Source organism: Alosa alosa, chromosome 19, assembly GCF_017589495.1.
Source record: "Alosa alosa isolate M-15738 ecotype Scorff River chromosome 19, AALO_Geno_1.1, whole genome shotgun sequence".
NCBI classification, from domain to species: domain Eukaryota; kingdom Metazoa; phylum Chordata; class Actinopteri; order Clupeiformes; family Clupeidae; genus Alosa; species Alosa alosa.
Genome location: NC_063207.1, coordinates 11,630,343 through 11,700,290, shown reverse-complemented (window position 1 = coordinate 11,700,290; position 69,948 = coordinate 11,630,343). Strand labels below are relative to the sequence as shown.

The 69,948-nt window shown below is 44.7% G+C and overlaps 6 protein-coding genes and 1 pseudogene across 10 annotated transcripts in view; 4 read left to right on the top strand and 3 right to left on the bottom strand.

Moving 5' to 3' along the window:
- The first annotated feature begins 12,765 nt into the window (after positions 1 to 12,765).
- Positions 12,766 to 16,731, top strand: lgals3b (lectin, galactoside binding soluble 3b). Its single transcript, XM_048270811.1, has 6 exons — positions 12,766 to 12,864; positions 13,739 to 13,749; positions 13,890 to 14,252; positions 14,524 to 14,612; positions 15,607 to 15,775; positions 16,096 to 16,731. Exons 2-6 carry the CDS (start codon positions 13,744 to 13,746, stop codon positions 16,252 to 16,254), a joined length of 786 nt encoding a protein of 261 aa, XP_048126768.1. The 5' UTR covers positions 12,766 to 12,864; positions 13,739 to 13,743; the 3' UTR covers positions 16,255 to 16,731.
- A 1,174-nt stretch (positions 16,732 to 17,905) lies between these two features.
- On the top strand, positions 17,906 to 37,164 carry fbxo34 (F-box protein 34). 4 transcript variants are annotated; one of them, XM_048270809.1, is made up of 3 exons: positions 17,906 to 18,100; positions 28,524 to 28,692; positions 33,400 to 37,164. In XM_048270809.1, the coding sequence occupies exons 2-3, from the start codon at positions 28,601 to 28,603 to the stop codon at positions 35,633 to 35,635; spliced, it is 2,328 nt and encodes a 775-aa protein (XP_048126766.1). In that variant the 5' UTR covers positions 17,906 to 18,100; positions 28,524 to 28,600; the 3' UTR covers positions 35,636 to 37,164. The 4 variants fall into 4 exon arrangements, with proteins under 4 accessions (XP_048126766.1, XP_048126763.1, XP_048126765.1 ...); XM_048270806.1 differs by having other exon boundaries at positions 28,521 to 28,692; XM_048270808.1 differs by lacking the exon at positions 17,906 to 18,100 and adding an exon at positions 20,820 to 21,482 and having other exon boundaries at positions 28,521 to 28,692.
- Positions 37,165 to 40,394: 3,230 nt separating this feature from the next.
- On the bottom strand, positions 40,395 to 51,343 carry atg14 (autophagy related 14). Its single transcript, XM_048270810.1, is given in 11 exon segments — positions 40,395 to 40,559; positions 40,561 to 40,779; positions 41,825 to 41,910; positions 42,214 to 42,304; positions 42,426 to 42,543; positions 48,083 to 48,312; positions 49,027 to 49,264; positions 49,756 to 49,837; positions 49,981 to 50,023; positions 50,121 to 50,183; positions 50,895 to 51,343. Coding segments are annotated over 11 exon segments (1,536 nt in total). The 5' UTR covers positions 51,179 to 51,343; the 3' UTR covers positions 40,395 to 40,477.
- On the top strand, positions 43,412 to 45,510 carry LOC125312333 (annotated as a pseudogene).
- Positions 51,344 to 51,691: 348 nt separating the features above from the next.
- Positions 51,692 to 54,797, bottom strand: tbpl2 (TATA box binding protein like 2). 2 transcript variants are annotated; one of them, XM_048227296.1, is made up of 7 exons: positions 54,716 to 54,797; positions 53,842 to 54,233; positions 53,527 to 53,617; positions 53,186 to 53,277; positions 52,585 to 52,752; positions 52,123 to 52,217; positions 51,692 to 51,987 (listed from the first exon to the last, which is right to left on the bottom strand). In XM_048227296.1, the coding sequence occupies exons 1-7, from the start codon at positions 54,749 to 54,751 to the stop codon at positions 51,911 to 51,913; spliced, it is 951 nt and encodes a 316-aa protein (XP_048083253.1). In that variant the 5' UTR covers positions 54,752 to 54,797; the 3' UTR covers positions 51,692 to 51,910. The 2 variants fall into 2 exon arrangements, with proteins under 2 accessions (XP_048083253.1, XP_048083254.1); XM_048227297.1 differs by having other exon boundaries at positions 53,527 to 53,614.
- A 351-nt stretch (positions 54,798 to 55,148) lies between these two features.
- Positions 55,149 to 59,289, top strand: jmjd7 (jumonji domain containing 7). Its single transcript, XM_048227295.1, has 8 exons — positions 55,149 to 55,355; positions 55,546 to 55,699; positions 55,912 to 56,165; positions 56,404 to 56,460; positions 56,871 to 56,966; positions 57,089 to 57,165; positions 58,136 to 58,295; positions 58,731 to 59,289. The coding sequence occupies exons 1-8, from the start codon at positions 55,277 to 55,279 to the stop codon at positions 58,817 to 58,819; spliced, it is 966 nt and encodes a 321-aa protein (XP_048083252.1). The 5' UTR covers positions 55,149 to 55,276; the 3' UTR covers positions 58,820 to 59,289.
- Positions 59,290 to 62,736: 3,447 nt separating this feature from the next.
- mapkbp1 (mitogen-activated protein kinase binding protein 1) overlaps positions 62,737 to 69,948 on the bottom strand; it is a 49,785-nt gene continuing 42,573 nt past the window's right edge. Inside the window, 14 exon segments of the mRNA XM_048227293.1 lie at positions 62,737 to 62,900; positions 62,902 to 63,057; positions 63,292 to 63,377; positions 64,051 to 64,971; positions 65,300 to 65,601; positions 65,873 to 65,954; positions 66,161 to 66,343; positions 66,836 to 66,975; positions 67,577 to 67,710; positions 68,348 to 68,596; positions 68,862 to 68,917; positions 69,263 to 69,414; positions 69,539 to 69,661; positions 69,903 to 69,948. The exon segment at positions 69,903 to 69,948 is cut by the window's right edge and continues 18 nt beyond it. Of these exon segments, the coding sequence (XP_048083250.1) occupies positions 62,787 to 62,900; positions 62,902 to 63,057; positions 63,292 to 63,377; positions 64,051 to 64,971; positions 65,300 to 65,601; positions 65,873 to 65,954; positions 66,161 to 66,343; positions 66,836 to 66,975; positions 67,577 to 67,710; positions 68,348 to 68,596; positions 68,862 to 68,917; positions 69,263 to 69,414; positions 69,539 to 69,661; positions 69,903 to 69,948 (2,744 nt within the window). The 3' untranslated portion in view covers positions 62,737 to 62,786.

The window sequence follows — 69,948 nt, the reverse complement described above, 5'->3', positions numbered from 1 at the left end:
AAGGGTTCTGGACTGCACGCTTGGTTTGACCTCAGAAGGGTTCTGCGGTTCATGCTGGTGAAAAGGTTCATGTGAAGGTTCATGCAATGCTGAATAATTGAATGATTTGGCGGAGGACAGAGCAACACGGGGGAAAGGGTGGTGGTGGTGGAGGAACGTGATTCTGCTGACATATCCAGTCTGTGTGTTGTGGAGAGGCCTCAGGAGGGGCCCAGGGCAGTTTGTCACTGTATGTTTCTGCTGTCACATGTAGAAATGAGGTGAGGTCTCCCTCCCTCACAACCCCCACACTCACACACTAACCTACTAGAAGGAAGGCAGAGGTTATATGGAAGTAAATCTCTCTCTCTCTCTTAATTTTTAATCTCTCTCTCTCTGTATGTTCATAAGTAGGCCTATAAAACTATGCCATGTCAGTCAGTCTGTCTTATTCACTTTGATACATTAACCTTTTGGGAACAGAGATAGTTGCAGATGACTGTAAATCAGTTTCCTAGATACCCCACTTCCCGCCATTAGGTCTGTCATTTGTTAGCTATTTCATTCCTTAGCTAATGAAACAATAAAGGATTTCCCTGTTTTTTTTTTTTTTGCTAATGCTGTATCTGGCACTCAGTTTAGTTTTTATCCTCTGTTTAAGTGACAGTAAATCCTCTGTTGACGAGTCGTTGTCCTGTAGACTGTGGGACTCTGCTGACCTCGACACTGAAGGCAAAAATATTTATGCGTCAGAGTGGTCGAGGTGAATGCCCGACGAGTGAATAATTCAGTGCGATCTGCGGCCCCAGGAATGGCTAATTGGCGCGCGCCAGTGGCGGCTGCAGCGTCTGACCTTGCTGTTTGTTAATTTTGGTCTCCTCAGCTACATAAAGTCCTTCTTCGTTTCATCATGCGCCCTTGGTCTGCCTCTTGCTGTGCTCCAACGCGGACTCTATGCTACGCAGGCTGCTTTTGCCATTACAGCCATGGGCTGCCAACAGGAAAGCGCAGAACTGGCTAAACCACTGAAGCACTTGAATAAGCCTCTGTCGTATGCTTAACCTCTGAGGTTTTCTGGTTAGGACTTTTTTTTTTCTCTCTCCTGATGAAATGAGCAGCGATCCACAAAAATTATATCTCGCTATCTTTCGCGGGCAGAGAAAAGCTATCCCATCAAGAAGGACTGCTAGGGAGGAGAATGCCTTTATTATTAACCCGGCAATCTCTATTACGATCTCCATTCATCTCTCTTAGTATTGGCGCTCCTCGACTGCGACCAGGCCAGATGAATGCTGTTCTAACATTACAGAGAATAAAAGACTGGAACGTAATGAGGCTTTCAGCTGGAATGTATGGATTTATACACCCAGCAGTTCAATGAACATTTCAATTTAGCCATTTAGCTAATGCTTTTGTCTCTCTGTGACCTCGAGCAAGGTGAACACAGCTATCTGGCTGGATGCACTGCTAGAATTGGACCTATAACTTTTCTATTAGTTACTCCTGGCTAAGAGTGAAGCCTTTTTGACTGTGAGATTGTAAAATGCTGAAAGGGTTAAGTTGTGGGATAACAGATATTTGGGACTTCTATCTCCAGAGTTGAGGGGTAGGGGGTTGGGGTGGGGGGCTCAAGATGCACTTCCTGTTTGAGCAGACAGCAGCAGGAGCGAATCGGGATGATGATGACCTATGGGATACGTGACTCCCTTGAATGACCTCCAAGCAAAACATGGTGGAATTCCAGGGTGCGGCAGAGCAGTGAAAGCAGTGGTTGCAGGAGCAGGGCGAGATGTATACAAGGAGCTTTTGTGCAATCCAGAGGAGAGACACAGAGTGAGAGAGAGGGAAAGAGAGAGAGAAGGACGGAGAGAAAGAGAGAGTTTGTAAAGGAGACATGCAGAACCAGATAGAGAGAGCCAAAATAGACATTAGACAGACATTGACAACTAGATAGAGATAGCAAGAGAGATTCTGAGATTAGAGAGAGTCGAGAGAAGACAGAAAAGGAAGGAAAGCAAAAGAGAAAAGAGAGAGAGAAGCAGTAGTCTGTGCCCCTGGCCCCTCAGACGCTCTCATGAGGCCCGTAGTTTATCGGGTCCCCAATCTGAGCAAAGGAGATGGAAATGAAGAGATTGTTTTTGTTTTGATTCCTCTGGGGCAGATAGCTGGAGATCTCACAAAACAATTAGTGGGAGTTTGTTGTGCCTTTGTGTGCAGACCCAGCAAAATGAAAATATGCAGCCAGTCACATTATGATAAATAAACATGTTGATATTCCCCATGCAATTCTACAGAAAATTCCAGTTAATTGACCATTATTTGTGTTATGTGAAATATATCCAGCAAAAAAATGCAGTTTTATTATATACACAAACCCTGCAAATTTCAACATCTCCAGACTAGTCACAGAATACGCCACAAGCTTGTGTGTTGCATTTACAACAGGACGCTGTTCCATCGTGAAAAGTTGCCTACTGGTGCAGGCAAAGCATTCGAGCTGTGCGGCCAAACTAGTTGGAGTTTTCCCTGCATAAACGAGCCCCCATTGCTGGCTGTGCACTTTCCTGCTATGACAAGGGGCTCTGACAGAGTCCATAAGACTGTACGGCGTACCATTCCCAGACTGCATCAATCTCTTTTACAGATTACATGCTACGCTATCTGGAGCAAATCCACAGTACCCCAGCTGAAGGGGAAGAGAACTGTCTCGAGACAGCATGAGATATGGGCTGCCCTGCTCTGCTGATAAAAGGGATTTTGGGGGGAGAGGAAGAGAGGTGAGCCGCGGTGTTAGCCGTGAAGGTGGGCGCTGCATTCTCGCCTTGAACTTCTGAATGGCTAAATGAACACGCTGCACTGTTCCAAAAGTCCCATATGGTATATGGAGGAGCAGTTCAACCAAAGGTCAATATGCCGGCTGTGAAACAAGTCATTAATCTATGATCCATGGTCCATTTGCGTGTTTAAGTTTGAGTATGCGTTTGTGTGTGTGTGTGTGTGTGTGTGTGTGTGCATGAATGTGTGTGAGTGTGAGAGTGTGTGTGTGTGTGTGTGTGAATGAGCAAGGGGAAAAGAAAATAGAGTGAATGTGTATCATGAAAATGTTTTGTAAAGAATCATTCCTGTCTCTTCCATAATTTAAACTAAACCAAACTAGACTCTTAGAATCATTATCTCTCTCTCTCTCTCTCTCTCTCTCTCTCCCTCTCTCTAATATAAGAATAAGGACTGAGTGCCCCAAAGAACAGGCACCAAACATAGACATTGTAATTAAAAGAACTTAAACACCTTTGTCTTCTTGTCTTCAGTCTATCCTTGGCCAGTGTCAAGAACTATCTTCTTCACTCCCTGCTGTGTGTGGTGGTGAATTTGTGAGTGGGTGTGAGCATGCCATGTGTATCTGTGTGCGTCTGTGTGATATACGTTTGTGTATGTGTGTGTGCGTCTGTGTGATATACGTTTGTGTGTGTGTGTGTGTGTGTGTGTGTGTGTGTGTGTGTGTGTGTGTGTGTGTGTGTGTGTGTGTAGTTAGTGCAGACACTGAATAGTAAATAAAGACAGTATGGTTTTGGGGGTTGATCAGACACCCCTAAGATTACAGCTCTGGTCTGGGGCATCATTCATCAGGATTTGGGCTGTTTAGTGAATGGTTCTGTATAGGTCGAGGGCTTTACAGGGTAAATAATCTGCGTAATGACATTCTATTGTTCTACAGCTCTGCTATTGTTTAAGCTGTTGATATACCATCCATTGTCCTACATAGCCGCTGCTTAACACCACTGCAAGACAAGGATGTGTCTGCCACAAAGATTCACTAGACCATTTAATTTGTTCTAGTGTGTTAGTTAGGCTATGTTTATGCATGGTAATTAGTGATGTATATGTAAAGTGTCTTCAGCACTATACACATTCAGATACAATTTGCATGTATCACTGAGAGAATGGAAACCTTCAAGAGACTATGACTTTATGCCACAGTTTAATTGTGATCTATGATATTTGGAAGAAATGTTGAAATTGTCTGCTGAGTGAGGGAGCAATTGCATTACATGATTTTTAGTGCAACAAACTCCAATTTTTAAAGAATGTCTTGTGAAGCGTCATGGCATCAAACAGGCCTAGTGCCCCATCTAGTGGCAAATGAGGTGCAATTACACTTTTTTAAAAAAGCCTCGGGAAAACATTTGAAGCCAGTCAGGGACAAGGCAGCAATCAGAAAAACCTGTGGGGAGTGTGAGCAATGGTTAAAAACGAGGTCGACAGGACTGGCCTCCCAGGGCGATTCAAAGCATGGATATACCAGCACGGCATACTACCAAGGATCCTCTGGCCACTGCTGCTCTATGAATTCCCAATTTCTACGGTCGCTGAACTGGAGAGGGTGGTCAGCTGGTTCCTGAAAAGATGGCTGGGACTACTGAGAAACATCAGCAGCATTGCTCTGTATGGGAACAGCTGCAAACTGAGGCTCCCCCTCAAATCAATTGAGGAGGAGTTCAAGGTCTTGTGAGTAAGAGAAATGCTGCAGTACCGGGAATCTTCAGACCCGAAGGTTTCCGGGACAAGAGTAGCAGTGTGAACAGGAAGAAAATGGAGAGCAGAGGCCGTAGTTGAAGGAGCTGAGGCCCAGTTGCGCCACAAAGTGTTGGTGGGAGCTATCACCAGGGGGAAGAGCTGGCCTTTGGAAGCCTGGAAGTAGCGATGAGACAACAAGGTGCCTGGACCAAATGTGAGCAAATGATGGAGCGCAAGGTCAAGTGGAATGATCTCTGGAAGATGCATCCACACAGCATCAAGCTGTTTATGACATCCTTCCTAGTCCATCCAATTTGCACCACTGGGGCCTCACAGAACGACAGCCTGCATCCTCTGTGGAAAAACTGCCTCCCTGGAACACATCCTGAGCTGCTGCCCAAGAGCCCTCTCCGATGGCCGCTATCGGTGGCGGCATGACCAGGTCCTCTGGCCGATTGCAGAGACAATCTGCAGGAAGACAGGGCCAGTCAAGAACACCATCTACTTTGTCAAAGAGGGAGAAAATGCAAAACAATATCAGAAGACAACGGTGCTGTTCTTCACCACACAGGACTGGAGGATGGAGGCAGAGGCAGACAGCTGAGCTTTCCATGCCATATCACAGAGACGAGGTTGCGACCAGACATCTTTCTGTGGTCCGACTCATCAAAGCAGGTCCTCATGCTCGAGCTCACCGTGCCATGGGAGGAACGGATGGAGGAGGCCCATAAGCAGAAGAGGAAGAAGTATGAGGAGCTGTAGGCTAGTTGCCAGAGCAGAGGCTGGAGAGCCAAGTGTTGGCCCGTGGAGATTGGGTGTCGAGGCTTTGCAGGCCAGTCACTATGCAGGGCATACACCGCACTTGGCATAATGGGAGAGAGACAAAGGAGAGCCATTACCACCACCACAGACGCAGCAGAGAAAGCGTCGAGATGGCTCTGGCTGAAGAGGGCAAATCCGTGGGTAGCTGCTAGGGCACAGGCCGGAGTTTGATCAGCCTCGGTCAGGTTGCCTGAGTGAGGGTGTATGATGTTTGAAAGACCCGAAACACCCAAAGACCTCAGGTAACATCACTGATGATGTGCCCTAGCATTGCATCATGAAGATGTATCTGAAATAACACTCCATAAGTCAGTGTTAGGGTTTGTCTGTCTTTCAGCCTACCTGTATATCACAGTCTGAAACAAACACACTTATTTACCCCTAACAATACACTTACTGAATACTTGAAACTGCAGGTGCATGTCACTTTGACTACACCAGATGTATTAAATGACATGTATGTACTGTATGCCATGCCATACATGGTATATGAAAGTGAAATGTTAAACCAAAATGTAAACTAGATGTACCGCCGAACGGTACAAAATATGACCGCCGCCCAGTCCAGCACATTTTTTCCACAAAAATAAATCACGCTGAAAGGCCTATATGATTCTAACTGTCTCACTAAATTGCATTATCCACACTCAATTCTCACTGGTATCTGCTAGACCACCAAAACATGATTAGTTCATAGATTTCACATGTAAAATTCAATTTATACAACCCCACCCCCATCTTGCCTGTTCATAATTCTGAGAAATTCTTGAATTGTGTGCATATGTCGCGTGTACATGTTTATGTTTATGTGTGTGGGTGTGTGTGTGTGTGTGTGTGCGTGCTTGTGTGTTTACCTCGTATGTGTGTTTGTGCATGTGCATGCATGCGCACATATGTCTACTGTGTGAGTATGTGTCATAATTATGATTACTGTGAATGTATGTGTGTCGTGTCTGTTTATGCACATGTGTGCACATGGAATGGGTTAACGGACCCCTGGAGGCCATACTGGAAAAAATTGGTCATCCTAGGCCCCTCAGGTTCTCAAAATTCACAGAAAACTGTGTCTGCCCTACCCTCCTTTCGGGGTCCAGTACAGCGGGGGCTACAGATCAAAACAGCGATGGTTCCATGCTATCCATGTGGGGTTACATGCCCACCAAGTTTAAATTAATACCCGGTCTTTCAGTGTCCCGGGGAATCCTTGTTGGTGTACGGTCACTAAATGTACACATAAATTATTTTATTGTAAGGCCCCCATGAACGAAAGTTCACAAAACTTGGCATGCATTCGGAGGGTGTCATAATGATCCTACACTTTCAATTTTTGTGCAGTTTTGACCATGTCAGCCAGAGATATTGTGATGAAAACACCTCATTTTTGCTTTTTAATTTTTTAACTAAGTGGCTATACATGAAATAAGTGGTAATGGGATGGGTTGACATGCCCCCTTAAGACCAACATACAAAAAAGGTGGACCTCCTAGGCCCTACGGTTCTCGAGATATTCACAGAAAACTGTCTCCGGCCACCTACAGGCCAGTTGGTGTATAGTAACATAAATTAATTTATTGTGTGGCCCCCATGAACAGAATTCCACGAAACTTGGCGTGCATTCAAAGGATGTCATAATGATCCTACACTTCCAATTTCGTGCAGTTTTGACTATGTTAGGGTCACAGATACCTGCGATTACAACACCTCATTTTTACTTTTTTTTGTTTTAACTAGGTGGCTTATACATGACATGAGAGGTTATGGAATGGGTTGACATGGCCCCTTGAGATCAACATACAAAAATGGTCCTCCTAAACCCACGGTTCTCGAGATATTCACAGAAAACTGTGTCTGCCCTACCCTCCTTCGGGGTGCAGTCCAGGGGGCTACAGATCAACAGAAAAATTATGGTTCCATGCTATCCATGTGGGGTTACATGCCCACCAAGTTTAGCTACCCCGGTCTTTCAGTGTCCCGAATCCTTGACGGAAATTTGGACATCTTAAAAAAAAAAATAAAAAAAATAAAAATCTGACTAAACCTATATTATATAAACCGATTTTTTTTATTATTTTTTTTAATTTTTTTTATTTCGCTAATAAATAAAGCCATTTCAGGAAAATTAAGTAGACATCACTCTAATGTATCATGTTGCATTTGGCATATGTATTGATGTATGTTCTTTATGTGTTCGTTATGTTGTGTTAACATACATTTATAATTAGCTTCATGTTTGGTGGATTGCAACACAAATTTGCTATCTCCATTGTACATGTGTTCATGGAATTGTCCCCTTGGTGGCGCTTTTGTGCTGTAAACTCTCAGGATCCTCATCAGCCATTTCAAGCACACAACCTCTCTCACTCTGTCTTCAATACCTCTTTCACACCAATGGCCAGGGTCAGATCAAGGTTATTTGGCCAAGGTTTAAGACTTGTCAAGATTTGAGACGGTGAGTCACAATGCTGAGTTTAACAACATCAAAATCAAAGTCAAAGTATCTTTATTTGTTTCCCCAAGGAGAAATTTGTTTTGGACGCTGAGAGAAATTGCTGCAAGAGTTACAACAGAGACACAAACAAGCACAGGGTTAAAACAATTACAAGACAATAAAACATTTAGGCTACTCAAAGAGCTGTGCAAATTGCAAAATTACCATTCTCTATACTTATCTCTATACTTATAGAGAATAGTATACTTACATACGTATACCTTACAAACAGTCATTCCTACTTCCATAAGCATCCATGCATTCAGTCATACATGAACATTCATTTATTTAACATGGGTTTACCCTCAGATGTAAAAATCCAAAGTTGTGGTTATGGTTATGGTTGTTGGTAGATGCTTGCCACGAACAACAATAACAATAAACATTATCACCACAAATGAACAGTTCAAAGCAGTTATATAATCTACATAAAAATCCTAATAATAGACTAATATCTAATAATTATCCAAAGTGCTAGTATATAAACCCAAATGTAAATGTTCAATGTAAATAACAATGTTGTATAGTATGGCTTGATTGTTAGATCTGCCACTGCAGGAAGTCCCCAACCAACAGCGCAAAGAATCTATCTCTCTGGGAATTTAAAGCGATGGTTCGGAGTAATTTCACCCTAGGGTCCTTTGCACCATGACCCCGAGCCAAACACCCTCCCAGAACCTGTTTTCCCTTGGTCGAACCCTGGTCGAGTAGCGCTGTCAGAAACGAATGAGTTTCTGCAGTCATAATGGTACCAACTTTTATCTCGTAAATTACCCCACTAATAATGCCATAAATGGTACGAAACTTCTACAGTAGTACAACTATGTTCTTTACTCATAAAACGAGGCATTGACAAGTTTGTAAATACACCAGGAGTTTATTTAAATAACACTTGCCTGATTATCTGCTACTATACCGCTGCGTCGACGTTACTTCCGTGATGTGGGAAAAGCCCGTTAAAGTCCTGGCAGGAAGCATGCATAAGGATGTAGATCCAGGAATGCACTAATATTTTGTTCGTAGTACCAGTTTGCAACAATTAATGGTAACACTCCATAATAAGGTGCCATAATAAATAGCAAACTAGTAATTACCTAACCCTTTGTTAATATATTGTTAATTGTTACTAAAATAGCCTATCTATTTGCCACAAGTTAATAGTTTTTTCATCATTAATTAAATATTAGTTGTTTGCACAAAATCTGTATGTTTGAACAAATGTATTAACTAATATTGTATTAATATTTGTTAATAGTTAACTAAATGTTTTTTTGGCACTAATTAACAGTTATTTCTTACATCACTTAAATGTTAAATGTTTATTTACAAACTATATGCAAATATAAAAGTTAATGACATATTATTATTTATCTAGCTTTTCTAATTAGCTTTGTGGAGAATTTATAGAATTTATGGTTTATGGCTTTATGGTCTTGTGAGGTGTATAAGGCACCCTACTGCCAGTGGTTGGTTGTGTGAGAGTTTGCGCACCTTTTCTTCCACTTCATCCTTATTGGATACCTTTGTGGTTGGCTGTCCTGTAATTGGTGACTCTCTGTCTAGTGTTTGAAAGTAGTGTACTCTTGTACTGCCTTTGGAAGTACTATTTGGTTGCTGCTCGAATTTGGTAAAATTCAGGTGAGGTGGGTGTACCAGAGTTAGAAATGTAGTTTAGTGTTTGTATGTGATTTTCGCCGTAATTAAGCAGCTTTATTGAGATTGGTGTTTTGGAGCCCCCTTTGGAGAAACGGTATACTGCAGCTCTGCTGCGTTTTGTCCTTGTATTGTTGCAATAGCCGATCAGAAGCTGTATGCTTTGCATTGGGTAGGTTGACTGTATAAAGCACTCCCCATTTTGTTTTAATTTTGTAACTGTAAAATGTTGTTTAAGTTGAAAACTTCGATATATCACCTGTATTGTTATCATTATTAATTAAATATTAGTGGTTTGCACAAAATTGCACTATTGTTAGGATTTGGGTGCAATTCTAGCAACTTAGAGAACGTTTATTAATGTTTTCATTATGACCAAGAGTTCATACACACTGAGTCTTACAGTAGGCCTACGTGACTAGCTGTAAACTCCGCTAGCAACTTTCCATGCATTTAGTGTAGTTTAGCTTAGTGTGCAACTGTGCATGGAAAGTGAAATTCAGTCTAGCAGGAAATGAATGTACATTTAGTTTAGCATGTTTATGCATTACCTCTGTATGGTCTACGTCTGTGAGTGTTTAGTGAGTCTCAGAATATTAATTAACTGTCGTTCTGTGCACCTGAACATTCCATGTCGACATGTCTCCCCTTGCTAGTAGGGCTGACAGTGATGGTATAGGAATGATGCATGTAATATAGCCCATTCAACTACTTCTTTTTTATTTTGCTTGTGCAGATGCTGTTTTATGTATGCCAGTGCCTGAAGGCATGTTTTGTTTGAACTTTTCCTAAAGGAATAAATGTGATAAGCCAGTTTTGGTCTCAGTCCCTTCACCGTCTGACTAATATATTACTAATATATTAATAAAGCTTAACCAACTTATTATAAGGGTCCCCCATACCGATAGTTATATACTACTAATATATTAATTAAGCTTAACCAACTTTATTATAAGGGTCCCCCATACTGATAGTTATATATTACTAATATATTAATTAAGCTTAACCAACTTTATTATAAGGGGCCCCACACTTATAGCTATATACTACTAATATATTAATTAAGCTTAACCAACTTTATTGCAAGCGGTTCCGGCGCCGACAAGAGTGGCAGCATGTCAAGGTAGCTCCGTGTTTTTTTCTTGAATTTCCCATTGGGGATCAATAAAGTATCTATCTATTGTAAGGGTCCTATGGGGAGTGGTTCATATTGGGATAGTCAGAAGCACAGTTTAATAACAATTAGTTAAATAATAATAAGTCATTAACTTTTCTGTTAACATATAGTTTGTAAATAAACATTTAACATTTAAATGATGTAAGAAGTAACAGTTAATTAGTGCCAAAAAGACATTTAGTTAACTATTAACACATGTGTGTAGGGCAATATTAGTTAATAGATTTGTTAAAACATTAACATACAGATTTTATGCAAACAACTAATATTTAATTAATGTTGAAAAAACTATTAACTTGTGGCAAAAAGATATTTTAGTATCAATTAACAAATATTAACAAAGAGTTAGGTAATTACTAGTTTGCTATTTATTATGGCACCTTATTATGGAGTGTTACCCAATTATTAGTAACACTAAGTTGTAAACACTTAGAGAAAAAAAATATTAAAAACTGGATATACCAAAAAACGTTGATGTAATCGCTTGCTAGGTTGTTGTTAGGGTAATTGAGATTGTTGTTAGGGTATTGCTGGGGTAGACATGGTGGTTGCTATGATCAATATAGTGTTTGCTATTCTGGCTGCTACGATAATCAGGTTGGTTGGTTGCTATTATATCGTGTTGGTTGCTTTGAGGACAAAGTCTTGTTTTTGTTAATATTTTGTTCTTGTTTTTGTTCATGTTTTTTCTTGTTAACAAAAATGAAAAATACATTGCCCAAATGTCTTTGCCAAGATCTATGCAACAATGTTTGCACAAAGTTAACATAAAATGGTTTGAACATTGGTTGGAAGAACAAAAATGACAAGAAACAGAAGAATAAGAAGCCTAGGGATAACAGTACACTACATTTGTATGTACTGTAATGTAGGGATAACTACAATGCATTTGCATGCACTGTAATAAAACTCTTAATAGTCTTTATGGAGAAATGGAGATGGAGAAAATACAGTTCTGTATTTAACTACTAAATACTTGTAAATGTAACTGGGTGGGGAGGAGATCATAGGCTAATATTTGACTAACTGTAACTGCCTATGTGTACATTTTACGTAATACTCTGATAAATAACATTCATCAGGTTAGCAACTGACTGTGATTGTGACGCTTTACAATTTTCTCAAACAGAAAAATTCATCATGTTGTTCTATGTTATCTGAAGGGACAAAAAATGAGTTCTTGACTCATTCTTCAAAAATATCCATATGGAATGCATAAGGTGTGTGCTTTTATTGACTCAGAGGGAAAGACTTTTTCTGTATAACAAGAATTTTCCCTATCAATTTCCAGTCATCTTGGCTATTCATCAAATATGTTTGCCTTCCAATAGGGAATAACACACACACAAGTGTCATATTCCACAGTAATTATCTAAACCTCAACTCTCTGTGAGGTGAGTAACAGTAATTTAGAAATCATTTCTGACTTAGGATTAAGAAACCATCACTGACATCACATTTTCAACTGTCTGCTTCTGTGTTTGTTAAAAAGATATGGTCAGTGGACACTTGAGTGAAAACCAAAGATCTTAGAGCGCTACACTCAAAGATTCTAGTCTGTTCTAGAATCTTTGGCTACACTCTAAGATCTTTGGTGAAAACATAGTGGTTGCTATGAGACAATGGGACATGCTTTCAAACTCAGACCTTACCTAGTTGTCATGGCAACTCTACCCTGTGAATGTCAGGACGTCTGTTGTTTGCGTGGGAATGTGTACAAAAGGGGTGCTTAAGGCATGCCTGACTGCATTCTTCTGTTCCCCACAACCACACCCAGTTACACTATCTTACTGCTAGTTGAAATGGGAAGATGTACTGTGTATATGATGTTAGTTACCCCACTCCCAAGGTTTTTTCCAACTTACTTTCTCGATGCAAAGGTACACTTCCATACAAAATCTTCCATAAGTTCCCCTCACTCAAGGAATCGAGAATTGTCTTTTAGCAACTACTGTTATCTTGCACGATGACATGTTTTGTGTTGGCCCAACATGTCCTGTGTATTCTGACACAGATAGGTGTGCTGTTTGCTGGTGCACCTGCAGGGGTGTGGCCTTTCAAGGGCACTTTAGCAGTGAAAGGTACATATTATGTAAAACAGTTAAGGCAAGGGGCGGTGGCATTGAGTTTAGGGAGTCCGAGTGTATAAGACAGCCCCACCCTAAATTTCTTTCTGTCTGTGTCTGCCACCTGAGGAGAACACATACAGGACTTCCACATTAAAGACCAGGTAAGGCTGCGGTAGTTCCATGTCAGTGGCATCTGAGGCAAAACTTTATTCACAGGACAGCCATTCTCTAGGACAAGAACATTAGCTGATAGCTGCTATCTGCCTCACAGGATACTTATATTATGTCAGAGATACAGGAAGTATGGTAGCCATGTTTATAAGACCGTTTAAATATAGGAAGTGATACAACTGAGGAAGGATGAGACAGAACTATGGCGCTGTACAGAACTATTCAACCTTTCCTGGGAACTACTGAGTCGTTTGTGTATATTGTCTATATAGTGTGCTGTTATGTCCGAGGAAAGTTTGAGTTGTTTGTGACTAATACATCATTTGATTGCCATCGCTTTTCATACTGCTTTCTTTGTTTTTATATCTTTGTTTGCTGCATGGGGAATATGAAAAGCCTACTTGTTTTTAAAACATGTATTCCCTTGAGCTTAAATTAATAGCTCAACAAAGCTATGAAGATTCACCACCATTTTCTGCATGAGATGCCAAGTCATATTTACACATGCATCCCTTTTCATCATTGTTTACTTAAACACTGTATACATCTTGAACTTATTAACAGGAAATCGTTGCATAGAGTTATGTAACACAATCTAAAATTTCACTGTTAGAGAGTATAGACATTGTGAAATTCATGCGTTTGTCTGCTCCGTTAGCACCAGGCTCTCTCTCTCTCTCTCCACCTCTCTCTCACTCAGTTTGGGTGGAGTTGAAATATTCCACTCTGACTCATGATCATGGGAATCCCGCAGAGACAATGCAACTCCCAGTATTAAGTCAAATGAAGATGTGATGTAGACATAGCCTAAACCTTAGTAAAACATCATTCTCATAATCCTCTTTTTCTCTGTTTAATTGGCAGGTGACATGGATGTGAGTAAACCCTCTATGAAGCTTCTGATATGTATCAAGCATTTTGCTGTGCAGTATACTAGACATAGAAATGTGCTTAGTGTCCATGTAATTTTTTGTGGCATTCTCTTTCTATTTGCACTCCTTGCTGTCTCCGATAGCTTTCAGATGCACTAGGTGGCCCTTGGCCCGGCCAGAACAACCAGCAGCAGTCCGGAGGACCCCTCTGGCCCGGGCAACCAAACCAGCCAGGCCAACCCAGCAACCCCACCTGGCCCGGGCAACCCAGCCAGCCAACATGGCCCGGACAGCCAAACCAACCAGGCCAGCCCACTTGGCCTGGTCAACCAAACCAACCCAGCCAGCCTACTTGGCCTGGTCAGCCAAACCAACCCAGCCAGCCTACCTGGCCTGGCCAGCCAAACCAACCCAGCCAGCCAACCTGGCCTGCGCAGCCGAATGCACCTGCCTGGCCAGGCCCAAGTCCTCCCACCGCTCCTCAGGTGTTACCGCAGAGACCACTGGTAAGGAAGGACACTCCACAGACTCACAGACAGGGCAGTGGATGAGCAATACACCACCTCATAAGAGGAGGTCTGTCAATCAGTTAAATCGTTTCACAGCGTCCTACTGTATATCAACACAATCCAGGGAAAATGGCATTGCTGTTTTTCTATTCAGTTATTTTGAACTCGAATCAAAGTCAATTTAATTTAAACTACCCATTTTATTGTTCGTTTTAAACAGTGTTGCTGTTTCAGTCTCAATTAGTCTGGTTCATATCTCCCTTGATAGACTGTGCCATATGACCAGACTTTGCCGAGCGGTGTGTATGACAAACTGCTCATCACCATCACTGGAAATGTCAAGCCCCATGCCAAAAGGTGAGTATATTCATAGCACTGATGCTGAGAATTATTGATTAAAGGTTTATTTGTTATGCCTTACTAGGCTACTATTATTTAACTAACTGATGACAGATGAATAATTGCTGACAGACACATAATATGAATTTATGAATGGTTAGAACTGTTACCTAGTAGTTCTCTTACTGTAATAACTGTTTTATCAACTCTGATAAAAGAAAATAAAGCCATAGAGATTTCTTCTTCCCTCATCCTTTCCTAAAACCCTTGAAATTATTTGTTGTTGTTGTTGTTGTTTGTTATTGTATGCATTGACAAACTTATTGAGCATAGCCTAATATGTATCAGCTCATTGGAAGGCCTTTAATTAAACTAATCACTGATGCTTATGCTAACCATGTTATATAGCCAAAATATTAGTTTCCCCTCTGAAACGGCAATCAACCTCTGAATTGAGGAATGGCATAATCCTGGGGGGAAAAAAACATTCTTGACAGTGTAATTAATTTGCTTAACACATAATCTGTGTCTGGAGCACCTTATCAACAACAGTCAGGAAGGAAACAAGTGCAGCCTGCACATAGCCTAATAATAAGACAGGGATACTCTTGAAAAAGCAGAAAGACAAAGACCTTTCACCAGAATCATATTGTGCCTTTAATCAGCTGTCTGATGGACTGTACCTTTAATCAGTAGAGCTTGAGAGACACAGATAGAGCATCCCCACAGAACTGTCGGTCCCCCCCACACACACACACACACAATCATCAATGAAGTAGATACCAGCCAAACATTAGGACATGTCTGAACCAATTGACCATAAATATTTAAATCTAAACACATCTCAGTGCATTCTACACAATAAGCAATCTTCAGGGTGCTTTCTGATTCTTTGGTTGTTGTGTTTCCGAAGTACCATGTTATCCTTGGGCTTTGCATATCATCTTCATTGCATTATATTTACTTCATATCTAATCTTCCTCCTTATCCCCACTCATGTCTTTCACAACAGGATTACAGTAAACCTGGGCAAAGGAAAGGATATTGCTTTCCACTTCAACCCAAGATTCGATGAGTATGGGAAGAAAGTGATTGTGAGGAACTCCTTGATTGGAAGTCAGTGGGGCAAAGAAGAGAGAGACTGTCCTAGATTCCCTTTTGTTGCTGGGCAACCTTTTGAGGTGAGAGAAGTGAGGTGACCTAAAATAATATTCTTTTGGAAGTGATATACTAGACCCAGTTATACTTGATACAGTCCAACTATCAATTACAGAAATTTGTCTAAATTAAGAAGCCAGTATGATATTTAAAAATAAATGAGAATGTTAAACACACACCAAACAAAGGTAATACGCCACCAGTTACCTAGCATAAGATGTAATTCCTCACCAAAAACCCCCACTGATTTACAGCACATTGCTAATTGCTGATCAAACTGTTTTCCAACTAAAATCCTTTTTTTATATAAAATGTAAGGTACTATTCTCCTTTACTGTTTCAGCTGAAGATCCTCTGCAGCCATAACGAGTATAAGGTGGCTGTGAACAAGTCCCATCTGCTGGAGTTCAGGCACAGAGTCAAGGAGCTCAACATGATCAATAGCCTCAGCATCTATGATGACGTCACCCTCACATCCGTTAACATTGAAACTCTGCCCTGAGGATTATCCGCATGAGAAAGGGTTTCTACAACTTATATAATGTGGGGATAATGCAAACTATTCTTTAAAATCTAAAATGAGCAATTTAAGGGTCGTTATTTACAATTGTTTGTCCATTTATACTATTTCTAAGTAACCTCAGTCATCCTTTTGTTGGATGTCATGTTTTACATATTTTCATATACATTCTACATCTCATTTATGACAAAGTTTCAAAGTTCATTTATAGATAAATTACATAAAGACCACATTAAGACATAAAGACTGATGTGCTCCATTTCAGTACATGATTTAGGCCTAGGCTACTCAGTGACAGCATCAAGTCGTATGACCCATCACCACTAGATGGTGGTGTTATGACACAGGCAACAGGTTTGACAAGAGTGTTAGTTTCTGCCATGTTGTGAGTTTTGTGTGAATATTCCACCAAATATCTGTAAAATAATAAACATAAACACATTTTGTGGCATGTTTATACTTCTGTGTGTCAACAATATTTTTACGGACATGGGCTAATAAATGAACAGAGTAAATAAACACTGCCTTTATTCTCTTATCTCAAAATTCAGTCTAGTCGGCACACTCTGACTGCAGCAGTGTCAGTGTTTTCACTGACAAAACTGCAGGTTTGTTTATAAAAGTGCAGAACAGACACACATAAGGGTTTAGCCATGCTCCATTCAAGCTGCTTATTAAAGGGACCAAAGGCCTGCCATTCAAGCAGTCAGGGATTTTCCAGGTGGATCTCTGTTCCTTACATGCCCCAAGTGTAACCGTCTTAACATCTCTATTCAGAAAACTCAGACTAAATAAAGGTAGCCTAAGGAGAACCTCTACAAGAGGACAATGCCTCTTTATCCCATAGGCTAAGTCCAACATTCCCTAACTGGGCATGGCTGGTCTTTGTCAGTTGGTTGTTATAAAGAGTGTGCTAAGTTTGTTTAGGATCTCATCTCTTTGTGATGGGACTGAAATGAGTGGACATAAAAGTAGGACTATAGAAAAAAGGCTCTGTTACGTGGACGTACTCTGCGTTTTTATCACAGGGATCATAGTCTACTCTATTTTCCTTATTATTCTGAAGCTTTTGCCGACATTCAATCAAGGGAAGCATATAAACTAACTTTCCACCAGCCAGTTGGGCAATTATGCATTTTTAACGATGGAAACAGTTGGCAGCCTACAAAGAGTTTGAGGGAAACTGATCCTTACCTTCAATTATTTACAGGACCTTCACCTTGGATCCAATCATACCTGTGAACAGAATAAAAGCCTAAGAACTCATAGAACAAGCATTGGCCTATAACAACACTTAAAACAATTCTGACATACTCTAGAAAAACTTGACCCAGTTGTCCCTGATCATGTAGGCCTACTAATAGAGTCTTGAGTGATAGGCATTTAATGCTTTTCTTGGTATCAAAAGCTAAATATGATCAATATAATCTAAACAACGGACTCTATACATTTGGGCCATTTTCACTGCAACCGTCTCAGACATTAAAGGTTTTATTGTAGCCTATAAATGATTCTACTGTCAGTATTCATATTCGTGTCTTTTCGCCAATGAACGTGCCCCTGTGGTGTACGTCATTACGCTGCGCTTTATATGAAGCCTATGCTAGCTACGTACAGCGAGAGTTGTTTGCAATCCAAGGAGCAAGTTAACGCCGAGCGATACACTAGTAACGTTAGACAGCTCAAAGTCGTTGACAGACACTTAAAATACTATGAACACATTATTTTTCTTTTAAATGGCCAGGATAAAAGAGGACGTCTGCAGTGTTGCGCGAACCTATTCGTCAAGAAGACTGTGAACATTAAGTTTGTCCTACTCTTCGCTCAGGTCAGCTTGACTTAAACATCATTGCTTTTAGCTAACGTTGGCTACCATTTCTTCATCTGTGAAAAGACCCTTGGCTAATTAGCACGCTCTAGGTGCAATAATCGATTTTGAATGTCATCCTTTAAATCTTTATCTTGTCGGATATATGGAATGTAATTATTAATCCTAGCGACAGGTCCATGATGACAGGCTTGGACGTTCAGGTTTTAATGGTTTGTTTGCTAGCGAGCTAAGCAGTCTTAGCCAAGTCTAGCCTCAGGACCACAGAAAAACTCGGCCAAGTTGGAGCTGAAAAGCTAGCCTATAAGCTAGTTAGCAAGGTGGTCAGCTGTTCAAATTGCAGGGCGCGGTAAGACTAGCGCTGGCAAATGGCTTTAACATTATAATTAACAGTAACATTATAAGACCGTGTCTAGGGTGCTTTAGTTGACTTGTTGTGACTCAACACGATTAATGCTAGTCAGAGCATTCCACCATATCATGGTTGTCTGCCTGGATCAGTTTAACGTTAGACTACTCGTTACAACCGAGGCAGGGAGCGAGCGTCTTTACACTGTATTTCGACAAGCTTTGATGAGTGTTTATCGAAATATTGCATAGACATGATGACTGCTGGTGTTTGAGATGTGCCTGCAAAGACGTTTGTTTGTGTAGTGTGCTTTGAACTATGTTTAAGCTATTTTTGCAGCTGCATTGCTTCCTTCACCTAAGGGTTGTTGCTGGTCTGGTAGCAAGCCAGGTTTGTCTTGACGCCAACAAGCAGTGCACTTACTTCCTTACTTGAAGTAACTTCCATTTTCAGCCTCAGAAATGCAAATGAACTGCCTGCTATTCATTGTCTGTTTTGGTCTATGAATGATTAGTCGGGGCATTGGGGGTGGGGGTATGGCTATGGTTGGTAGCTTTACTAAGTTGAGACCATTACACAGGATTTCCCAGCTTTGAGAAGTCTCACTGAGCCCCGTTTCTCATGGAATCATACTGATGTTGCTCTGTAGGCTTTGCAGTCAGTTGAATCAGGTCAGTGCACAGACCGCGGTGTGTGCTGCTCTCCCGTGAGAGTTTAAGCCGCAGTGTTCTTCGTGCACTTCCTCCTCGTTCTAGCTCGGGCCAGCCATCATGCGCCACCCAGTCGGTTCACACGTAGCCAAAATGAGTTTATGGCACTTCAAAGTCACGCTTTCACACAGACACCTTTGTTTACCGTCCATTGGGCCTGGACTTTGTGTGCGTTTACCTCCCCAGCCTGGCGCAGTGACTGAAATTACCTTGGGAACACGCCCAGTGAGTGATTGGCTTTAGAGGTGACGGATGTTTTGGAAATCAAAACAGCTGCTTGTTGTGGACAGCCAAACTTCATTGTACACGGCATAGATATGGTACACGGAGTCTGAGTCACACTTTGTTGGTCGTTAGCCAAACTTTGAACTTAAATGTGCCTGTGATTAACAAGTCAATTGACTAAACAACAAACAAACAGCACTCTTTAAGGATTTAAACATACTTACTTAGAGTAGCCTAGTATAAAGATGACTTGATCATTTTATCTAATTTCTGTGATTATAACTTGTGGTAATAGCTGTTCCAATAACTGACCATTTTCCACAATAGTGCATGTGTAAGCATTGTGGTGAGTCACCTTTGCAGATGTTTTGAGGTCATACATTTAGCATCTCTCGTGATTCATGAACTGAATTGAAAAGCATGAACTGCTGCTCTTAGTCAACTTCTCATCAGTAGTTGCCAAACACTGTTTTTAATCAGTGTTTACTCATCTACTGCAAACATTACATTCATTGTACCATTTAATTGACATTTGTGGTCATGCAGTATCCATTTACTAATGCCACTAGGCCTTTTTGGCTAATCAGAACTTTGTTTGTGGTAACTATTGATTGTTCAAATCAGCCTGCCAACACACAATTGTTTTGTTTTGGTCCCTTGTTTTAGGGATGTCTCCCGTTTTCAGCCTTTAAATACACATGGCGTCGGCTTTGCATTTCCGCACAGTCGGTAAATTGCGGCCCCCAGTGAGGTTACTCATTTGCGGCTGTCGAACCGCCTGCCTGCCTGACCCCACCACCTGTTTCTGGTGCTGCCTGATCCTTCCCCGTCTGACAGCTGGACTGCCCAGCCATGGGAAACCTGTTTGGCCACTCTGCTGCCAGTGAGGCCTTTTCCTTTCCCAGCAGACTGCATGGGAGTCGACACTGAAGGTGCAGCGCCCCAGTGCCGAATGGGCCGTTTGATTGCCTTTGAGAGGCGCTTGGCGTGGTGGCGGTCAGGGTGGAAATGAGAGAGAGAGAGAGAGAGAGGCGCGACGTGTCGTGACAAGCCCCTCGTTCTCCAGATAAGAGATTCTTTACAAGGATACAAGGAAGTTTATTGTCACATGCATATAGTTACTGGAAGTAAGAAATGCAGTGAAATTATGTCTGGTGTCAGCCTATTTGTGCATTAATGGGGGTAAAAGTGCAGTAGAAGAGGGGTTTAGTAGATTAAGTGGCAAGGGCTGCATAAAAAAGGTGGGGGAGGATTGGGATTGGGTGGGGGCACCAACAAGGAGCACCTAAGACCAACAGGGGCAAGGAAAACTCCCTTACCAAGGAAGAAACCTTGGGCAGATCCACGGCTCAAGGGGCTAACCCAACTGCCAGGGTCTTGGTGTGTGTGTTGGGGGATGACAGGGGAGATGGGATAGTGTGCTGTGTATGTGGGGAGAGAGCAGTGTGCAATATGTGTGTTGGAGAAGCTTTAAACGCTGCACTTCCGACTTGTTGAGACTGTCTGCGTTGGCTTGGCCAAAGTGATGTTTCGGATGTGAAGCTGTTTTTGAAGTTCCCCCACCCACCACACCCAACTTCTTTACCAAGTGCTGCTTACCAAATCACGATGAAAAGCGTTCCTATCAACACAAGTGTTGGTGCTTAAAGTATTTCACCGTTTGACATAATGCCTCTGCCAAGGTTTCCATACCTTCCAGGGTGAAAACTTACCAATTCAGTACACACACACACACATGCGCGCGCACGCACGCACACGCACGCAGCCACATGCTCTTTGTTCCAGGGTGTGTTCAGCAGAGCTTCGATGCATTCCAGGGAAAGGACGAGAGAGATTGGATCCCTCTCGTGTTGATATATTTTAGACTCGCACTCTAAATGGGACACATTAGAAACCCAGTCACAGCAAAATGTGCATTAGTGTCTTGACTTGAGATGGAGATCAAGAAGATGGAGGGGCAGCAAGGGCAGGTTGAGGAGGGGGGCAGCAAGGAATTTGCCCCGGAAAACGATCTCCTGCCTGTTTGCACAAGGTGTGCTCACATATCCAATTTCAGCAAGGGAGAAGAAAGTTGCCTGGTCTTGATGCAGCCCAACAGGTTTGACATTAACCCCCACACACACACACACACACACACACACACACACTCACTCACACTCTCTCTCTCCCACAGAAACACAGACCAAAACACATATGTGTGTGTTGTGGGATTTGCGGCGTAGCCATCATATAAAATCCAGCATGGCGAAAAATACTGTTTTAGATGGGCAGCTGGATCGGATGTATTGTCTGTGTCTTGTGTGGGTGGGCGAGGGTGCACGCATCTCTTTGACCTGCCTTTGCTATTCTTGGTTTGGTGTTGGGCAACTCTGATTTGTGCTTGACAAAGATGGAGTGCGCACATACATAGCTCAGCAGCAGCAGCAGGGGTAACCACTCACCTTCAGCTCTCCAAACTCAACTTGCCCCCACCACCACCACTGTCAACTCCTTTCCAAGAAGCAATTACTGAACAAGTGTGAAGTTCTCTGCAGAGATGTGGAATTCTTCTGTAAGGTGTCGGGGGAATTGAGGGGACCATTGGAACTTGCATCAGCGGTATGGAACAGCCTCACTTCTGCTACGATATGACTGATCGATTTTGATCTAGTTTTTGAGGGCCGAATTGCTGGGCGGCTTAATTGCTGGCCAGCAGACAGGTTTTTTACTGGGAGCCGGTTGCCCTGGTGATGGCCATTCTCTTCCAGAGAGCTCTGCGGCTCTATGCCGATACCTGATTCGTGTTGTGCTCTGGCATCTACGCTGTTGTGTAATGCATGCAGCATTTCCACAGAACGGCACAGCAGCGGCCAAAGGCGTGCAACTGAACATTAGCAGCTGGACGGGAACCATGCTGAGCACTTTTGGCTAGGAAATGCACCTTTTTTTATTGTTTGTTTGTCAAGGTGAACTTTTAAAAGTGGCAAATGATTTATGCATCATAAGTGCTCACAAAGGGCAGTGAGTGTTCCCAGAGAAGAAATGATTGTCTTTCAGTATAACAGAGCTCTTCGGTTACTGGAAACCAGCACTTGCACACAGGTGCTGTCCCTCTTCTATGACATAACATACAAAACACACTGCCTGGGCCATACATAGGCCTCCTCCAGTGTGCTTCCCAACATGTGCTTTAAATTTCAGCTGCCTACGCTTATGTCAGATTGCACATGGTGCGCCATACGTAACCCGATCTGGTGGTGATTTATGGCCGTACACAACAAAGACCCTCTTCAGATAAAGGCCTTCGTTTTGGGGAGTGACATCACTCGAGTGTTCCTGTCGGTTGACAGCTAGTGAACAGTTAAGTCATATTTGTACTTTTTAAGTGGCACCGAGCGAGATCAGAGTTTTATGAGTGCCAGAGTGCTGTTACGCAATCGTTGAATGGTCATGAGTGTTTTTTTTTGTTTAGTTTTTTTTTTAACTGTGCTGGCTAACAAGCGATGGGAGCCATGCAACCGAAGGAGGGGTTGGGGGGTAGGGAGGGAACACTCGCGGGCTCGAAATGGGTGCAGCTGCCATGGATGCTGTAACTCGCCTGTCGGAGATCAGAGAGAGGCTTGTGTGAAAACAGAAACGTGCTCACGACTGGGTCCATGCTTGTCCCAAGTTTATCCCTTGCCAGCATAGTGTAGTGTGATGCTGAGTTGCGTTGCGTAACAGCCCTTCTGCAACCCTACACGCTGCACATGCCCCCAATCTCTGCTTTCTGATTACGTTTTCCTTTACAGTGTTAACACGGTCGGATGGGGAAATGCTTGGCTCGCTTCCTCGCTACAGTGCTGGCAGCCGTCGTGTCATTTAATATTCACTCGAGCTCTGGGGAGTGACCTGAGCCTTTCCCGTGTGAGTGAGCGAGTGGGACGGGGCATCTTCCTAAAACAAGCAACCCATCTAGCAACGCGCAAATGCCCGGAGGTGCCTGTTGTTCTGCATAAGAGGCTGGTGTGTGTTGCATGTTACGAGAACCTGTGGCCTCTTTTGAGAGTAGTGTAATGTTCGTTGGCACATTGCCCGTTTTGCTCGTTTTCATGCTTTGCTCGACATCATCCATGCACGCAAGTGGGGAGCATATTGTCTGTTTGCCATTGGCTGCTCTGAAGCAACTGACTGCTGAGTTGGACAGAGCAGGACTAGCCTTTAGACTGGGCGCCATCCCTGTCAGTGAGATGCATGTGTTTGGGACGGTGGCTATGTCTCCCGTGGTAACACTGTGCTTGCTTGGGCTATGCCCCACATGGGGCTGTTGTGCTCTGTGGCTGTGTGTCGTGGTGGGCCTTTGATCTGCACTCTGTGCTCTGTTTACCGCGGGCCAGGCCCGGCGGAGCCATGATCTCAGCCCGTCGGCCAGGGTTAGTCACCCAAGACTGCACATCATCTCCCACACTTCCACAAGTTTCCGTTTCGGCCACACCAAGTAGCGGGGGGCTTCGTCTGTCTCTTTTCCCCTAGCAGTTAACTCCGTTTCCAGATCATCCTTAAGGAGTTTGTGTGGGTGTCTCTGTCTGTCTGTCTCTGTCTCTTGTCTGTCTGTCTGTCTGTCTGTCTGTCTGTCTGTCTGTCCTTGTCTGTCTGTCTCTCTTGTCTGTCTGTCTCTTGTGTCTGCCTGTCTGTCTCTCTTGTCTGTCTCTCGTCTGTTTGTCTGTCTCTCTCTCTTGTCTGTCTGTTTCTTGTCTGTCTGTCTCTCTCTCTTGTCTGTCTGTCTGTCTGTCTGTCTGTCTGTCTGTCTGTTTCTTGTCTCTCTGTCTGTCTGTCTCTTTGTGTCTGCCTGTCTGTCTGTCTTTGTCTGTCTCTCTTTTGTCTGTCTGTCTGTTTCTTGTCTGTCTGTCTGTCTCTTGTCTGTCTGTCTGTCTTGTCTGTCTGTCTGTCTGTCTCTCTTGTCTGTCTGTCTGTCTGTCTGTCTCTTGTCTGTCTCTCTCTGTCTGACCGTCTGAACACGTGGCCTGTGTCTTTGGCTGATTAGTAGGGGTGGGTCGTCGGAACGGGTCCAGGTTGCTGGGAGTGAGCTTTCGAGAGACCTCAGCTTTGTTGATTTTGAGTGCCTTATTTAAGTGCCTTATTTTTTAAAGGCACATCTCAAATATTCTCCAGGGGAAGGCAGCTAGCTAGGCAAGCTCATATCAGGAGTGGCTCACAGGGCCCATTCTCAAGCTTCGGAGAACTGTGTCAAGTCACTCATGTCATTCATGTCAGTTTAGTGTCAGAGGGCCTTTTCACAGGAAACGTCTGGGATGGAGTCCTTCAGGGCTGAGTGGTTTTGGGGTGTTTCCCAGAGTGGTGCCGTAGAAGGCGTTCTGCTGGCTGGCCCTGAAGTGTTTAGCCAGGGCTTATTTTAGGGTTCTGTGCAGCGTTGCCCGCGAAGAGCCTTGGGAAGAGCGGGACTAAGTGGAGTGTGTATTGTTTAGGACTTGTTTTGGGAATGTTTTGATAAGTGGCTTTTCTCTTGGAGGCCTTGAAAAAGTTGTGATCGAGAGGAATCCTGCTTTAGCGGTTTTCTCTGCTAGGTTTGATAAGAGCTTGTCAGTATGGCTGTTTAGAAACGGCGTTTTGTCCAGGTCTGTCGTATCTGTGGTAGAGATGCATTGCATTCTGAGATTCCTTGGGGGAGAAAATTATGATCGAAAAGCAGGGAAGACTATAATTCATGTCATTTATTGCACCGCTATCTCTAAGCAGTCATTCATAAATCTTATAATTTTTTCACAGATTCTAAGAAACTGTGGCGGACCATCCCTAATGGAAACCTCAGACAAGCGTCCAGTAAAAGGGATGTTCCTATCTTGTAAGGAAGTGTTTAGTAAGGGGGAGTTGTCCAGTGAATGTTTGGGAAGGACATTGTGAAACTGACTGTGGCTTGACTGACCGCACCCCTTCATCCCCCTTACCCCTCCACACACACACTTCTAAAGTCATTGTTTGTGGAAAGCTTGAGTAAGACCAGGTAAAAGGAAGTTATCCATGAAGTCTGAGAACACCACACACACACACACACGCACACACACCCCTGCCAACAAGGAGATTGAGGGGAATGTTCAACATGCACATGCCTTGCCTGCTTGCGCTATGTCCTGACTCTGTGACAGGAGAAGCATGGGCTGATTTAATGGCAATTGTGTGTTCAGTTGACTGGTGCCTGTCACCTTGTGAGATGCCAAAACATGTCAAGTATCCTGCGTCTTTGTGTTGTGCTGTTTGTTTCGCAGCTCATCCTGTCAGTGTGTTCTGTTGTGCTGGAAGCCTGAGTTGATTGTGAAGGTGTGATAGTCATTCTGCTTGTTTAGTGTGTGCTTCTCTAGCCTAGTTATTTGTGTGTTTGTCTGTTTTTTTTTTTTTGTGTGTGTTTTTTGGAGTAGTTGTGCTAATTGGTGGTTGTTTGTGTATTTCACTGATTCTTAATCTGTGAAGGTTTTGGGGAAACATTAGGGGTGTGTGTGAGCTCTGAGGTAAACACTAGGTGTGAGTGTTTGACTGTGTGAGCACGTGCAGTTGTGGGAGTGTTTGGGCTTGTCTGTCACTTCATCTGCATAATCTAGACTCGGTCCCATCCCAGCCCGATGTATTGATTATCCTTTCCTTATATAGACATGAGCGGACCCTGGACTGCCCATTGGCTGAACCTCACACTTCCTTTATTTGTTCCTGCTGCAGACAAACACGTGCTCCTGAATGGTGTTGTGTGTGTGTGTGTGTGTGTGTGTGTGTGTGTGTCAGTGTGTGCAGTCGCCACCAGGACCAGCTGTTTAGGTCAAATAGTCAAGGTGTCTGTCGGACTAGTTCTACCACGTGTGTGTGTGTGTGATTGATCTGCATGCTTTCACCTTCTCGCTCTCTCACACACACTCACACACAGAGAGTTGAGCTGAAGCACACACCACACACTCCTTCGGTTGTGCGACACCACAATGGACCACTGTGCTAGACTTTATTGTGAGGAATTTGAACATGAATGGTCTGTGACGAAGAATGGTTAGGAAATATGTAAGTACAATTTTGGAAGTGTGTGTGTGTGGGGGGTTCTGTGACTGCAGAGACCAAGAAGGGCACATTCTTTCATTGGGGCAACTAGGCTAAGGGCTGGCAGCCCAAAGTGAGCAGACATGCCTCGCTGTGTTGTTAAATAGTTGCTCTTTTTGGATTCTCGGCAGAGCTAAGAATGCGTTGTGATGTGGCCTGAAGGGGAGAATATGGTGTTGGCCCCTATAGTTTTGCAGTAAGGGCTTTCTGTGTGTGTGTGACTGTGCTTGCTAGACGGAGTGACCCAAATGTGCATGTCAGAGTTGGGGCTGAGGATTTGCTGCACAACATTCTCATAAAGCCTGATTGGCACAAGAGAGAGGGAGCAAAAAAAAGAGAGAGAGGGAGGGAGGGAACGAGAGAAAGGAGAAAGAAAGGATGTTCCCTTATCCGCTAGTCATTCCAATACCCCTTTGTTGAGACTCTCTAATCATGTTTGTGTGCAGTGGAATCCTGTGTGTGTGTGTGTGTGTCGTGGGTGACTGGATGGTTAACAGGCATCAGCCCACTACCACCACTCTTCTTGTTGGCTACTGTTGCCCAAAGCTGCTTTTGTTCAGACTTATCAGCCGTTCATGGCTCGCATATCTCTTTGAAAACAAAACTCTTCGTGTGTGTGTGAGAGAGAGAGAGAGAGCAGAGGAATAGTCTCGGTGGGAGTTTGCCAGAGTGCTCTATCGAGCCCTTTTCAATACCACCTCTCATTCCTCTGTGGGAAGGGAAATAATGTGTTGCATTCATCCGCCTGTGAAACACTGACTAAAAATGTATCCCTCTCCGTACTGCCCCCTCATCTCATCTCCTCCCCTGTCCCCTCGCTGTTTTAGAAAGGGCTAGCGGGAAGAATGGACCCTGTGTGTGTGTGTGTGTGTGAGAGAGATATGGACGCTGCTTGAGGGGATATATCATGGCAGGCGAAGCAGGAAGCGCTGGCACACACCTACGTGGAAAGAGCACTTATAAAGACGCTTACTGCACCGTACAGTAACTTACATGAGCCTCAATTTAGCTTTTTGTGTGGCTTGATCTCTTGTAAAAGGAATTTTGGCAGAAGTTGGATTTATTGGGCAGATGGTTGCAAGGTTTTGAAAGACACACACACACACACACACACACACACACACACTTCTCTCCACTATCCAGTGAAACAGTTCGTCTTCATCAGTCTACAGCCTATGCGATAGCCTCAACATGTTTAGTCTTCAAATCAATTACCATGTCACTGTACCTCCTGCTAGTTGATTTACAGGTTCAGGTGCTCCTAGTATGTATTCCACTGTATATATCGGAGATGCTTGGAGTGGCATGCCTTTCACGTTACATAACTAAAGGGTGGGCTGGAGGAAGAGTCTGCAGAGCTTTGTTATTCATGGGTCGCTCCCATTTACATTGTCCCTGGCTGTGATGGAGCCTGTGCTGCCTTTTGTTGAGAAGTTGCTTTATTAAAGCACATTCCTGTCCGACCAGCATGAGGGCCCTGCATTTGAGTGACTTCACCTTGATGACTGTGATTTGACTTGATCTGCCCCATCTCACCTGTTTTTCCAGGTCACGACTCATGCAAATGCAGACCAACTGGTTCTGCCAAGAGACCCACACACACACACACACACACACCAACCATCCTTGGAAGTAAATGTTCTCGATATCCCTTCCTGAGGCTGTGAGTGGACTGGACTGCTAGGGTTGAGTGGAGTGGGCATCCTGAATCAGCAGAAGGACGTGGCGGTCCCTCCAGCAGCAGACTTTCTGTGTGTGTGGGAGTTGGTGGGGGGCCTGTGGTTGGTAATGGGTTTCCAGTGAGATGTGGTTGGAATGGTTTGGTGTGCAAATTCAGCTAGTCTTTACAAAGCTAGTGTGTTGTATATGAGAGATGTTAGTTTATTGTCAATTACAGACGGTTAAGTTTATTTTACATTTACAGACTGTTACATCGCATTTGAAAGCATAGGTAGCCTACTATTATGGGAGGCGTTGTATTGGTTGGCTATGACTTGCCGTTGAGGTGATGACACACTTCCACCTGCATATGCACACCATAACATTATCTGATCACGTTTCTTTTTTTTTTTTTTCCTTGCAGTAGTTGGAGTCTCTGATCCTCTCCCTGAAGAAGTGCATTGTGGGAGCGTCCTGTCCCGCTGTGCTGGAGGGAGGGACCTCATGCCCCAGAAATGTGAATCAATCAGCTATTTCAGCCCAGCCCCTTACCAGGACCCACGGAAGTCATCCTGCAAAGCCCAACTAGACTGGAGGTGAGTTGGAGGCCGAGTCAGAGTCTCGAGTCCAGGGCCCTGCCTCCACTGGCAGCCTCTCCTTCTCCGCCTCTCCTTGCCAGACTGTCCTGCCCTTTCGGGCTTGTTTGCTCTCTGTCTAGTAATCATCCCTATGGACTCTGACCCCACTCGGTGATTTATATTAGCAAGGAACAAGACTTCTGTCGTGTGTGTGTTTTTTAGAATTTGTTCTCCTTCGGACCACAATGTTGCTAAGGGAACTGATGGCAGAACTGAAACACACACACACACACCTTAGATAGATCTCCCCCCCCTTATTTTCCCCTCCTCCTCTGTACTCTGTTTGCACATATATGAGGAGCCTGAGCTAAAGCCAGAGCTGTTACCTCATCCATAATTACCCCCCCCCACCACCACACACACACACACACACACACACACACACACACAAACGCACACCATCCACAACCCCCCCACCCCCGCGGCGCTCTCCTGCCTGTGCGTTCTAAGGCACTGTGCCACGCCTGCCTGCCTCTCTGCCTGCTGCTTTGCCTGCCTGTGTGGGGAACACATGTAGAGGCGCGTGCCGAGGGCCCAGATGCAGGAAGAACACAGTGTTACAGAATAATTGGAGCCGAGGCTCCGCGATAGTGACTTCATCCTTTTTTTCCGTTCTTTTGCTTGTTCTGACTTCTCCCTGCTCCCCCCTCTTTCCCCTCATGTTGGACAGGTTCCCTGGCTGGCCTCCTACAGTGGGGGCGGGGGGGGGAGAGAGTCATGTAGGGTGGAGTGAGGGCGAGGGATCGGGAGAAGGGATCGAGTTAATAATCGAAGCAGCGCAGAGTCTGTTGATGAGGTCATCTCTGCTTAGCTCCGTCGCTTGACTTGCTTGTCCAGGGCTGTAGCATCTGTCTGTGTTTTTGCTTGTTGATTTGTTTGTTTGTCTTTTACATAATGCCCCGTCATGCAACTCCACCCTCTTGCCCTACCCTGCACCCCTCTTTATGCTTCAATTCCTATTTGCTCTGACACATGTTTTGGTCTCTATTTGTGAGGTGAGCGAGGTTTCTAGGGGGTGCTGCACAGGAGGGGGGAGGGATTGGGAGACTGCTAGGGGAAGAGAAACTGGGGAGAGGCGAATGGTGAGCACCTAAAAGCAAAGCAAGGCAGCAGCAGGATGGAGAAGTAGTTAAATACAGAAATAAACAAGTTTGAAATGGACGAGGGATCAAGAAGGCTATCTGAATGGACAGAAGCAAAATGAAACGAAGCAAAAAAGATGGGGGGAGGGGGGTAGAGAGACGAGACATGATCTGGGTGGGCCTGCTCGCGGCTGCCAGGTTGAGTAAAGCGGAGCAGAGACTGGCCGGCCAGGGAAGTCCAGTGGTGCCGAGACCAGGCCCGGCACAGCGGTGCTGCATGCAGGCGCTCTTAGAAAAAAAAAAACCTGCCGGGCCCGTGATCTGACCCGACTGGTGCTGATTCGTGGTCATTAAATGTTCAATAGTGTGTCACAACAACACAACGTGTCAAGCATAATGGTGTGTCAAGAGAACACTCTTCCCTTTAAATGCTCTGGAAATATGCTAACAAATGCGGTTGTGTCGCACATTGACCTCCTTTTGTGTTGCTTCTGAGTGCATACAAACACGCCAACATCCAAATGGGGAGAATTCTTGTGGCAGCAAAAAAATCTTGACCCTTAAAAACACAATCACACCCACACACACACTCTTGAAGTCCTAATAGCTCCGCTCTAGTGATCAGTGTTCACGTGCTACTGTAGTATGGCACAGGGTAAGTCTGAGGGATTACTCTCACTGCTTTAAGCTGACTTTTTTTTTTTTTTTTTTTTTCCCTTTTGAGGCATGGAAAAGCACTGGTTTGACCCAGAGGGCCCCTAGAAAGAATCTGTGTGTGTGTGTGTACACTGTACAGGCTCAAGCAAGCTGGCAAGCATAGGAAGTCAGAGTGAGGACCTGTGCCAGGAAATGCAAGTCTTGTCTCCATGGACACGCAAGCCACTGCCGGCGCAGCGTGCTTGCTTGTTGCCCCACTTTGGGGTTTCGTGTTGTTTTTGGTCTCCAATTCATTCTCCCTCAATAATGGCAAAACGACAATATCATCTAGGCTCAATAAACTGCTCTTTTCTGCTTATTCTGCAAATTCGAGAGGTGTCTTGGCTCTGTGTGTGCTCTGTGAGAGTGAGTGTGAATCTGTGTGTGTTTGGGGGTTGGGGGTGGCAGGGTTGTTTGTTGGCCTTCCAAGGACACACCAACTGGCCACACTCTGCTTGTGGCATGCAATTTTCCATGACCGGTGCTGGGTGCCCAATTGGAGACCACAGCCCCTCAAAGCCACCCACTAATTTGTGTGTGTGTGTGTGTGTGTGTGTGTGTCCCTCGTGACTTGCCCTCGAATAACTTGTCCTCACACACATTCAGACACACACTTTGAAGAATGCCATCCCTGATTTGGTCACGTGAGATTGCACCCCCCGCCTGCCCCCGTCCTCTCTCCACTGTCCCCATTATTAGGCTGGGATCTGCAGAGGAGGAATGCCTTATAAGCACTTTAGGCTGCCTGCTTCAAGCCAGGGCTGTCTCCATCACCGACACATGCGCTCTCTCTCTCTCTCTCTCTCTCTCTCTCTCTCTCTCTCTCTCTCTCTCTCTCTCTCTCTCTCTCTCTTCTCTCGCTCGCAAACACTCTTACATACACTCTGTCACACACTCACACTTATGCACACGTACAGTTGCAAGGTGTGTGGGAGAGAAAAATGAAGTGTGTGTATATCGATATCTATTCCACTCTGTATTTGTGTGTCAGAGATGCGTACTTGTTAGAATGCTTCAGGTTGTGTGCCAGTGAGGAATAGATTGTTACTAGTGAGTGAAGTCATGTGAACTGCACAATTGAACTCTTGTTTACACAATTCCGGAACATACTAGGTGCATTACACTACATTAGTGATGCACAGTCTTCTAATAAACTTTACCAAAGGCAGACAGATATAGCTCATGTAGTTCATAGTTGATTTAGCTATTAACAGGACGACACAACAGCCCTACTACATTTAAGAGAACTTGTTCATTGTTGGATGCCCTCACTCATATTCTCACACATTTGCATGTCCGTGTGAAAGTGTGTGTCCATGTGTGTAAGTGTAAATGCATGTGGTAAGGTAGTGATTGTGTAAGAGCCCAGCTGTGTCTAGCCTTGGGTGGCGTGTGTGTGGTGAGGAACAGGAGGGCCTTTTGTGAGCCATTAGCAGGTCTAGTGTGACTTCTGTCATCTCTAAGACATGTGCAAGAGAGAAACACTCGGAGAGTGGAGGAGAGAAAGAAGGAAAAAAAGATGTGTGTGTGTGTGTGTGGGGGGGGGGGGCTTGGCTGTGTTCTCATGTAATGTAGAAATCCAAATTTCAACAAGCCTTAACTGGATGTTTTTTATAAGGGCTGATTTCATCATATTATGCTATATTGCATTACACTCAGGCTACATGTCTTACATAAGGATCTGCCTACCTCTGGAACTGATCAGAGACTCCTTAGCTGAGCGCCCTTTACGGTTCTCCTTGAAAACAAATGCTGTAGATTCTTTTAGAGAATTTGTAGAAAACCACACATATCCAACTCCAAATTCTCCACGCAAGCTTTACTAGGAGCTCCAGTATCCTACTGTGTGGGTTGAGCATGAAGCTGCATGTAAGTGCAGAAGGGAATGGGTGAGTGGGTAGGAGGAGGAGGAGGAGGAGTGGATGGCTTTTGGCTGGAGAGAATGAGACATTTGGGTATGGGGGCGTCCACAGCGCCCCTCAGGCGCTAGTCCTGTTCCCCCTCCGTCCGGGGCGAAGCCATCAATCTGTCTCCATATTCCGGCCAACTCCTATAGGCATGCTGCTCGAAGCGCACCAGCTAGATTGACACTTGTAAAGCTCGCTTCGAATTACTGTGGCGTGCACACAGCCTGTGTTTAGTATAATTAGCGATTACAGTATTTGCTGTGAAAGAGTGTGGTTGGCTGTTGGAGCTGTGGGTGGTTCCTTATTGCAACCAGTTTCCAGTAAGTCAGCTTGATGTTGGGTGGCAAGGCATATAAACTGTAGTTTTGCAGCTTATTATATTATGGAAATACTACTAGTATTCTCTTCCTTGTACAGACATAGCGCTACATTGAGCCCACACTACATTTTTTTTTCATTCCCACAGTTTATTTTCTCACCATCACACTCTGTTGGTCAATGGAGTTCAAACACTGACTTTAAGTGTTTAATGCCCACAGTGCATAACTTTGGCAAAATAAGGGACAACCTACTGTCTACAGCTTGTTTGGCCTGATAAAGTAAATAGTGTGTGTGTGTATATGTATATGTATGTATGTGTGTGTGTGTATAATATAATATAGATAGTGTGTGTGTGTGTGTGTGTGTGTATAGTATGTATATATATATATATATATATATATAGTATATATATATATATATATATATATATATATATAAAATAAATAAATTATACACAGTATATATGTTAATCCTTAAGTCACTTCTTAGTAATCCAGAGTTTGCTGTATGCTTTAGATTTTGTGTCTTGGTGTAAACTCAAGGCTTCAACAACATTACCACGAAACCCCGAGTTCTCTTTATTTTAATTATGTAGTATGAATACGGTTACAGACTCCTAATTCTGTGTTTGTGTCCCCGTGTTGCTCTTTTGTGTGCAGGTTAGCAAGCATGCACCTCAAGCCATACCCCAACCCCCAGAAGAAGGAGTCTGTGGTGGAGGGCCCCTGCGGCCTGCACGTGGACCAGCAGGGGGCGCTCAAGCCTGAGTGGGGCTTGCGCGCGCCCTGCCCTCTGGTGCCCTCGTCTGGCGGCGGCTCAGCCAGCCGCTGTCCACTCGGTGTCCTCTCTACCAACACGCTCCACTGTTCCTCCTCCTCCGCCAACAACAACAACACCAACAACACAAACACCACCAACAACAACAACAACAACAACAAATTGAGCAGCTCCTGGGCAGCACGAAAGGGCAAAGGGAACCCCCTGGTGCCTGCAAAGGTGGCCCTCACAAGCTCCCTACTGCTCCTGGCGTCCCCTGCGGGGCTGGAGAACGAAGCCTCGCTGCGGATATACCAGAGCGAGGACGGCGACGGGCCCCTGGACATCTGGGCGGTCATCAAGCCAGGCAACACCAAGGAGAAGATCGCCATCTTTGCCGGTCGGCAGCGTGGGAGGTCGAACGACGTCGACGGCGGGCGGGGGGTGGGTGACGCTGCGCCGGTGGGAGAGGGAGGTCAACAGGATACTCGCGTGACGTGCTCGATGAAGAGCAAGGGCTGCTGGGGTGAAGGTGGCTCGCTGGCCAAGCGTCGGCGGCTGGGCAAAACGGACAAAACGAAAAGCCCAGACATCCAGAGAACACAAAATCCAGGGAGGCTGCCTCCCCCAGTCCCTCTGTGCGAGACACCAGCTCACTGTGCCGGCGACTCGGAAGAGGGATTGCCACAAGTGGAAGGGGACGAAGGAGGCAGGATGGTCTCTGTGGTGGAAATGGTGGCCTTACTGGAGCAGTTGGCAAATGGCGACCAACACATGGACTCGAAGCCTGTTTCCCGCAACTCCAGCACCATCACGCTGCCAAAATCCCCCCCACCCATACCAGAGCCCAAAGTGGTGGAGTCGGTGGAGGGTCAGGAGGAGTCGGAGAGTGTGCGGGTGCTGGACATGGTGGCCCGGCTAGAGTCGGAGTGTCTGAAAAGGCAGAGCTCTCGCGAGTCAGGCGAGCTTTCCCGCAACAACAGCCTGCGCCGTAACGTGGCTCGCGTCCTGCTGGCCGGCTCGGAGCCTTATCAGGCCCCAACGCAGCCAGAATCGCCCGCTGACAGCCAGGTGGACAATCAGCATCTAGTTGAAGGGCCGTCAGTGGAGGGGAACAACCAGCCCAAATCCCAATCTGAGTCCTTGACCTCACCTCCCCCCTGTGAGCCCCCTGTGGTAGTAGAGAGAGTGGACAAGACCAGCGAGGCCCAGCTAGCTCAGATGGAGAGCAGAGTCCTAGATACGAGGAAAAGAGCAGAGAAGGACTTGGAGCGTCTGCAGTTTCCTGCCCCCGAGCTGCCTGGCACAATCGAGGTTGAGGAGCCCATGCCAGGCATGCTGTTCTTCAGACAGTCTCCACCTCAGCCTCTGTCTGAACGGAAAACACCCCATCACACAGAGACTATGACCCACCCCAAAATATGCGTAACTGTGGATGCCACAATTCCCCCCAAGCCTCGGGACTCTCAATTTGAGGGCTCATCCAGGATATCAAAAGCGCCGCAGTCGCCTGCTCTTGCAGGAAAGGCACAGACTTTGCACACAGGTGTGGACAATGATTGCAGTGATCATGTGACTGGTGGCGAGGGCATAGGCTGTCATGGTGACGACGGGGAGGAGGACAGCGACAGCACGGGCCGCGAGGCGGCAACGTTCCCCCTGCGCCGGCAGGTCTCGCACGAGTTCCTGGAGATGCGCTTCAAGATCCAGCAGCTCCTGGAGCCCCAGCCTTACCTGGCCGTGCTGCCGCACCACGTGCTGGTCCAGATCTTCAGCCTGCTGCCCACCCAGGCCCTGGCCGCCCTCAAGTGCACCTGCCGCTACTTCAAGTCGGTCATCGAGAGCTACGACGTGCGGCCCACCGACTCGCGCTGGGTGTCGGAGCCGCGGTACCGCGACGACCCGTGCAAGCAGTGCAAGAGGCACTACCGGCGGGGCGATGTGTCGCTCTGCCGCTGGCACCACAAGCCCTACTGCCAGGCCATGCCCTACGGCCCCGGCTACTGGATGTGCTGTCGGGGGGCCCACAAGGACGCGCCTGGCTGCAACGTGGGCCTCCACGACAACCGCTGGGTGCCCACTTTTCACCGCATGAACATGCCAATCTATAAGAACAGAGAGGGTGATGATGAGGTCTAGTGTGGGGAGGGTGTGTGTGTGCGCGTGCATGTATGATGGATGTGTCTGTGTGATCTGGGGAGGGAGGAATGGGATTGGGACTATATATATATATGGGCAATGTGCAACAAAAAAAATGAAATCCGTATGCTTTTTATCTGTGAGGGCTGTGTGTGCTCAAAGTGTGTTTGTATCAATATGTTGCCATATTATGAGTGTAAATTTTTCTTTATTTTTATGTGTTCTGGGGTGGATGTGTGAGCAGGTTGCTCAAACTCATTAAGGAATCGCTGGATCTTCCCCTCTGCCTGTTTCCCCTCCCAACCTCCTGTCAATCATGACCAGCTGGCCTATGATAACCCTTCCTCAGGTTGTGGCAGTCGGTCTGCACTTTAAAGTCTGCAAGACTTGCCCACTCCAACGGTTTCCTTAACAGAAACGCTGTGTGGGGCCTGCTTGCTTGAATGAATTGTTGTGGTTTTGTTTGGAGCGAGCATTAATTGAACATTGACTAAGTTATATTTGAAAAGAGCATCTCTGTAATGTTTGTCCTGACTGTTCATTTTGATGCATACTGAAGCACCCTGACGCGACACCATTTGTTTCCCAGCTAAGCATTAATATATATATATTTTTTTTTTCAAAGTCAGTTTCCTGTACATCTACACACTGGGCATCCCTGAATGCTGTGGGCAAGCGTGTATGGCCATGCACCCTGCTTGCCTTTGTGGCGTTCTGACACACACACACACACACACACACACACACCAGCCCTACACCTTTCTGTCCTGCTCGGTTCCTCACAGGCTTGGGTGCCCTTTTCTAGGTTGTGAGAGGGAGGTGGGTGGATGGTGGATAGGTTTTCTGAGCTCACCTGTTTACATTGTACAAAGCATCAAACACATCATATATAGATATATCTATCTAATACAGGGTGAAGAATGGTTGCATGTGTATAACTTGAATGCATTTTCTTTTCTGTCGGTTGAAATTGTTTCCTTTTTAAAGCGTTTTCTTTTTTTTTTTTTTTTTTTTTTTTTAAGCCAGATGTAAACTGTCTGTATACATACACAATCATACAAAAATTTAAAAGAATATTTGAAAGATGGGTGTTTACCATACTTTTACTGTAGGCTTTGCTGACAGGCCACTGAAATGGGCAGGATTGTGACCCCCCAGTGCTTTCCATTTCTTACCGAACTTTTTTTTTTTTTTTTTTCCTTTTATTAATTAAAAGAACTTAAATAAATAAAATTAGAAGTGTAAGTGTATTTCAGATTCTTTTTTTTTAAAGGATGATATTGTATACAAGTTCTCTACTGTTATCTGCCTCTCGATACATTTTACTGTGGTAAAGTGCATTCATAGAGAATTTGTCAATGGCTGCTCTTGCCTTTCCTTTATTGTTCTCGTATCCTTCCCACAAAGTGTATGTACAGTATATAAGATGGACTATATTCTGCAATGGAAGTTGGGAGATGTTGGCCTTAATGGACTTTATCAAAAGTATTAATGTCAATAAAAGACAGAAATGAAAAACAAAAAGTCAAGCCATCTGTGTCCTTACAGTGTGTTGAATGAACAGTGTGTTGAAGTAAAATGAATGAAGGAATGAGTTGGATTTAAAATGGTTAAATCGGTACACATTTTGTATCAAGTGGTGTATAATTATTTATTGTTTGCTCTTATACTGTTGTGGTACCTGAACTCCAGTGTTCTGCAATGTTCACCTTAAAACATTTCGAAATGCTTTAATCAACCCACCCACCCACCTTGCTTTCTTCTTGCTCCAGAGCCCCCATGCGATGCCGTGGAATGCATTTGAAGGAGAGAAGTGTGCAGTGCCCGTTTTAAAGTGGCTGTAATGTTTTGCATTTGCTGCCATGTTCACATGCCCCTCATGTCATAACATACTTGGTTGAAGTGTATGAACATAAAAGGCAATGACAATTCATCAGTTTGGCACTTGAACTCTTATGTCCTTTATTATGAGCCTTTATAAATTACAGCACTTGAACTGCTACAACTACTACACCATTCATTAAATGAGTCATCTACTTGCCACCACGCTGACTGGGCCTAAGCTTAATGACCTCTGACGGAAGGTCCGACGTGGTTTGATATGGATCCAGCACAGATTTACACCTTCATATCACATTTGTGGTGTAGCACATCCGTACTGTACTTAAGAATGTGGCCCTTACTCCGTAGCAAGACATTTTAGCTCTGATAAGTCACTGATGTAGGGCATTCTAAGTATTGTTTATTATTATTTATTCATTTGGTTGATGCTTTTATCCAAAGCAATTTACAGTTATTACCGGACCAGCCTCCCTGGAGCAAGTGGGTTTAATTGCCTTGCTTTAGGGCAGCTGTGGCCTACTGGTTAGCACTTCGGACCTGTAACCGGAGGGTTGCCGGTTCGAACCCTGACCAGTAGGCATGGCTGAAGTGCCCTTGAGCAAGCTCCCCGAGGGGAGCTCACTGCTCCCCGAGCTCCGCTGTTGTTGCAGGCAGCTCACTGCACCGGGATTAGTGTGTGCTTCACTTCACTGTGTTTCACTAATTCACGGATTGAGATAAATGCTGAGACCAAATTTCCCTCACGGGATCAAAAGAGTATATATACTTATACTGCTCAAGGTTACAATAGTGGCAGCTGGTAATCAGACCCACAACTTTTCCGGCTACTACCTGATCATGCTCCTAGAATATTCCTTGCCCTTAATATCTATGATCTATCCCGGCTTAAAACTCACCCGATTGAAATTAGTGTTCTTGAAATGCCCTTAATCAACTCCACTGGGTGTGGTAAGCACTCAAAGATGAAACCGACATGGATCAAGAGCACAGCAGCAGTATTGAGAACCACTGCCCTATATAAATGCTATCAGGTGCCTTTGGGTAATGGTGTCTTCCTGATTTTGATTGGCTGAGCACAATTAGTTTATCAAATCTAGGCCACAGAGTTCAGGTGGGTGAGACAGACAGAGGGGAAGGAGTGTATTGGGAGGATGTAGGACTGGGGGGGGGGTACTACTGTACACTACTGGAAACCTGGGAAGGATGTTACATTTTGAGTCAAATATGCACCAAGATGACTTAAGTCTTCCATTGTATGATTTTGCAAAGATTTGGAGAAGATTTTTGAAAGACTCTCTCACATCTAAAGACAAGTCATAGAGTTAAGTCACAGACTATGATTTCGCAAAGACTTGCGATACTATCAAACATGTTTGATATTGTTGTAACGGCAAAACTAGAAAAAGACTGACTCGGAGTTAAAACCGCTAAGATCGGCACCTTACACTAAACGATCTAGTTGACGGAAGTGCACCACGACTCCAGTAAAAAAATCTCCAGGCTTTTTTTTTTTTATTGAGGAGTGTGGAAAATCAAAACATCAGTCCAAAATGGAGGTCAACACTGCTGAGCTGTGGTGTAACATTACAAAAAGAAAAGAAACTATACTGAATATGGGGGAAAAAAAATCACCCACGCCTGACAAACAGTACAGTGTAGTAGGCCATTTGACATCCAGTTAGTAACAAAGTACAACCAGTGCATGTAAGGTTCTCATTTTTTATGGCAACAAAGACTTAACCATGACATTACCACATAATGCCTGCCATTTATATGGACAGATATATATCAATCAAACCCTCAACCCTTAAAAAATAAATCAGGCTTCCTAGTCTGAGATGTAGGTCTTTACACAGTCACACAAAAGTACAATAGAGTTTTCCATAGTGACATGGACATGACATCTGAATATGCTGTATTCAACAGTTAAGAAACTCACACATTAACTAAGACCACTAAAAGAAACAAGTAAATGTGACATCTGCTGGCATAGTGGATACTGTACTGATGTCTTAGTGTCAGTTTTGTTTCTCCAAGTCACATCTCAAATAACCAAAGGTGCTCATGTCCACTTGTCTGTGATCCGACAGTGGCTGTTTACTTCTCCGAACATTCAGTAGTGGTAGGTCAATAGAAGAGTAAAACTGTTGGTGCTTAAGAGTCATAAGTTGAGGGGCGCAAAAGATGATCTGTCTTTACCCCTCTGAGCAAGCTTGCTATGCTTGACATCCTGTCAGATGACACAAATGCAGACACACACACACACACACACACACACACACACACACACACCATTCAATCTTCACAATTCAATTTCTTTCCATCCAGCCTCAAAACAGATGTCGTACAGTAAGGACTGTGAGAAATCGGCTGAAAGTTGAGCAGCCTGGTCCTCTCACAGCTAGAGAAATCCTGCGTTCCCTCAGCCTCTAGGGTTGGGTCTGTGGTATAGCAGGCATTGTCTCCGCTCAGCTGCAGACTGATGCAAACTCAGAGAGGAGAAAGAAGAGTCGAGGGCTGACAGCTGTTGTGGTGAGACCGATGGTGGAGGATTGCAAAGGGGGGGGCGGCAAACTCCTGTGACCATTTCTCGGCATCCAGTCATGACAACTCTAGTCTTTCTTTCACATGCTTCTTTGTACAGCCTAAGTCTGACAATGGTATAATTTTTGTGTCAACATGAACCGTGGTGAGAACCATCTCAGTCGGTATTTATGGAAAAAAAAAAAAAAAAAAAACTCCGTCTTGCCACACATAAACATGCGATCTCAGTTAAAAACAAGACATCCCTTTTTTTCGAATTTAAATCATTGGCCTGTGTGTCATTCTTTCCTCCCAGTGTGCAAGCTGACAGAGTAGAAGAGAAAGAGAGGCTGACAGACAGATGAAGATAGCAACACAACACAGAAGTGTGTGGTCTTTTTTTTTTCCTTTGTTGAGTATTTTCTCTTTTTTTTTTTTGCATAGCTACAGCATCAGCTGATTCGGTGACCGTCCGGTTCAGCGCTGGCCGGTGTAGGCGCGAAACCAGGAGGTGACGGAGGCGGCGGCCGAGGAGATCATGCCCCCGGCGTTGCCCGACCGGCTGCGACGCCTGCATGGCTGTGCTCTGCGAGAGTTCCATGGGCTGCGAGGGGATGTCGCAGAAGCGCGGGCTGGGCACCGTCTCCCAGTCTGTGCCCAGGTCCGTCTCCTCGTCGCTGGGCGCCTCGTCGCCACTCTCCTCGGCTGGCCCGGCTGCCTCCGGCTCCACAAACTCCATGGACTCCTCCAGGTCAGCGCTGGCCTCAAACGGACCCGTTCTGTAGGATACACCACACACAAAGGATACAGTATGGCCCAGTTTTAGGGTGAGAGACAGAGGAAGTTATACCCCCTCAGGGAGGTATTTTCTGTGGTAAGCAAACCTTGGGGGCGGTGGTAGCGTAGTGGTTAAGGAGCTGGGCTTAGTATAAGTAAGTATAAGTATATATACTCTTTTGATCCCGTGAGGGAAATTTGGCCTCTGCATTTATCCCAATCCGTGAATTAGTGAAACACACTCAGCACACAGTGAGGTGAAGCACACACTAATCCCGGCGCAGTGAGCTGCCTGCATCAACAGCGGCGCTCGGGGCGCAGTGAGGGGTTGGGTACCTTGCTCAAGGGCACTTCAGCCGTTCCTACTGGTCAGGGTTCGAACCGGCAACCCTCCGGTTACAAGTCCGAAGCACTAACCAGTAGGCCACAGCTGCCAGCCACATGCAGCAGCCAGAAAACATTAGATTAGATTAGATTAGATTCAACTTTATTGTCATTGCACAAGTAAGGACAACCAGTACAACGAAATGCAGTTTAACATCTAACCAGTAGTGCAATCATTAAAAAGTGCTTTTCTTTATAACAGTTCTTAAAAAAAAAGACAGTTTTAAGTCACAGACTATGATTTTACTATGACATAAAACACAGAATGCAGTATGATCATGTAAGTCCATTAGCAAATAAAGTGCATAGTTCTGAGGAATCAGACAGGCCATAGTCTATAATTGGTAAAGACAGAATGCAGTATGACGGGTTCACTGTTGTGCCTCTGAGCAAGGCACTTAACCCCGGGTAGCCCCGGGGACAACGGCCCTTGTAATATAACTGACATATGTAAGTCGCTTTGGGTAAAAGTGTCTGCTAAATGAATGAATGTAAATGTAAGTGACAAATCTCATAAAATGACAGCACTATCTTTACATACAGCAATCTGGGCAAAATGGTACACAACATGAATGAATACATTTTCCAAAATGGATTTGTATTTCTGAGGCAGCGAAAACAGACGAGAGAAGATGTGGTAGAAGGAGTCAGAGGCTCACTCACCTGCCGAGGTCCTTATTTTCAGGGGAGACCAGAAACATGATATTCCTCAGGGTGTGATGAGGATGCAGGAGATCACTTTCAACATGCTACAACAAACAACATGTAACAATATGAAACAGGTGAGCAACAGCAATGTTCCACACGTGGAGTTGTGTTTTATTAACACACAGACCCTACTGCCTTTCTTCTGGACACATGGCCTTAATCTACTGTTAACACAATACGAAGTTGACCAGTTTCTATTCTAACATGGCTTCTTATGATGTGTAAAAACATAAAAATACTTTATTTAAAATTACTTTAATTACTTTACTGAATTCTAACTGAAATGTATGTGAATTAGGGTTTATAAGAATCGTAAATGTGGGACGGGGAGAGTAATGTAGTACCTGGGAGAAACAGAGATGCAGGATGTTGGTGTTGAGTTTGGTGAGGGCACGTGTGAATCTGTAGCGGCTCAAGTTATCGCCACAGAACTCGCTGAACAGAAGACAAAGCAGAAGTATACAAGACACAAATATATTTCAACATAATAAACATATGTGGTAATTATACATTATAGGCTGAAAAATATAATCATACAGATGTCCTCTGCTCATACCTGTTGCACAGTTTCTTGGGCAGGTTGACGTCCAGGATGTGGGAGAGGATGTTGGCCAGCTGGGTGGCGTAGCACAGGGCCGCACTGATGGAGTGGGCAGGGTTAATGTGATCCAGCTCTGGAGCAGGGGACCGAAGGACACAGCATTAGATACGTCACTGTAAACCACAGCCATAGCTGCTGTACATTACTTTAACAGTCATGGTTTCCATCAGGTCTCATTCCACAGGTGTATTAGGGCCTGTTTACACGAATCACGTTTTTTGCGGCTATTTTCTATACAAATCCTACGAAGTTCAGCATTCACAGCGCTCAGCTAGCCTGGAAACCTGGCCTGACTTCGCAGAGAGTCTGGCCAGAGCCCGTCTACGGAGAGCCTCCCCACTCTCTATTAATCCCATACAAACCGAATTTGGCTGCAGTTCACCAGAGTTCACCTAGATGGCGATCACGGGCGAGTCCAAAATACATAGGGCTTTTTAGAACAATTAAGTGACTTTAAAAAATATAATCCTCAACCAAGTGTATTGTCTGTGTCTCCCCTTTCGAATACAATATTCAAATTACTTGAAAAAAAATTATATCCCGAGAAAAGTGGATTTTGAGGGGTACAGCTCCATAGACCTCCACTCATTGTGGACTCGCCCGCGAGCGCCCCTAGATGCAGTACCACACCGGAAGAGTTCCGAGAGTGAAGGTTCTCCCCTTATTAGACATTCTCTGGTCTGGCCTAGATCCATAGGCGTTCGTTTATTTCCGGGTGGGAGGGCACAGTTTGAGGTTTAAAATCATTGGAGTTCCTTTAAACCGCTTTGAACCAATCACTAACCGGCGTTTCGTCATACAGAGAAGTTTCTCTGCAGCATGCCCATAACAAGCGCTTTTCGGTGATTGCTGGCTGAAGATTTTGGATTGCTTTTTGACCTACAATATACTAAAGACAAGAGATTGGAACCCCCCCCCCCCCCCAGGACAAGCTAGAGGAGCAGGAGCGAGAACCCTAGATGAAGAAGCCCCCTTTACCGACTGATGATGGCGGCCATGGCCTGGGTGAGAGCCACTCAGACTGGTGCACTGTGGGAGGGCCGGTCCCAGGTGGGGAGGCCGGGCCAGCGGAAGACCGTACGTCCTGGCCCAGGTGGGCTTCAGCGTCGGCCTGGGGAACGTTTGGAGGTTCCCTTACCTCTGCCATCAGAATGGAGGAGGAGCGTTCATGGTTCTGTATGTGATGTTGTTGATGGTGGTGGGGGTGCCGCTGTTCTTCATGGAGCTGGCTGCTGGCCAGAGCATCAGACAGGGCAGCATTGGCGTGTGGAAACACATCTCTCCTCGGCTGGCTGGGATTGGCTACTCCAGCTGCATGGTGTGCTTCTTTGTGGCTCTCTACTACAATGTTATCATTGCTTGGTCTCTCTTCTACCTTGGAAACTCTTTTCAGTACCCGTTACCATGGGAACACTGCCCCATAGATCACAGCACCAACGCGACAGTTAAGGAATGCTCTGAAAGCTCTCCCACCTCCTACTTCTGGTTCCGTAAGGCATTGGACATCGCTGACTAGATAGACGAATCTGGAGATTTTAACCCCATCATGACTGGCTGTTTGCTGGCTGCCTGGGCTATTGTGTGCCTCGCCATGATAAAGAGCATCAAGTCCTCAGCCAAGGTGATGTATTTCTCCTCCGTGTTCCCGTATGCCGTTCTCTTCATCTTTCTTATCAGAGGCCTGATGCTGGATTGGGCCATAGATGGAATCAAGTACATGTTCTACCCCAAGCTAGAGATCTGGGGCAGGGTCCATGTGTGGCGTCAGGCGGCCACTCAGGTGCTCTTTGCGCTGGGGCTGGGCTATGGCTCGGTCATTGCCTACTCTTCCTATAATCCCGTCCAGAACAACTGCCACGCGACGCCGTTATGGTGTCCATCATCAACTTCATGACCTCCGTGCTGGCCACCCTCGTCGTGTTAATGGTGCTGGCCTTTCGGGCCAAGACCATTGCGTTAGGCTGTGTGGCAAGAAGCCTGGGGGTGATGTCAGAGCTGGCTGGAGTACCTGGTACATCTCAGCACTGGTGGCCGTGGTTCAACATGTCCGAGCCTAGCTCTGTAGGCCTGGACGACTACAGAGAGTGGTACAAACTCTTTGGTGCACAAGTGGGGGCAAACATAACTGACTGTAACCCTGAGAATGAGATGAATAAGGGTGTGGAGGGGACAGGTCTTGCATTCATAGCCTTCACTGAGGCCATGGCTCTGTTTCCTGCCAGCCCGTTGTGGTCGGCGCTCTTCTTCCTCATGCTTCCTCATCTTCTTCCTCATGCTGCTCAACCTGGGCCTCAGCAGCATGTTTGGCACCATGCAGGGCATCCTCACCCCCCTCATGGACAACTTCAGCCTGCTGGGGTGCCACAGAACCATGCTCACAGTGGGTAGCTGTTCCCTGGGATTTCTGATCGGACTTCTGTTTACCCAGCGTAGTGGGAACTACTTTGTGACTATGACTGATGACTACTCTGCCACCCTGCCTCTTATCATTGTGGTCATTTTTGAGACGGCGAGTGTTTCTTGGGTCTATTGAGCTGACAGGTTCCTGGATGATATTGAGGTGATGTTGAAGTGGCGGCCTCCAAGCATCTACAAGTACATGTGGAAGTATGTTTGCCTGCTGTCTATGGTGGGACTCCTGGCTGCCAGCCTGCTATGCATGGTCATCAAACGGCCCACCTACACCGCCTGGGACCATGCCACGGCCATTGAAAGCACTTTAGCCTCCCCTGGCTGGGCTCTGGCCGTATTGACTATGCTGATTCTGGCTGCTTCTCTGTCCGTGCCAATTGGCTATGTTCTATCAATCATAAAAGATGGGCGGAGCTCGCCCGACGAGGGGAGGAGCCCCGACGTGCACAGGGATCGGTACGCCAAGTGCGAGTCCTCTGACCGCGAGATCGTCCATTCAAACGGTCCGGTAAATGAGCTGGAGGAAATGGCCAGGGCAGCCTTCCTCCCACTGGGCCACGATCACTACCGGCTCCTCCCACAGCAGGAAGATGGGGATGAAGAGGAAGAGGAAGACACAGTTGTGTAAATCATCCCATTGTGTGATCCAGCTTCATGATCATGTGCGGAACCTAGCCAACCTGGACAGAGGACACCATGAGAGCTCTTCCATGGATCTGGTGAAGACATCAGTGCGTATTCTCATTGACCTTGGGGTTCTGACTGAGGAAAGGGAGAACGGCCAAGTTTATCTGGATCTGAGTCCACTGTTCCAGTTAACAGAGAACAGAGAGAATCTACACAAGTTTGTCTCTCAGCATCTCTACAATTCAGCACTACTCACTCACACACACACACACACACACACACACACACACAGTTTGAAAGGATTGCAGTGAATAGACACATTTACGTTTACATTTAGAAGCTCATCATTGTTTTTTTTAAATTATTTTTATTATTATTATTATTATTATTTTTATTATTATTAAAAAAATTAAACAGAAGAAAAAAATATCAAACTTTTAATGAAGATAATAAAAGATAATAAAAATTATTTTTTTTATTTGACAGTTGAAGCCTTGCAAAATACTCCACCATTGTAGGTTTTTAAGTGTTATCTTCAAAATGACTCCCATCTTTTTATTTAGAGCAGTGAAGTTGAATGTGTTTCTGTTTTATATACCCTGTTACAGTGGTGGAACAAGTCAGAGCCGGGCCGGGGGCGGGGCACATGACCGGGCCCTTTATTAAACTCATCATAACATAATTTTACAATATAGGCTACACATGCCTGTAAAAGCGGGTCTTACAAGCGTCAGCGACGGAGAGCAATTATATAATTTTGAAGTCCATCGAACGTACATGAAGTGTTCCTAACCAAGAGAACAACAACAAAAACATTAGGCTACATGACCCCTAATAATAAAACAATAATACGCAGCACTATTTGAAGGGCATACGATGAGCCTTGCGCTCCACGAACTAGTCCACAATGCTCTGTGTATGTCCATTTTCTTTGCTCTCATGGTGAGTCTCATGGTGCTTCCTTATGTTGGAATATGCGAAAATAAACAGAAATCGAAGGGATACCTTCTTATACGTGATTTCTTCAACAATGGTAGGCTAGCCTACTGAAAACGTTTGGATATTCTGTTATTTTCTGCTGTTGGCCAAATAGATACACACACATATAGGGGAAACCCTCAATATTGAATTTATGTGCTACAATGCAGGCCTGTTAACTGTATGACAACAGTGGTTTATTTAAACTACATCATAAGAATTTATTTAGTCAGTTATCATGCTCATTTTAATGAGTAAGAATGAAAGTTCTGCTGTATTTATTGCAAACAAAATTCTGCGATATCTCCCGCGAGTCACGTCAGGCAGACTGTAGCCTGTCTGTCCGGGATGAGCTGCCCTCTGTTGTAGCTCCTCCAGGCTAGCCTCTGAAGATCCCGTTTACGTAGAAAGCCAGACCAAGTCAGATCTGCTTCAAGTCGAACACGCCTATTCTCTGCTATTCCAGACGGAGTACTGTAGGGAGAAGAAATCGACCGGAAATACGTAGGCAGGCCGAGGCCAGGCTAGCGCTCAACACCCTCGGCGGAAAAAAGCCCTCGGCACTGACCGTTTTCCCCCCCTGCAGCACTCAGAGCGCTGAAAGCTGAAATCTGTTCAACTTTTAGAACAGTGATGGGCTCATCAATGTCACTTCTCTCACGACAACCGCAACCTAGCAACAATAAACACTTGACCAAAGCACTCTGAAAATGAGGTTGAGGGTGCTATCAGCGAAAACAACGCAATTGGTGGACATAGGCTCTTAATCAAGCACCATGCAGTCCGCATTCATAATCTAGGTGCTTGATTTTATACACCTGTGGAAAGGGACCTGATGAAACCCATGAATAGGCAGAGTCATATGGTGCCAAATGACAGTAAAGAGGGATGTTATCTTTCTACTCTTTTTGTGCCCTAGCAAATTTAAATTGTACAGCACTTTTGATGCCTGAGCCGCCATTATATGACGAGTGTATAATGTGTGGAAGCAGAAGAGTTCTTGTGGCTGAACTAGTGGAGGTAAGTGGAAAACCAGCAGAAGGCTGTTTTCTCTGGGGGGGTGAAATACCACAGAGCACACAGTGAAGAAGTAGTGTAACTGGTAAACTGTTTTGCATAAACATGTCTGCTTAACGACTAAACGTGATTAGTGAACCTGAACACAGTTTAGTTTAGAAACTGAAACCAAACAAATCTTAAGTGCCCTCTACCCACAGAGTAAATGCTCTCAAAATAGCATCTGCAGGGAAGATTGTGGAAATGTTTGTTAACTTTTGTACACTCGGTAACTTTTGTACACCAAAAAGTTTCCTTCCCTTTCTCATTACAAGTGAATAACTCGTTTGCTGAGATTTACTGATTACATCACAGTTCCTTCCTGAATAGTACCTACGCTTGTTCCTTACTTTCATTCTTATTGCAAAATACATTTGACAATGGAGAAATACTCAAAGACCAGGGACTTCAAGAGCCCAGTCTTACCAATCCAATTTTCTCTCCAGTATTCTACACGATAAACAGACAAGATAAAATAGAACAATCATGCTTCCGGAACATTCTCTCATTCTCCTCTTTATGATGTCTCTGGTGGGTACCTGGGCCTTGGGTGGTGCTCTTCTCCTCCACCCAGCCGTAGTAGGCGGAACAGTCTCCGTTGCTGGGCAGCGTGACGTGGGGGCCGGTGATGCTGATGCTGGTCTCTCCATTCTGGTCGTCCCAGATCCAGCGGCCGGACAGGTAGGTGGTCCGGCGCGCCTCTGCTAGCTCGCTCACCGTGCTGGAGGTCAGGGCAAGGTCACTCTCTGCAGCCACATCAGCCGGGTCTCTACAACATGGATTCAGATTTCAGGTTCAGGCTGCAGTTTTCCAATCTAGTGTCATAGCTGCAGTGTTGTTACAGCGCTCCACAAATAGGCACCGACATGAGTGCTCTGTCGCTCTTGCAAGGCACACCAGCGCCAACATTTTTTAACTGCCAACTTGGCAAGCATTGGATAAACAGTGGATTTTATGTAGCGAGTTGTGAGTTCTTGTGAAAATGGTGATTAATTTCAGAATATACTATAATATTGACTACTTTTGCAATACACTGTATATTCTTTATTAATTAAGGACCTCCCACTTTTAATGCAGATTCTCTATGCCTTGCCTCCTTATTCAACTTGGAATATACCAATAACAACAGACAGCATGACATCAGCCATATTGGAGGCAGAGTCTGTGCAGTAAGTGCTTTTTAAAGCCACATGAAACACATGAAAGGTCCACCCAGAATTTACCATTTTTGGTTAAATCTACATTTAGTCCGTTTAGGTGGCTTCAGATTTGACTGAGCATACACTCTTTTTTTTTTTATAGCGCGATGTAACATATAATCCACCTAGCACTCTTGTGTAGTGTTTGTATGTGTGTGTGTGTGTGTGTGTGTGTGTGTATAGTGTGGGTGTGTGTGTAGTGTGGGTGTGTGTGTAGTGTGGGTGTATAGTGTGTGTGTGTGTGTGTGTGTGTGTGTGTGTGTGTGTGTCCTTCTCCTCCTCACCTGCTGCCCTGCTTCTCCTCCTGCATGGAGAAGATGTGTGTGATGAGCTCCAGGATGTGTCCCCGCCGCACCTCGGCCAGCGCCTCCAGCCGGCCCTGTAGTTCACGTCCCCTCCGCTCCAGCAGCTCAGCCAGCCGCCGGTTGTGCCGCTCGATCTTGTCCCGCTTCTCCTGGTGCCGGCTGGCCCGCCGCTGCAGACGCTGGCTCTCCTCCTGCGAGCGCACCAGCAGGTCTTTACCTGACCAGCGCAATGTGAGGGAGGGAGAGGTGGAGAGAAGGGTGTTTATTTTGGTCAAGGATAGCACGGTTGCTTTTTTGGTCCTAAAATATATCATTAGGGAGCCACAAAAAAAAATAAAAAAATAAACTTGCAATTATGCTTCATAATTACACCAGTTTTCCACAGTTAGTTGCACACTCACATACAAGTGTAAAAATACACTCCCATATGACTGTTTAAAAATACAATCCAATATGTACTATGGAAGAGCAGGGTGCCAGCAATAGCAATAGTCTGTTTATCTTGGCTTTTCCTGTGCTGCAACCTGTGAGTGAGTGAGTGAGTGAGTGAGTGAGAGAAAGAAAGAAAGAAAGAGAGAGCTAACCTATTAGACACACTTTAAACGTATAGTATGTAAATCATCATCATACAGTGAGTGTCTCAGACAGAGGCAGATAAACAAAGACTGCATTATCAAGAGAGGGTTAAAAAAATAAATACAGTAGTACCACTCTTCACTTCCTCGTTTCCATTAGATATGGCCTCTTTCATCTGTTCGATCTTCATCTTGCAGGACATGATCTTCCATTTCTGAGTCAAACAAAAACAGCACTGTCAACAGTAGCAGCCAAGGGATTAATTCAGCAACTAATTACATGGGAAACTCCAGGCCATAAGAGAAATGAAGATTCAAAAGGTCAGTGACCATCTACAGGTTACGTGTGTTCACTTACAAGCTGGTCTGCCTGAATCTTCTTGTCCATGGCTTGGATAACTCTGAGACAGACAAAAGTCAAAGAAATGGTTGATTAAAATGTTGAAATTCTGTCATTTATTTTTTCTAGTAGCCTACAACGTGATATGTAATTTATACCTTTGTTGAAGATTTTCTTTTTCATCTTTGAGCGCTTTTAGTCTTTCCAATTTTTCCTTGTAACTGTGTAGACAGAGCATTTTTTACACAACTTAGCAGGATTGTCATTTTGGTAAATGTCTACAACTTCAACACAAAGTACAAGATTGCCGCCTTCGAGAGGAGGTTGACGAAAACATCCATCCAACACCACTGTTTGTAGAACGGCTTTGATGTCAGTCGAGTCCAAACTCCAAAACATTATAGAAGTACATTATGTACGGGCCTCCCATTCCCTTGATTTAATATCATAATACAATTTAAAGTCAATCATAAATGATCTTGAACTACTTGTCAACGTGAAATGTAGCCTCTGAAGGTAAACTGCTGACAGTTCTTCAACTAGACAGCTAACATGAACTAGCTACATGACTTGTCAACTTCGACTCCTTCAAATGTCATGCTGACACAGCTTGACTGGAATTAATATCAAGACTAAAGAGTTCATAGCTATACGAATATGAACAATGAAAGGGATAAAACGAAAGAAGCGGAAAATGTTACCAAAAAATAAGGGTAGCTTAGCCGAAAACTCTGCTCGCTAGCAAGATTCCCTTTGTTGTAAACACTGTCCAAACAAGCTAACTACCTAGCACGCTACCACCCATTAGCCATGACTGTTTATCAGACAAGTCCGATGAGCTGTGGTACGTTTCACTGAAATTTTACTACGTTGACTGGACAAATATTTCAAGAGACACGTTGTAAAGAAAAACACAGTTAACTAATACGCACCGTTCAGGATTTCTACCGTCAAAGTAAATAAAATCGCCACTCTGAATACATCGGGCACAGGTCAGTCTACGTCGAGCTGTGTTACAGAGAGGGCACCGCTCAACAGCTACATAGAGACCCTCGGCATCGTCCACCGATTCCACCATTAGAGATCCTGGCGATGGCACTGCAGTCGATGGGGACGGGTGATGCGGTCGAGGAGGTAGTCGGGCCCCAGGCATTCCCCCTAAAGTCCCCTCAACAGGGCCGACTGCGCCGAGTTCTTTTGCTGAGGGGGATGCCATTGAACCGGCGTTTATCTGTGGTGTGGGCCTCGAAAAGACTCAAAGTCCTCTCCCTGCATTATTGGAGATATGAAACTGAAGACAGCAAGTCCAATTCCTGCCGTTAAGCAGGTCAAGAAATTATTAGTCACTGTTCAGCTTTACCTCCTGCGGACCACGTGACTAACTTTGTTTGTGTATGTATGGTCACGTGGAAAAGCAAAAGCGTCAACTAAAAGTGGAGAGTGCGTCAGTTACGTAATGCTCTATTTCCACCAATAGGGAACATGGACATGCTTTCAACCACAGTAACCTAGCCTGGGAATACCCATAAACGACACTAACTGTTAAACTTTCGTAACATGTAATTACAAACTGCAGAAACTTCAAATATTTCGTAAAAGGACAAAACTTGAGCCATGCACTAAATTGTATTTCTCACCTCTATAGTTAAGCAAGGCTTCTGAACATCTTTCCAGTCAAATACCAGTTCTTTGACTTTGTTTATTAACTATTACAAACGTTCCAGTATTACAAAAAAAAATATCACAACACAAACATGCAATCCATTCATCGAAAAAATATGTTACCAATTTACTAAATATTATTATGGCAAATTCTATATTTTTTACATCACTGAAAAGGAACTGGTTCAAGTGCATTCACTTCTGCAATACAACTTACTATAGAATTTTTAAGTGTAGGCAACCCACACAAGTAAGTCCAACCCCTTGAAATAAGCGCAAACAATCTTTACTGTTTTCTGAATCCCCTTAGAATTGGGTAGATGTGTTCAAATGCTTCATAAATCTCAGTTCGCTCTTTGGCCCCTGCAATAGACAGAGACACAAGACATTTAGAAAATGCAGACAGTGTCCAAGTGAAATGCAACTTCAGCGTACAAAATGAAAAATGGCAAGTAACTTTAATTGTAGGTGATCAGCTGAAATGTCATAATGGCCCACCTGTCAATACCACTTTTCCCGACACAAAAATGAGAAGTACAATGCGTGGCTTCACCATCCTGTAGATCAAACCTGGGAAAAGCTCTGGCTCATAGCTTGCAGAGTGGAGATTAGAACACTTATTACATATCTACAGCAGAACTGTCTACAGTATAGTATCGAGACTTCATTTTCAATTTGCACACTAATTGTTTCTGACTAATCTAGGCTTTCTTTTATGGACATAGATCTAAGTATGTATAATCAGTTCACCATCAGTATTTGAATAGTGGACCTTGAGCTTGGGAAACGGACATGCTAACCACAGCGCGGAAAGCCATAGCCTCTAATCTTGTGGGTTTACCCAGCACAACACTAACCCGCTGGCCTATATTACAAGGACAAATGCAAAGGCTTACAGCGCACAAGTTGTCCAAGCAAAGAGTAGTGCATCTTTTTTTTGAGACACCCATATAGGCCTACCTGCTGAACTGTTGGTGAGTAAGCACCAGGCCCTCCAATCGGATGGGGAACAGAACATCACAGCTTCCCACCATGTTCTGGATCTTGAAGTCCAGGAATTTGGCTGGGAAACCCAGCTTCTGCACCACGCGAGCATACTTGCGGGCAGCGAGCCTGGACTGTTCTTCGCTGTTTTGGAACAAGCATGGCCAAGAAAACAAATCAACACTTCTCCCACTGTCATAAAAGCCTAAACTAGAGGACTATCAAGCACGGCAGAAATCCTACATAGAAGTGTTACGTAAATAGCTAGAAATGAAGGCAAGTAAACCCATTTCACAAACCAGTGCCCTTTCTGTTTTGTGTATAATATAATAGAAAACAAACTTCAAATATATAAAAAGTTGCATGTCTATATCAAAGTCAGAAACCACTTGAGGGAACCACTAAATGCAAGGAAATGTGAAATTATTCTGGTAAGCATTTTTCACTTAGTTGGAGGTCTCACATTATATTTTTCTCTATACTTTCTGCTAAAATGCACTATTGCAGCATTATTTAATATAACCATGCAGAAAGAGAGCATAAGACAGGTTCTGGTGTTAGTCATGAAAACTCCCACCTCTTGGCTCCGGTGCAGACCATTTTTCCTGAGCTGAAGATGAGTGCTGTTGTCCTGGGGTCCCTGATCCGCATAATGACAGCAGCAAAACGCTACAACACACAACATAACACAACACAACACAAACCAACAGTTTATGTGCTCATAGGGTAGGCATGTAAACAACCAAACTAAAAGTGAGGTCGTTCAAAGAGATCTCTGCTGCTTTTGAGGAAATGTCAGGGCAGTGTAGGGAGGAAATGTTAGGGAAGTTGCAGTATATGTACAGGAAAAATGTCCTCAGCTTATAACTGAGATGGGGATACAGTGTGTAAAACGTGCACATCTGATGCCATGTTTACCTTAGGATTATATTCAGCATTTCTGGCTTGTAGTGCAATGGATTTCAGGTCAAGACGGCAATCCAGATTCACCGTTGACACAATGTTCCTGCTTGTGAACACATTGAAGAGATTTAATTGTTCAAACAAATGACGAGCAATTGTACCTGAACTAAACTGAACAGTATATCCTACCTCTACCAAGAAACACAAATGATCTCCAATGATGGCCTCTTATTAAAGCATTTTGTTGACTCACAAGAAGGTGTGCTACTGCAATTAGAATTTAGAATAACACCTTTCCCAGTACTACTACAACAGTACAAGGTGACGCACTGAAGTTGTGGGATGATTTTGGAGCTCTCAGTTAGTGGTGTCATAGGAGCCATGGGTGTCATTGGACTCATGGGTAGAGGGCAGAAAGAAGATGCCACAGGTGGGACCTCTCCACCTGGCCCAGCCCCTGCCACTGGTGTTGACGCAGTCATCTCCTCACGTGCGCTCCCTGTGAATACACCGCTGTCATTCAGGGTCTGCTGGGTTGGCCTGGGTGCATCCTGTGCCGGCTCGTCCTGTGTGCTGAGCTCGTCAGGCAGGAAGCTGAGGTCCAGGTCCTCGGAGAGATCTTTCTCCGGCTGCCCACTTAGAGAGGAGAGGAAGGAGGGATCTTGGAGCTGCAGCGGGCCCTGCAAGCCCAAGTCCCCCTCGAACATGTAATCAGTGGGGTCCTACAGTCACAGTGTGTGTGTGTGTGTGTGTGTGTGTGTGTGTGTGTGAGAGAGAGAGGAGAGAGGGAGAGAGAAACGAGGTGGGGAAGGGGGAATAAAAAAAAAAATTGTGAGTGACAGGACAGAAGCAATATGCAGTTGAGCAAAAGCATATATCTTCTCAAAATGTCAAGACTATAGGCTACATTGTGGCAAGATTGTAAGAAATCATGATTTATTAAGAGACAAACAGGATACATCAAAAATGTTCTATATAAAAAGAACCACACTTTCTTTTATTTTTTTGTTGACTGGTAAAAGTATATTACATAAGAAATGAATACATTGTTCCCACTGTCGCATGCTAAGAAAATTGTTATGGTAATGGTCACCAAGCCATTTCTTAGTCGTGTAGGCCTAACTATAATTATCATAGCCTAGGCCTACTGACAAAAATGTCAGGCATTGCAAGGCAGATATTTAAAATAGCTAGGCTCACTTACATTTACAGACTCCTGAAAATACCCTTCGTCATCCATGACTTCATTTATATTTAAAGTTAATGAACTAAGCACTCAAAACTGGTGACCCTGCCTTGCGTTTGACGTGTGCATTTGATTGTAGGCCTAGGCTGGGTGCTTGATTTCCCGGGTTTCCGATTAATTGGTAGCATCTGTCAATCAGGAGGCAATGGGCATGCTTCATGCAGGTGATAGGCAAATCAGATCTTGAAGTGTTGGGAATGCTTCACTTGTTAGTAAGTTAGAAAATCGATTTATGCCTTATTTAAAAAAAAAAAAGAAAAATGTTAGCCTGGACCCAAATCCCAAACGTTGTTTAACATATTGTCAGTCTCCAACCAGTAGAGGGAGACATTTGAAAAATGAACGGAAATTTTGAGCGGAACACAAACAGACCTCAGCAGCACAGCAGCACTGTCTGGAGCGCATGCTGGTTGTCACCCCATAGATCTGACAGCACAACCAAGTAATTACATGTGTCCTAATTTTTAAACGAAATAATAAAATGCATAAGTTACCCTTATAGGTAAGCTATATTACTTAATGAACCACTATGCCATCATGGACGACACACAGGACAACGTGAAGAACTGTCTTAGAAATTTCCCCAAAGAGGCTCGAGGTTAGTGACTAAAATGCTGGTCTGAATATTTTTGTGGCAAATTCGTAGTGTCATGAATTCTGCCATATTCTATAGCCTACTCTCGGTAGCGGCACGTAATTTCACTCGCTTCACTAACGTTGGCTGAGAGTCGAGAGTGAATTCAGTTGTTTTAATGTATCATACTTGCTCATTTCCTCTTCTCGATTAGAGCTTTATCTAAATGAAACGGTGCCATATCTGGAGGAGCCACCATCTGCTCTGCAGTTCTACCGCGAATGGATCGGTCCCAACAAACCATGCATTATACGCAATGCATTCGATCACTGGCCAGCACTGTCCAAGTGGAACCCAACTTACCTCAGGTGAATCAAGCCTGTTGCCTACCGTGTTATTACTCTCAGTGCATTTCACATAATCATTAATAGTTAGTACATATTAATCATGTTAAACATATTACATATTTGGATTGCTTATGACAACCATTTACACCAAAGGTACTTATTTACTTGAGAACAGCTATATACCATCTCTGTGTGAGAGATCATGACTTATTTCTCCTGTTTGACCTCAACAGGGAAGCTGTTGGCTCTAAGGTGATAAGCGTAGCGGTGACCCCAAACGGATATGCTGATGCCATACACGGGGATCGTTTTGTCATGCCTGAGGAGAGGCAGATGACCTTCTCAGCACTGTTGGATGTGATTGAGGGGAAAGTGAAGAGTAGTGGTGTGTTCTATGTGCAGAAGCAGTGCTCCAACCTCACAGAGGAACTGCCAGAACTGACTGAGGACGTGGAACCTCACATTCCCTGGATGAGTGAAGCTCTAGGTGCGTTGCCAGACTAAGTAGATGTTCAGGCACGCAGGTAGGCAGACACGCTATTATGTAGATGTGTATAATTGAGCATTATGATTCATCCCTCAAAATGAGCTACTTTGCCTGAGACCTGTTACTTGTGTTTTTAAATAATGTCAAGTGGAGAGTTTGTCCTGTGTCTGATTTTCAACTCTTCAATGATTTGAGAGAAAACAGAGCCATTTTAATTATGTGGACATTTGTGTTTCAGGGAAGCTGCCTGATGCTGTGAATTTCTGGCTGGGAGAGTCCCGTGCTGTCACTTCAAGTGAGTAATATTTCCTCTCATATCCTGCACACAAGAAGCACCCATTACTGGCTATGGACCTTATGCACTTATACCTTATACCTTTAGCCAGCTCATTTATTTCTGATGGAGCGTTAGCTGTAACGGCATCTTTTGTTATTCTGCTTCTAACATGTTTACTCCAACACCGAATATTTTGTTTGCCCAATAATAGCAATTTTAACACACACCTAAATCATTCTACATTGTAACACCCAACTGGGTCCGTGTAGACATTAATTATATTAACAATAGCAACACACAAACACACCTGGCTCCACCGGAAACAATTGAACTGGCTAAAGAGCCGTCCGTGCATAAGGTCCGTTGCCGTTGTCGTCATGCCCAGGGTTAGACATGCAAACGTTTTGACTGTAACCTTTGTATTGCAGTGCACAAAGACCACTATGAGAACCTGTACTGTGTCGTGTCTGGAGAGAAGCACTTCATTCTCCTGCCTCCATCTGACCGACCCTTCATCCCTTATGGTGACCTTCCTCACCCTCACTTACCTCAGACAGTAGCACAGTTCTGACATTCCTCTACACATGGAGCAGGAGATCAAACTGTATCACTGAGTTACGACATCTCCTCTTGGTCTTTTACACAGAGCTGTACCAGCCGGCAGTGTATAGCCTGAAGGAGGATGGCAGCTTTGAAGTAGTGGATGAGGAAAACTCTGACAGGGTAATTCATCTTGATGCGATGTGGATACTAGTGATGTAGTACTCGAGTCCGGTCTCGAGACCAATTTCTGCTTTCTCGGTCTCGTCTCGGACTCGTTCCTTCAAAGACTCTGTCTTGACTCGGTCTCGGACCACAGTGGGAGGAGAAGGACTCGTAATTTCAGACCGAGTCCTCGAGACCAACGCATTTTTTATGTTCATATGAAAAAACAGACAACACATAACAACAATAATAATAAAATGCAATGTTGACCGGCCTTATTTGAAAATGACATCCCATGGTGCAATGCAAAGATACTGCCGTCAGAGCCGTTTATTTATCTCTATGGCTCTGCTGCCGGTGAGTGCCTGTAGGTCAGCATAGTCCATATTAAGACGTTAAGACTGCTCCTCTAAACAATTCCCAATCTAGCTTAGTCTGTAGGCCTAACTGTTGATTATTAACTGGTGTGATATTAAATTATGAATATTAAAACTGACATTTTTTTTGGTCTTGGTCTCCGACTCGGTCTAGACTCGGTCTCCGACTTCGGACTTGCTTCCTCAAAGACTTCGGTCTTGACTCGGACTCAACTGTATTTGAAAACCAACAGACCCGGTCTCGACCCTTCAAAGACTCGGTCTTGACTCGGACTCGGCATAGGCGGTCTCGTCCCCATCACTAGTGGATACTACCTACAATGCCTGGAACCAGTGCCATTTCATCATCCACAGTGATAGGGCTAATGAATATTGTGCTATATATTCTATTACTTATTATAATAGATTATCTATTATTAATTACAATTATGTAATAGTTAGTTTAATAGTGATGCTTCTGTAGGAATATTTTGTGTATCGGTTATTTTGGAAAGATTATAAAGATGCAATAACATAAATGGCCAATAATGGTCATTCCTTTGCAGACTAAACCAAAGCAGGTCCTTTGACTTCATGCCTTATTCCATATCTAACAGTGTATACCACCTCAGGTGCCCTGGATCCCTGTGGACCCCTTGAAGCCAGACCTGGAAAAGTATCCATCCTACAGACTGGCCCAGCCACTGCACTGCACAGTGCGAGCTGGAGAGATGCTCTACCTGCCCTCTCTCTGGTTCCACCACGTACGCCAGTCTCACGGATGTATTGCAGGTACACAAGGGTCAAACAATCGATTCCCTGAGAATGGAATATGATTTGAACCTCAATCTTAGGACCTCAAGACATATCTGTTGAAGTTCCATGTCAGATATGCTAAATTGAATACATAGAAATGTGCTGATGGTGTATAAAGTGCAGATTATACAGTGGAGAGTTCCAGGTTTGAGTTTGTCTCTTCCTGGCTGATGCCAAAGTGTATTTCTACAAGACATCTGAGACGGTATCCCTGTGAAGTACAGCTGTGGAAGTATTTCAAGTACATGAGTTTGAGAGGATTATGTTATGTAATTAATGGTTATGTTATTGGCTTCAAGGCCAGTCAGGACTTGGAGCAAGTGGTTAAATATTCGGTGTTGTTTCCTGTCTGCCTGTCTTGAGTGCTTAGAAACCTCATGATGGTTTTGACTCTTTATTTTGTTTCCACAGTGAATTTCTGGTACGACATGGAGTACGACATTAAGTACAACTACTTTCAACTCCTGGAGTCGCTGGCGGGGGCGGTGGGTCCATTATGACATCACTCAGGACACAGATCCAAGATCTAATCAGAGTTCAGCTCGTTTGAGCAGCAGCAAGCAGGGCATGGAAACTCTGACTGGGCCATCCAGTGCAACAACACAGACATTTCCACAGTTGGCCCGGCAATCAGTGGCATTGTCTTTGGCATTTGATGCCTGAAACTGTACTTGCCCGAGCTAGGTGACAAAGCTTTGTCACTGGTGCTCCAAATGTTTTTTAAAGGAAAGGGTGTTATGCCAAACAGAGGAAATCTGTTACACTAAAAAACATTGGATCATTGCATTACATCAGCCTCTCTTTCACTGCCAGGCAAATCTCTGGGGTGTGGGTGGGGCACAGGAAAAATGACCTGTTTTCAGCTGCAGTAAAGCACACTCCTCAACATAACTGCATCTCCACCCATCACAGTAAATAAAGTGCAATACACACGCTTGAGTATAGGGTGTAATAAATACCATTGTTTTTATTCCATTCTTCGTCTATTCTGGAAGAATGTTTTTTTTTTCTTGAGGATATAGAGAATATATAAACACTGAGGGTAAAAACACTCTGAACTCAGCATCGGTGCAAGAACGTAGAAGGAGTCACAAAAGTTTCCAAAAAGAAACAGCCTCAAGTAAGGGAAACCATCTGGTCCACCTGGTAGTTTTAAGACTAAGACAATCATCATAGTCATACAAAAACAAACAAAAACACAAACACATAGTAAAAAGATTAGTGGAGATAAGAATTAGTCAGAATTAGTCAGCTTCAGGAGTATAGCAAAGAATAGAAGAGATCTGAATGGACTTTATATGCAGCGCAAGTCAACTATTACAACCATGCATTCTATTAGTGACACTCAAGCCAACCCTACTGCCTGTCTGTCTTCATGCATATGTGCTCATGCTGGCGACTGAAAGATGCAGATCTTTTTTCAAATTGCCGTAGTGCCACATACAGTTCTGTATCGTTTTCCAGCCTTCAAAGTGATTTTTCGAAATGCTTAGTGCTAACAACATACCAGCTATGCAGCGTTCCTCAAACCTGCCTCTTGGACCAGTCTTCAGACCTATTATTTCCATCACTACTTCTTTTTAAGAACTGACAAGTGTGTTATCACTACTGCAGATTTGAGTGTGAACATAGTAATAGGTTCTAGAGGGGTGACCAATCATTTGAGGTATGGCCATTTGACCATTTTGTTTATAGGAGTAAAATTACAGCCAGATCCAGAGGTTTACCTGTGAGATGAAGTTTGACAAAAGTTTATCTGGGAGTTAAAGTACAAGCACTAAGTGTACAGTAAGTTAGGACAATATTTTGTTCTGGCCCTCAAGGGCTGTGATTCAAGGAACCCTGCAGTCATAGCTATGGGGTTATAAGTTTAATATAAAAAAAAGTCACATTTCTACCTGCTTTACCATAGTATCACTTTTACCTTCTAAAGTCCTACTTTATGTTTAAGTGCAGCCTTCTAAATATGTTGTAGCCCATGCACATTCATTAAGTCGTATACAAATGCACTTAGCATGTTTTGTCTTACTCTAGTGTGAGTTCTGCATGAGATGAGTGAGCATGGTCTGGTGGAGAGGCCTTAATGAGATTAATTTGATCATTCAAATCCATTGAATTACACCACAGAGTCACAGTGCATTTAATAAATATGACCAAGAGCACGGTATTCTACAACTATACAGAGAAGTTTGTGAGAGATGACCAAGATACCAGAACAAAAGATATGTATTTCACTAATTAAAGATCATCCATCCAGAGAGAGACTAGGCATCACTCTGGATAGGATGGGATTTCAAATATGAATTGGTCACTGAAGACATGATTTCATTCAAGAATTGGACCAATCCCAATTCCAGCACCGGATTTTAGTCAAATACCTGGCATCTTGGTCACTGTACAGAAACAGACTCTGGTGTTTTTGTTATTGGGCGACTAGGTTGACTTACACCAGAGGGAGGCAGTATTGTGTTAAACTCAGTCAGAGGAAACAGTCCTCCAAGGTGACGGCACAAGCTATAATAATTCAGCAACAGGGGAAAAAAACTACACCAAAAGAGGACATTACGTCATAAAAGACAAATCTAATAGCTTAGAAGTATTCTTAATGCACACACACATCATTATTCAAAAAGACCTTTAGTTCAAAGGAATGAAAGTGCTTTACACTGCTTTATAAAACAAAGAGAAGTGAGGGAATGCCACAGGCCAGAGCAGTGCAGAGAGAGTCCGTGTCCATACCGCATAAAAAGATCCCCTCAGAACCCGGATCATGTGACACATCACCATTGTCTGTAATTTGATTGTACTGGCAAAGGTTACGGAGTGACTAAAAGTGTTCAAAAGCAGTCTACGGTAACTGTGCTGTCAAGTGGCTGTGAATCACAGACTTGTGTCTGTGTGTTTTGCACGACTTGTGGAAAAGTATGGCTGTGGACTCAGCGGTCATGACCGTGCTCTACTCTGCTGCAGGGGGTTCCTTAAGTGTCACAAGACCAGAGCTCCTCTCCTCCCGACAAATCACATCGGACAAATTACATCTTTTAATGAAAACCAGACAAAAGCAATGCTGGTTTGCGATGCAAAGCACACCATTTTCTTTGTTCTGTTTGTGTGAAGCTGGTTTGAAAATAAGGCACCCATTTCCTTGAGATAAAAAAATGCACTATTTGGAATTTAGAGGGAGCTTTTTTTTGTCTGTGATTTCGCCCTGTTCCTGAAGACACTGAAGTCACCTTTGACCCCGTCTCTGATCTGCGGGCACTTCCTGTATCCAGTATCAAAAATGCGCTCTCTACCACGCTTAGGAGTTTGTATCTCGCCCTCCTTGTGACCTACTACATCAGAATAAATATGGTAATATGTTCCACATCTACCTAATAGTCTCTCAAAAACACACTGTAAAAAATCACTGTTTCATACGAGTAAAAACATAAAATCTGGCTTTTTTAAGACGCATGAGGGGGGACACAAGAACCGAGTCCCCTCTGGAAGATTTGATTGCAGAAAGTGCTGTGACATTGCCTGCAAGTCTGGACCTCTTAGAGTACAACCTTGACAATGGACAATATGTATATAAACACAAACATACACACACACACACACACACATGATTATTCACATTATCACGGTGAGAATTACTCTCAAAAACGAAAAGTGTCACCTCCTTGAAAGCCCTACAGTTTCTCCTTTCACACTTTTTTTTTCTACAATTCATCTTCTACCTTTCAAAAACATGGTCAACAGTTCAATTTTACCACCACAATTGTTTTAGTTCAGTTCCTTCACTATTGACAAACACAACCTGCTGAGGGAAAATCTGTAACCTTAAAAGAGTCCAGAGTTCAAGTCACTTAAGATGCAGATAGGTCACTATTTAACCCGCGTTATATCTGCAAATAAGCAAACATGGCAACAAAAAAAATTCCATGTAAAATGTCAAGTCAAGGGGATCACAATATTTGGCAATGGCTGAAAGGAGTGGTGGTTAAGAGAGTGTTCTAAGTAGCACACTAATCTGGGAGGTAGGGACTGTAACTGTAACTGTCTCTGTAGTGCAGTCAAGTCACACCAATGGTGCTTAGGCAATGTTCCTAAAGACCCATGGTGCCTGTCCTATGATTGGTCGAGACAGTCTGTGAGATGCGTGGTTGGTTGGTTACACATCGGCTTAATCCTTTCTGGAACAGTAAAGAGTAGAAAAGAGGGAGCGGGTACAATCAAGTGTCTACTTGAAAGAAGAAAAAAACCCTCTCCTTCATCCTCAGTTGGACATGGTTTCAAACACAAAACAATTAGTCTCTCAAGTCCTTAAAAAACACAGGCTTTTTCTCCATTGTCTTTTTTGAATGTCTTAAAAAACAAAGACTGCTTTGATAAAAAAACTTCCATGGTCTTTTTGTTAAAAAAAAAAAAAGACTTCCTTGTTGGATTTTTTATTATTATTATCATTATTTTCCTTTTGTGTAATCAGCACTTGTTATCCATCCTGCGCTCCACGGCCCGTAGCAGGAGTTCTGAGTACTGCTCTAGCAGGGCCATAGTTTTGTCCTCGCCCTGCGGCCGACGCCCGGCCACCCACAGCGCACAGCAGGCCAGCAGCGGCGGCCCCTATGGGTGGGTTTGGGCCGAAGGGCTGGATGGTGTTCAGTTCGGCCCTCACGCCGTCCAAAGCTTCAGTTAACACACGCGCCATCTCCAGCTGGTCCTGGGGCACATCTGAACTGGGACCACTGTTCACCTGGGGTAGGGAAACACACACACACACACACACACACACACACACACACACACACACACACACACAGGTTAATCTGAAACTTGTTATCGTCCACACGCATCAATTCAAGCTGCTTGTCTGTATATTACATACATGACTGGTGATAAATAAATTGGCATGAGTTTTAGTCTTCTTTGATCTGGAGGTGGACATGTTAGGATTTAAATTCATCACGAGAACAAAGTGGGGTCTTACCATGCGGTAAAGCTGGCAGGCCCTTCTGATGCTGCTTTGAAGGTCACTAGCCGCTACTCTGCAGGCGTCTATGTTAACAGAGGGGTCTGAGACAGAGAAAGAGAGAGTACATCAAGTTACATCAGTCAAATCAATGGAACAAATTTGGCCATGCGAGTGAATATGAGTGAAGAGACAATAACTACCACTAGTGTACAGTGAATGACTAAAGACACAAATGTAGGTGGCCACACAGATGACAGAAGAAAAGATATCAGAGAACAGGACAGAAAAGTAAAGGACATGAAGACTGGCGAAAGGCAAGACCAGGGTAGTACAGTGGACATTAGTGATGAGCAAATGAAGCTTTGGTGAACCACTGAAAGACAGCAGACACTAATAAAAAAAAATCCAATATGGCCACCACATGTAGATTTTTCAACATAAAAGTCCTAATGATAGTGTGGCAGCCATCTTTTTTTTTTTTTTTCAGCTAGTTTTGCTAGCTTCACACTGCAGTGGTTCAGTGGTTCACCAAAAGCTTCATTTGCCATGTTGGAGGAGAAACAGACTGAAACGGTGTGAGAGGGAAGCATGCCTCACCCCTGAGGTGGTAATGGCAAAGAGTCGGACAGGATGATGGTGATGAGGAGCAGGTGGAGGAAGAGGAGCAGGAGGAAGGAGAAAGGTGCCAGAGCCCAGCAGGAAAGAAGTGCATGGGCAGGCCAACACGGAGCGGCAGAGTCGGCATGAAGAAGGACGCCTGGCGGCAGAGCAAACCTGCTTCCTGCGAGGACTGGGACGGAGATGGAGACGGAGACGCTGGGACGGGGACGCCAAAGTGGCCCGCCACGGTTGGGTTCGTCTCTGGCACGGCGGAGGTCCTCTCCTCCCCCTGGGAGCTCGTCTGTCTGCTCTCGGCGGGTTTCTCGGAGGTCTGGTTCTGCTCGGCACAGAGCGCGGGCTGGACGCTCTCCTGAGGGACTTCTGGAGTGCTGTTGCTGCAGAGGGCGGCGACCGGTTGGATGTTGCTGGAGAGCGCTGGAGGTTGGTTCTGGGAGCTTCCGTGGAGAGGGTTGATGCTAGCTGGAGAGCGGAGGGGCGTAGATTCCCCCCGGATCGGCTTGGAGGACTTGCCGTTGGGGGAGAAGGAGGCGACCGAGGGCTTGTCCGGCAAGGGCTTGGACATGTCTAGACTCAGCTGGGGTCTAAGAGTGCTGCCTGGGAGCTTGCCTGGGAGAGCTTTGCCTCCAGAAGCAGAGGCATTAAGAGTGGGGATGACCGCAGCATGGGGTGTCACAACACCCGAAGGGGACGTCACCGAACCAGTGGGGGATAGAACCATGGGCACCGTGGTTTTAGTCGAGGGCGCCCCGCTTTTCGTGGACTCTGAGCCGGACCCGCGGCGGTTCTCCGAGGACGAGCTGGCGTCGTCTCCCGACTCCCCCATGTTGAGGCACTCGCCCATGGACATGGAGCGGGACATCTTGGCCATGGAGCTGGTGGTGGGGCTCATGTAGGAGCGGGACTTGGGCTTGGGGCCTGTGGTGGGTCCGTCGCGGGCCGTCGGGGAGGTGGGGCTGGAGATGGTGGGCGCAGAGGGCAGAGTGTGGCGTGGCGTGGTGAGATAGACGCGATCCCCGACGTGAGGCTGGGGTGCCACCTCTTTAGAGGGTCGAGAAGGAGACTGAGATGCCTCAGCTGAAAAGAACAAAGAGAGAGAAAGAGAAATCAGACAAATGAGAAAATAAATATCAATATAGCCTCAAGCGGTGATGACAAGCCATGACATTACGTCATCCAACAAAGTGTACATTTCAATAATTCTGTTTATTCATAGATTATGCATAACTACCACACCTTTGCTGTGTTTCAATTACATTAAAACAAGACTCTTAATTTGTCAATCTTGTTTACATCATGCCGGCTAATGTATCAAATTATCACCATCTCCTTCCTGGTCATGACACCAATGTGTCAACCAGATGATTCATATTTTATCAGATTTTTCAGTCAACTCCAATCTCACCCTCAACTAGGATGTTCAGCTGAGTTGCCGACTGAGATTTCCTCATCCCACCACCGTTGCCATGGACGGCTACTGCCTTGGCTACAGGGCCGATCGCCCGTCGGTTGTCCACTGACGGCCTCTTCTTCTGTGGTGTGCAGCGAGTGGGCGTGACCTTCTGTGGAGCGCGTTCCACTTCCAGTCGCACTGGGGAAGCACTTCGCTCCTCCATGAGAGGGCGAACCTCTGAGACCAAGGGCCGCACCACCCCGCTGGCTGCCTTAGGATCTGCACTCGCCTTGGAGGGGAAAAGGAACGGACTTCTGTGGAGGAGATAATGATACAGAAAAGAAAATGAGAAGACAAGAAATACAAATGGATGAAATAAAGATGAAATAAAAAATGTCTGTCAAAGTTTGGGAAAGCAATCACACATAACTGAGGTTACGTTTCCAACATTCCAACCACCCCGATACTTGTCTGAAAAACTTGTTTTGTTTTGTTTCTTACAATGCTGATTTAATTTAATGAAATAATTTAATTGGTTTTCAGTTTCACATTATGAATTCTTCATGCCCTTTAACCATTCTGTACCTGCTGGTGGAGGTCTGGTACAGGAACTTGGCTGACATGCTCACACTGTCTGTGATGCAGGGTGGGGCTCTGGTGGGACTCGCTGTGGAAAAGTACAGAGCAGGCTCAACATTTTAACTGGGTCACACAAACACAGTGGTTGCACTGACTTACTTATAATACATGGCATGCTATCCTTTTGACTACAATTACTTGAACTGATCTTAATCAGATTACCACAGACCTCTAGAGCTGCAACAATGAGGATATTTCCATTTGAAATGGTTGGAACACATAGTTCGAACTCACTTGGTGTGTTTTGTTCCGACAGGTTTCCGAAGTGCATCTTGAGGAAAGCCTCCTGGTCAGGTGTCTGGGGTACGGAGGCCTTGGGCTCGCTCTTCTGAAACACCTCCTCCTCTTCCTCCAGTTCCTCCATGTCCAGTTCAGACGAGTTCCCATCCACACTCAGAGGCTCTGTGGGGTCGGTGTCTAACACACACACACACACACACACACACACACACACACACACACACACACACACACACACACACACACACACACACACACACACACACACAGTATGATTTATTGGTTTACTCTATCTTATTGTAAAGGTCACTTGGTTATTAGAGGTATACGTGTGGGAAGGGCATTTTCTGAATAGCATTTGATATGTGTCCATTGCAATTGCAAGTAAGGAGTGTGTGAGAGTGTGTGTGTGTGTGTGTGTGTGTGTGTGTGCGCGGTCGATATGACCTTGATCATTGTTGGAGCTGCATAATGGGCAATCATGCAGTTGTTTCAGTGTGCAGCCATTTGTGTGTGTGTGTGTGTGTGTGTGTGTGTGTGTGTGTGTGTGTGTGTGTGGATATGACCTTGATCATTGTTGGAGCTGCATAATGGGCAATCATGCAGTTGTTTCAGTGTGCAGCCATTTGTGTGTGTGTGTGTGTGTGTGTGTGTGTGTTCGTTCCTCACCTTCACCAGGGTGCTCTGGACTGGACAGTCTGCTGGAGTAGTCCACTGAGCAGGCGCTGTCAGGGCTGTGCTTGTCATGACAGTGGACCCCCCTCACACTTCTCCCCAGAACCCCAATGGTCTCCTTCACCTGATACTCACTAACCAATACAAACACAAAACACACATGCTGTGACATACTGAAAGCTTTGACAGACAACATCACACAATCTAATGGTGTTAGAAACATATACAGATAGATACAGACACAGATACAGAACAATTTGACCACAATCGGACTAGAGGCATCACTTGGCAGCCCTGGCCTACTGGTTAGCACTTCGGAGTTGTAACCGGAGGGTTGCCGGTTTGAACCCCGACCAGTAAGAACGGCTGAAGTGCCCCTGAGCAAGGCACCCAACTCCTCACTGCTCCCCGAGCGCCGCTGTAGCAGGCAGCTCACTGCGTCGGGATTAGTGTGTGCTTCACCTCACTATGTGTTCACTGTGTGCTGAGTGTGTTTCACTAATTCTCGGACTGGGATAAATGCAGAGACCAAATTTCCCTCACGGGATCAAAAGAGTATATATACTTATACTGTACTTATACTTGATAAACTGTAGAGAGATACAGACTGAGAAACACTGTTAAGAGTGCAAGAGCTCTTCTAGAGAGTCTGTGACGACTACACACAGACTGATGGATTGGCAGGTTTACTGGACAGTGGTGCTGTAATGTACATGTTGTGGTCTTTGCTCTCACCTGCCAGCCAAGCTGACCCGGTCATCACAGCCTTCTGGGTAGAGCACGACGGGCTCGATGTCGGACGTCTCCGAGGCCAGCCTGATGTACTGAGGACGAGGGTGGAGGTTCTGCCTCTCCTCCGTGTCCTCCCCCTGAGGGACATCAACAAGCACCACAAGATCAGCACAACGCATCTTAGTCTTGTTTCAGCACTCACTCACTTTACTCGTTTCAAGGCCTACACACACGGCCGGCAACGCAGTGGCGATTTATTGAAAAAAATGTAATAGAATCTATTGAAGTGAATGGAGCAACGCATACGGCAAGTGGAATGACGGCCGATTTTGATACGTCATAGAATAGAAAACAGCTGTCTGGTCAGTGTATCTCTACTGAATCGGTGGGTGATCGTGTCGTTAGTAGTATGTGTAGTAAAGCGATTAACAGAATTCCACCCTTGCGTTTTACTGTCGCATCGCCAGCCGTGTGTTGTGGGCTTTAGTCTCTGAAGATCTCTCAAATTCAATATAATCTGACAAAGAAGAGTAAACAGCTTTTAGCAAAGCTTTTAAGTGAGAACACAAAGCCAATAGTAAAAAGCATCTAAGGGAGAGTAGTAACACTTTAAAAAGCCATTTCCTTAAAAGCCTTTTACTTTCAGGACATGTTGCCTATGAATAATTTTTACTGTAAAAAGCCTTGAATGCTTTGGTAAAAGCACTGATTGATTGATTGATTGATTGATTGATGAGCAGAAGTAAGGCATGTACTGCTCCTCCTCTCTCTCACCCAGGCGTGGATGGTCTGCAGGCTGATGGTGCTGCCCAGCTGTTCCTCTGTGTGTCTCTCATGGATGGGGGTCTTGATGGGGGAGGGCGGCATGGCGAAGGACTCCAGCTGCCGCAGGTCCAGCATGGACTTGACCATCAGCTCCATGTTGCCGATGCGCCTGGACCAGCGCCGGCGGGGACGCGGCCCAGAGCCCGACCCCGAGCCGTCAGACGACACACCGCTCGTCTCGCTCCGCCGACTACCCTCCTGTCAGGTTACATTAGCACACACACACACACACACACACACACACACACACACACACACACACACACACAGAAAGCATTCAATAAACATACGTGCGTACACACACACATATTGACACAGTAAATGATGTGTGACAGAAAGTAACTGGTGTGTCACAAAATGAGTGAGGATAAACACTAAGAGTGTGAGGTGAGAGAAGAGTGTGCAGCTGAGGACGACATCTTGGTGCTGGTGTGATATCACATGATCTTGTTCTTGCACGCACCTTTTTGCCATCCCTGACGTAGGAATTGAGAGAGTTGTGCCTTTCCTCAGAGGAACCTAGTACACAACAAACAATAACAAAGACAGTGTCCAAAGTTAGACACCCCAAACAAAGGGCCACTGTAGTCCCCGCAGGACCTGTGAGAGGTAAACAACATTTGTTTCTCCTTAAACACATTCCTGGGCTTAATCAAATGTGCCTGATGCAGGAGAACTTGTACAAAGGTGTAGTAACACACTTCACAACTTTTATCAAATGCTCCAGGTACACACACACACACACACACACACACACACACACACACACACACACACACACACACACGTAGTATACATGCAAAAAAAAAAAAACACAACTAAAGCTCTTGTTATATAACTTGTGTGTAAGGTTGCTGTGGTTACCGTCCTCACCAGTGCTGCTACCAGAGGAGGTGAGTGGGTAGGCCAGCTCCTCCTCATCTTCCTCCTCGATACCCTCCTCCTCTTCCACCTCCTTGTCACTGTCAGAGGACATGGTGGCGATGGCAGGAGCACTATGTACTTCCCTCCGTGTGCTGGGTATAAACGGCAAGAGAAAGCATTGCAATATGTATTTGCTTCTGAATTGTTCAGTTTCTGTGTGTGTGTGCGTGTGTGCATGCGCATCGCAAGGCAGTGTGTGTCTTGTAGACTCAGTACCTGAGAGGGATGGGTTTGTGTGGAGGCGTCTTCTGAACCGGTTTGTTGCTGTTCTTGAGCTCAGAGAGGCGCTGTCTCATATTGATGGTCAACTCAGGGCTCAGGCGCCACACAAAGATACAACTAGACAAACACACACACACACAAAAAATGTACAGAATCATGACATTTAAAGCCAATATTTACAATATCCTGCATGGTAAGGGCAAAATATCTTTTAATGGTAAAGATAATGTAAACCTATTTTAAGAGTGTTGATAAGCTATTAGCACTCAAAGTATAAATGTATTGCAGCAAGCTACACTAAGGGTTTTCTGCTACACACTCAAATAGTTTGACACCCATTGAAAGTGAAGTGCCATACCTGTCTCCAGAGACTGTAATAAGGTGTTTACAGTCATTAGTGAACT

Coding starts and splice junctions, on each gene's coding strand:
- lgals3b (XM_048270811.1), top strand. Junction 14,253..14,523: donor TGTTACCGCAGAGACCACTG/GTAAGGAAGGAC, acceptor CTCCCTTGATAG/ACTGTGCCATATGACCAGAC. Junction 15,776..16,095: donor TTGCTGGGCAACCTTTTGAG/GTGAGAGAAGTG, acceptor TTACTGTTTCAG/CTGAAGATCCTCTGCAGCCA.
- fbxo34 (XM_048270809.1), top strand. CDS start 28,601: ATGCCCCAGAAATGTGAATCAATCAGCTATTTCAGCCCAGCCCCTTAC. Junction 28,693..33,399: donor AAAGCCCAACTAGACTGGAG/GTGAGTTGGAGG, acceptor TTTTGTGTGCAG/GTTAGCAAGCATGCACCTCA.
- tbpl2 (XM_048227296.1), bottom strand. CDS start 54,751: ATGGATGACGAAGGGTATTTTCAGGAGTCTGTAAAT. Junction 53,278..53,526: donor ATGCTGAATATAATCCTAAG/GTAAACATGGCA, acceptor TGTGTGTTGTAG/CGTTTTGCTGCTGTCATTAT. Junction 51,988..52,122: donor GGGAAAAGTGGTATTGACAG/GTGGGCCATTAT, acceptor TGTCTATTGCAG/GGGCCAAAGAGCGAACTGAG.
- jmjd7 (XM_048227295.1), top strand. CDS start 55,277: ATGAACCACTATGCCATCATGGACGACACACAGGACAACGTGAAGAAC. Junction 56,461..56,870: donor GTCCCGTGCTGTCACTTCAA/GTGAGTAATATT, acceptor TTTGTATTGCAG/TGCACAAAGACCACTATGAG. Junction 56,967..57,088: donor CCGACCCTTCATCCCTTATG/GTGACCTTCCTC, acceptor TCTTTTACACAG/AGCTGTACCAGCCGGCAGTG.